The sequence below is a fragment of the Rhipicephalus sanguineus genome, chromosome 1, assembly GCF_013339695.2.
Source record: "Rhipicephalus sanguineus isolate Rsan-2018 chromosome 1, BIME_Rsan_1.4, whole genome shotgun sequence".
Lineage (NCBI taxonomy): Eukaryota > Metazoa > Arthropoda > Arachnida > Ixodida > Ixodidae > Rhipicephalus > Rhipicephalus sanguineus.
In genome coordinates this window covers 239,661,403-239,733,491 of record NC_051176.1, presented here as the reverse complement: position 1 = coordinate 239,733,491, position 72,089 = coordinate 239,661,403, and the positions used below count along the sequence as shown (strand labels likewise).

Sequence of the window (72,089 nt, the reverse complement as noted above, 5' to 3'; positions counted from 1 at the left end):
GTTGACTATGGAAACGCTCTTTCTGCGATGAACACCGAAATACCAGCTCGCAAGGAACGAGAACGCCCGCTCGCCCGCGAGAGACAATGCCGACGCAGGCAGCGTCTGTTAGCGACTTTCTTGATTGAAAAAAATGCGTGTCATGGTTTTCATGTTAACTCCTATTATTTATGTTCGTCACACAGTCACGTCGCGCAATACCAATTTCGGGGTAGATCAAGCTAGCGAAACGGCCGCCAGCGCCCCATGAGCGTGAAACGTAAGTCATGCTGTACATGACATGCGTGTCATGATTTTCGTGTAAACTCGTGTTATTTATGTTCGTCACACAGTGACGTCGCGCAATACCAATTTCGGGGTAGATCAAGCTAGCGAAACGGCCGCCAGCGCACCATGAGCGTGGCATGTAAATCATGCTGTACATGACATGCGTGTCATGATTTTCATGTTATGACTTGTCATTTATGTTCGTCATACAGTCATGTTACGCCATACCAACTTTGGTGTACATTCGATTAACCAAGCGACCAGGAGAGCACAAAGTCGTAGGCGGCTAGATAGATAGATAGATAGATAGATAGATAGATAGATAGATAGATAGATAGATACGCTCAAAGTCGCAGAAGTTCGCTAAGAAATGCTTCGCATTTAAAAACTGACTGCTCGCGCTGCACAACCGTTCACCGGCCAACCAGTATATATAGGCACTGGATCTCGACCTACAATGTAGTGCCGGTGGGAGATTTCTCTTGTGCGTAGTTGAACAATAAAGATTCGCAGCGTGCACGTAAACTAAAAGCGGACTGTGGGTCTCTGTGTCTAATCTTCCTTCTTTCTCTCATTGCCCATTAGCAGTGATTTTGCTGTGGGAAACACGGGCACACGCTGCATGATTCTCCCCTCCACAGGTTTCACTTTAGTGGAGCTGAAACGCCCTTACTACATGCTTTACTGACCTTGGCTCAAGTTGGTTACTATTTCAAGTCTTCGTGTACTATGTGGCCCGTATGTTCTAAAGTGACGCTTGCCTTTGTTGTATACTTGCGTGCTAGGGCTTCGTCCACAATGAATTTTTATTTTATTTCTCCTTTTGTTCATTTTTCTCTTTTTTTATTTTTACTTACCTATTTTGTTTTCATTCATTTTTTTTTCTCCACGTTACGGGTTGACGAAGACGTTACATCGTCCAAGTGCGATGCTGCGCTACGCAGTCCAGATTTGAAAACACAACTATGGGCAGTCCAACGGGCCCACGACGTGGTGGAGAGTCTAGGCCTATCTGCCCCGACGTGGGAGCGGCCCGCTACGTGCTAGTTCACGCCCCGACGGACCTGAATAAATTTTTTGCCATTCCATCCCATACTGTTTCGGCGGCGCGAACTGCAGGGCACGTGCTGCAGGCCAAAAGAAGAGCGTCGCGTGGCTCGAGGCACGCGAGCCACACTCTAAGAACTATTACTCTCCTTTTATACATATGAGTCACATGTATAGCACTTTCTTTAGAGAGGCACGTTGACTCCCTTTAGTGAGACGCACAACTTTCCAAAAGAGAGTCAGTGCACGACTCTCCTAAACAGTCAACGTGCCTCTCTAAAGAAAGTACTACACATGTGACTCTCACATGTATAAAAGAAGAGTCAAAGAGCACCTTTTTTAAAGACGATCGTCTTTCTTGGGATACTAAAGACGATAGTCTTTCTTGGTCTTTATGTGTGTCTGTTTGTCACACGATTCAGCCAATCCAGCCACCCGCACAAAGTGTAAGCACTTCCTGAACACCCAGCCATCTTGAACTGGTGTAGCTGCGTTCATACTTCTGAACATTGTCGATCAAAAAGCAAATATTACGCATATCTGAGGCTCAACATCAATACGTAAGTATTAGGTGGTGTGTTCCTTTACAAGAAAATACATAGATACGTAATTCTAAAGACCCTAGTGTTTCTTAGGCTGCGCTGAAAATGCGACGCTATGCACGAAAAAGCCCTCTGCTGACGATATGGTGCTGCCACTGGCAGTGGCCCTGGGTTCTGCACAAGCTCATGTTCCCCGACGCCACTGCCAGATGGCGTCCATATCTAACGCAGCGCCTCCTCTATTTTATCAATGGCAGCCAGATGCGGCCGATTCAACGTAGAGGGGACGCTGTCTGAAGCGAGGCAAAACAGAAATGGCAGGAGACTATCGTCTTTCAACGACATTTGCAGCGAAGCACGCAGACACGCGGATAATTTTTCCTCAAGGTAGAGACACTGTATATGCTACCTTTACCTAAAAAATAGCATATACAGTAACTCTACCTCAGAGTGCAGATCAGCGTCTCCTAGAGGAGGCGCTGGCCAGAGCTTTCGCAGCGCTCGTACGCTCGATTACGGCGAGTGCCAACGACGCTCAACCCCGGAACGGGCGCCTAGGAGCTGCGCTCTAACAGTGGCATCCACCCCCCTGTAGCGCAAAACCAGGAAAGCCACGTGGATTTCCTTGTACGCATTTCCTACAAGGAAATCATCATGGATTTGGATTTCCTCATAACTGTGTGCTAAAAACGGGTGAATGCCAATTTTCCCCTTTCATCGGACGGTGTGCCATTGTTGTGCCCTATCCGCCGCGGTGGCTCAGTGGTTACGATGCTTGGCTGCTCACCCAAAAGATGCGGGTTCGGCCGCGCCAGTCCCATTTCGATAAAGGCGAAATGCTAGAGGCCCGTGTACTGTGCGACGTCAGTGCATGTCAAAGAATCCCAGGTTGTGGAAATTATCTCCACTACGGTGCTCTCGTAACCTGACTCATTTTGAGACGTCAAACCACATAAACCAACCCAAAGAATCATTCTAGTGCCCTGGCGTGCCTTCTCCTGCTCTATACCAAATGCCGATGGATGTCACTGACTAAATAGTTTGTGCGCGGGCGCACCAATCTTCACAGCCGTTGTAGTCTTGCGAAGCTGTAAAAACCGTAACTGAGCATATTATTGTGCGTGTGAAGCCCGAGTCCAAAGCTTCTGCTTAGTTCGCTTCAGGTTCGCTTCAGAAATTGCTTACCCAACCCGAACAAAACACGCAGGTTGCGTAGAGCCAGGGACTCTGAGTAAAGAACCCGCTAGTATAATGCTGGTTCCAAGAAGCTTCGTACGCGCCTTTCTGCTGCAACGTCAAATTTTGTGGCACGAAGGTTTCTTTTTTTTTTTCTACGCATGCAGGGCCACACATGATTGCTCACTCATTTGCTTTCTGAGAAAGTGCCGATGAAATTTTTGGTTAAGTAAATTTGTAGCAGAGGCTCTTTTTCAAAATAACATAATTTCTCACCATATGTTAAAGGCTTGCCGACACTCCTTAGTATAGGCGATGTCATGCAGTTTTACTTGAGCTTTTAGAGAGATTTGAACAGAATCAATCACGGACAATTCCAGAAAGTTCTAAATCATCGCTCGACACGGACGTCGAGCCCTTGTGGCACTTCATTCTGACTTCATTCATTCTGCCACCAATCAAACCACTGGCTCATCAGCAACGGCAAGCGGTCGGAGAAGCCTCTCTCTGGCGCTTGAAAAGTATGAGAGAGGTATGTTAAAGCATGAATAAGTACCCGAGTAACGAAGAGGAAAGGTTAAAGAAGTCCTGAACCACTATTTCAAGTAATCATGGAATTACCTCAGTGTAGGAGTTTATTGATTCACGAATAGGTTGCCCCAACAATTTTTCGAATACGTCAAATACAAGAGGAATTACAGGGATGTGTCGCAGGCGCTTTTTGTTTTCTCTCGTCCCGACGAGGCTACACAGGGAGGGATGACACTGGGGAGAGAAGCTACGTCAGCACGCGTCATGAAACGTCATCGCTCTTTGTGATTCCGATGCGCGCTAGTGTTTCTACTGTGTAATTTTAGCACAGTTTAGAGCGCGGCGGCCTCCCGTGGCAGGAAGCGCATCTGATCCAAACGCTGCTCAAGATTTATGTCAGCTATCGACTAATAGCAGCAATCTGCTCTACGATGAAATAGAGCTGGCGCTGGGCCTTCGAAAAAGAGTGAGGACGGGCCTCTGTATGAAGAGAGGGCGCTTGAGAAAGCGGCAACTTCGCGTACCGTTCGTAAACTCTCCTGGCCGCGCGACTACAAGATTTGGCTGAACTGTTCACAGTAGCGTCTGCTTTCCGCAGTACATGTTTTTTTTTTTTTTTTTTTTTTTCACCAAGCATCAGGGGTGGTTCGGGACCGCTTTAAGGTGCAGCAGTTACTTTCTATGGAACAGAAACACAGAGCAAAAGGTAAGACAAGAAAGATGTATAAAAAGTTAAAACGTATACCTTGCTTGCGTGACTATATTCGAGTCACTGAAAATTAAGGAAATGTAGCGAATTCAATAGCCGGATAGAGCAACATTTCCTTCTTGCATATTGGGCGTTGTGGATGAGTATTATATCTCTTTTAAGGCATACGTACACGATGTTTTATTTCAACTTAAGCACGTTTTTTTTTTATTTATTCACCTGCGACCAGGTACAGCACCAATTTACTCATTGAGCCGAATTATCCAAAGAGGCGTACATTACTTACACGGAAAATAAAAATAATTATACCTGAATCATTATCAAATGTTCACTAATTGACATTTTAACTCATTACCTTAGCGCATACATTACAATGCACAGTCACTTGACAAGGCACATCCATTTGCAACGAAGACTATACCAGTTTTCATATATGCATTGTCTAACTTACGATAAAAATGCGCTCGAGTCCCCCTGATCTTTTTAACAGCTCTCTAAGGTATTGAAGCTAGCAAAATTATTTGGAACATAACGTATTTTGTCGCAAACTTCGGAAACTTTATCACGAAACTGATAGATAGTTTTGCTTATAGACATCTCTATCTAACGACACACGCACACACACACACACACACACACACACACACACACACACACACACACACACACACACACACACACACACACGCGCGCGCGCGCGCGCGCGCGCGCGCATGGGCGTCCGCAGGGGGGTGCAAGGGGGGGCGGCTGCCCCCCCTTGGAATTGCGGATAATATTTTTCTATGCATTTGCGATAAGCTACACAGCTTGATTAGCACACTCAGGTCCTGGCCTTCAGGTTTGCCATTCGATTTCTCGCGTTACAAACTATGTATACTGACTAATCTTGCCTGTCATGTCACGGCAGTGAAAGAAAGGTTGCCAGTGCTGAATGCCCCCCCCCCCCCCCTTGCCGATGCACCCCCCTGCAAAAAGTTCTGCGGACGCCCTTGCGTGTGTGTGTGTGTGTGTGTGTGTGTGTGTGTGTGTGTGTGTGTGTGTGTGTGTGTGTGTGTGTGTGGTGTGTGTGTGTGTGTGTGTGTGTGTGTGTGTGTGGTGTGTGTGTGTGTGTGTGTGTGTGTGTCATTAAATAAAGACGTCTACAAGCAAAATTATACGCTTTTGTCGCAGCCACTAAATCTCCTCCATGACGTTTTCCGACAAGCTGCGCGTCAATCCAAGCGTTTTCAAGAGAAATTGTGGGACTCTGGCGCCATCTGTGTGAAAATGACGCAGACGTGCGCACACACAATGAAACTCGATGTGTTCGAGTGTGTGGAGGGAAAGCCTGGCACTGAACACCCGGTGCGTTTTATAGGCGAAGCATTTTCTTAGCGAACCAAAGGCACTTTGACCGTTTCTGTCTATCTATTTCTAGCCGCCTACGTTTGGGAACTCTCTGGGAGCCCTTAACTTGGTATTAACCGAAATTGACACAAGGGTGCATGAGTGTACGACGAAATTGACCGACAGGTCATGACATGAATAACGTGATAAGGCTGTCACGTACGTCGCGAAACCCTTTCTCCCACTCACGTGTGACGCATAACCGCATAGCACGGGCCTTGGTATGCGGGTATGCGCCACAGGTGACTGACAGTCAATATCATCCGAGGAACGGCTAGAGTAGACATTGGAAATTTTAACGAGAAAGCGTTAACGAGTCCGTGTCGCAGAAACTATACGGTGTCGGCGTCGCCCGCGTTGTCGATGAGCGAAAAATCCCGACGCATGCAATGAACGAAAATCAAGATTCGAGCTGGAATAGAACACCGGCTATTCTGCGCGGCAGTCAGGTATTCTACCACAGAGCCACGCCAGGTCTTGAAACTGCTAAAGTGCATGCTTGGGCGTGTTGGTACGACATAGCGGAAAGAAAACAGCGCAAAAAGATGGAGATGTCTGTCTTTTTGCGCTGTTTTCTTTCCGGTATCTTGAAACTGCGTTAATAAAAGATTCTATGCCGGCGTCATGTCGGGGCAACGTTAACTGTGGTTGCAATATTGGTTATCTGCTTTGATGACAATCTAATAAATATTACTTACGCACGACTACGACTCAGCAAGCTATATCCAAGCGTTGCTGACCACAAGGAGCACTAAGCTAACGAATACAGGTTTATGTATGATATGCACAACATCGCACCATAGTACGCACTTTGTTTCGATAAAACAGTGACATCTGTGTTTTAACGCGAGTGCTGACGTTATTACGGACTTAACGTCCCAACACCACGATATGATTGTGAGGGACGCCATAGTGGAGGGCTCCGGAAATTTCGGCCATCTGGGGATCTTTCACGTGCACCTAAATCTAAGTACACGCGGGCCTCAAACATTTTCGCCTCCATCGAAAATGCAGCAGCCGCGGCCGGGAATCGATCCTGTGACCTTCGGGTCAGCAGTCGAGCGTCATAACCACTAGAACACCGTGGCGAGGCATTTTGTTGCTCAAAATAGTACTAAAGTTTCATTCAGAAACAACTTATTGATTTAGCTGCTCATGACAGCTCTTTATACACTCTGAGCTGTCAGCGGTTTTTGCTCGACTTTAGTAATTGATGGTAGTCGCTCTCTGCTTGCTGACCCGCTAGCAGGTCAAGAACACAAGCACTACAACAGCTTCAATAAGAAACCTCCACACCATGGTGCAAATACAAGCGTGAAGTTTTACTTGTCCGTAAACGTATTACCGTTTACGCAATACCGGATCACCGGACAAGTGTACAGCTGCAGCAACGCTGGTAGCGACATTTTTTGTGACGTATAGGACACAAAACTGAAATGACTTTTCATATTCTACTTATGTGCTGGTGTAAAGCGTTCGTTAGCGACAATCACTAACGTGCATTTTTTCAACAATTTTGCTTCTGCGATAGAACATGGGCAGCCCAGAAACGCCTCATACGTATAGTTGCACAAAGCGTCGCCGGAGATCCGCGCTACTCGCACTATTGCCACTTATAGCTACTATTACCTGGTGTTGATTAGTAACAGTAAATAATTTAGGGAGGCCTAAGAAAGGAAAACAAATATAACTAAGGAAAATAGAAAGTGTTCAAACAATCACATTGAGTAATTATAGAAACACGATACTCTCATCTTTTTTTTACTTACTCGGTGGAGCGGGAAGCGGACAATAGGTGGCATCTTTAATAGCTATCACAGGAAGTCTGTCACGATGCAACAACATATGGTAGATGAAGGAGGAAATAAATTGGAAGGATATGAAGCGCTAGGTTACATCCGAAAGATAACAGCCGATTCGTTTAAAAAGGTCCCCCAGGGGATTCCCCCGGTGAGTAAAAGTACGCAAAGGAGTGCAACCGACGAAGATGTAGTACTAGAGAATTTCAATTGGAAGAAGGCCGAAGGAAAAATTCCTAAGCGCACTACTCCGGGCTTAGATGGGGTTCCCGTCAGCCTCATTAACGAACTCGGACATAACACTAAAGAAGCACTGCTGAAAGCCGTAGAAAAGTGCTTACAGGAGAGGGAAATACCAGACAGTTGGAGAAAAAGTAGAATGAACTTAATCTATAAAGGCAAGGGAGAAAAGGATAACATTCGCTCGTATAGACCGCTAACAATTACATCGGTGCTATACAGGTTGGCGATGCAGGCAGTAAAATTAAAAATAGAAGCGTGGGTAGAACAAAATGATATTTTGGGAGAACTTCAGAATGGATTTCGAATCGACAGGCGGTTAGACGATAATCTGTTTGTTCTTACCCAGTGTATAGAAATATCTAAAATAGAAAACAGGCCCTTATACGTAGCTTATCTAGATATCACCGGGGCGTATGACAACGTTAATCAGGAAATTTTGTGGGATATATTGAAGGAAGTGGGCATAGGTGACGACTGTGTACAGCTTTTGAGGGAAATATACCGAGGAAATACAGTTTGTATAGAATGGGAAGGAATAAGTAGCAAGGACAGCGTTGAAATTAGCAAGGGGCTGAGACAGGGATGCCCTTTGTCCCCGCTGTTATTCATGCTGTACATGGCGAGGATGGAAAAAGCGCTAGAAGGTAGCAACATTGGATTTAATTTGTCACACAAACAGGTCGGAGCGATGGTTGAGCAGAGGCTTCCAGGTCTATTTTATGCTGATGATATTGTCTTATTTGCGGACAGTCAAGATGATATACAGCGACTGGCAGATATATGCGGAAGGGAGTGTGAGGCTCTAGGACTAGGATTTAGTGCAACAAAATGTGGATTGATGGTATTCAATGATCACGGAGACCATACGGTGTTAATACAGGGCCAAAAAATACCGAGGGTAAGCGAGTACAAGTACCTCGGAGTATGGGTAAATGAGGGGGATAGATATATGGAGGTACAAGAGAAAGCATCGGTAGCAAAGGGAAAGAGGAATGCTGCAATTATGAAGCACAGAGCTTTATGGGGATACAATAGGTACGAGGTGCTTCGAGGGCTGTGGAAAGGTGTGATGGTTCCGGGGCTTACATTTGGGAACTCAGTGGTGTGCATGAAGTCAGAGGTGCAATCAGGAATGGATGTAAATCAAAGGACGGTGGGCCGCCTCGCGTTGGGCGCTCACGGGAAGACGACAAATGAGGCGGTAAAGGGTGATATGGGATGGACAGGCTTTGAAGTGAGGGAAGCGCAGAGCAAAATGAGATTCGAAGAGAGGCTGAGGAAAATGAAGGAGAGTAGATGGGCAGAGAAGGTTTTCAGGTATTTGTATAGAAAAGCGTTGACACGCAGTGGAGGAAAAAGAACTAGGAGGCTCACCAGTAAATATACGGCTGGCAGTGCGGGCGATATGGCAACAAGGAGCATTAAGCGGAAGGTCAGAGAGGCGGAGAGGACTTATTGGATGACAGCGATGGAAAAGAAGCCGGCTCTGAGTAACTACCGAAAAGGAAAAAACGAAATAAGGAGGGAAAGGTTTTATGATAATTCAAGGGGAAGTGCTTTACTGTTTGAAGCAAGGTCGGGCTGCCTTAGAACGCGTAGTTATAAAGCGAGATTTAGTAACGAAGAAGAACAATGTACATGCTGCGGGGGAACTAAGGAAACGATGGAACATGTACTGATTGAATGTGGCGATATTCACCCAGGTATACGTGTGGGCACGAGTCTACATGAAGCCTTGGGTTTTAGGGACAACAATGGAAAGCTGAACACGTCCGCGATAGAAATAAGTAAGAGACGGTTAGAGTATTGGTGGCAGAAAAGTAGAGATAAAGAACAAAAATAAATAATGGGGGAGAAATAAGGTCATTCTGCCTTAAGAGGCAGAGAGATGGACCGTGAATTTATATTTTTTGGTATAATAACATAGATTTAATCAATGTAGATAAGGTATTAGGCCAACATGAAACAAGGAAGTTTTTTTTTTTTTTTTTTTTTTCTTCGAGCCTGGTGGCAGACATGTCACCGCCCCGTTTTAAAGGGGACGCTCATAGCATCCATCCATCCATCCACAATGAAACATGAAGCATACTATGGTAAGACAATAGAAAAGAAAAATAGCCTAAAACGGCTAGTTGGGACCGTCGTGGAAAAAACGTAGCATTTGGTGTTACAGTGTTTCTAGAATCCTTTTCCTACAATATTTAAGATGCCTCTTAATAAATTTCATTGTAATAGACCCTTTTCGAAAAAGGGCGCCCCTAGCGCCGCGCACGCAAACTACAGTCTGCCGCCATTGTGAGGGCACCGCAGCAGACGACGCAGGCTTCGGCAACGTGCCAGCGTGTGACATTTCAGCACCGCCGAATCATGAACTGTCATCAACGTTTTTCGTAGAGACGGCGTGCTGCAATGGTGCAGTCGTGCTGCGTTCCCATGTGCCACCATCGAGGATATCGCGACGAGAACAGCGATAAGGTACGCGATAAAACTTGAACAACAAACGCACGTGGTCTCTTACCGTACGTGATGTCAAACGGACGTGCGGAAGGGCGCCGTTTTGTAAACACGCTACAGAAACGGACGTGCTTATTTCACAGCGCCATGTGTAGCCTTGCTTTTACGATTGAAAAGTCTTCTCCCGAGTGCCTGCATGCGGTGAATTGCGATAGATTGTTTGTGCAGAAATACTGCGAGGGTTCGTAAGGCCAGCCAGAAAAATAAAAATAAAGTTGCGTACCGCTCATTTAGTAGCGACAGTACTCGCATATCGTAAGCCACGTGTGCGTAGGCAGAAACTTTTCGGGAGTGGGGGGGGGGGGGGGGCAACTTGATCTGAAGTGGGGGCCGGGCAGGCAGATGTGGTCGAGTGTCATTTTGTGCTCTGTGTGCCATGGCAAAAAAAAATTTCGGGGGGGGGGGGGGGCACGGGCCCGGCGTGCCCCCCCCCCCCCCCACCACCCTGGCTACGCCACTGCATTCAAATATACACAACGCGTGGCGTCCGGAAAATAGTTGCGTGGTGTGGCTTGCGGAAGACAGGATTTTCACCGGTTGCGGTCGCATAGTTCCGCGACAGTCACGTCCTTCCTTTCCTTCGGTGAGAAGTTTGTAGCTTCGGCGAGCCTTTTTTCCCGGTCCGGGCGCGCACGCGAGTTGGCTGTGATCACGGTCCCGCAACCGCGGCAGTCGAGCCAAACTGCTCGTCCAACCCGTTGAAGGGTACAAAATGTTGCTCATTGTGCAGCGGAAGCACCTCAGAAAGACCAACGGAGAGTACTAAGAGCTCGTTCAAGCACGCAAACGGTGAGATTTTAGCGGATGACACGGAGAACTAGCCGCCAACACAAACATCACAGCACTCACGCATTTGACGGCTCGCTTTCCATGCCCTCACGATGGCGCTGGCTATCCCACGCTCCTTTGCGAAGCGAAACTGACGAAAAGCCCACCGTCAGGTGGCGTATTTATGAAAAGGGTCTATAATGGAAACTCAGTATCGCTCTGTATATCTAAGTTGTAAGCACATTTTTTTGCCTGTATTCCCCAGGGACGCCCAGAATATTATATATTTGTCCTCAACATCGCCTCGACATAACAGTAAACTCAAGTGGAATGTAAATATGTGAATAGTAGTAGTTATGACGCAGACACCTAAAAGTAAGAATAAAGCGGAGAGCTCGTTTTGGCAACACGTTACAAAAGACATATTGCAGATAACTGACCGGGAAAAACAATACAGGGACCTAGGAAATGCATGGGATGCAAAAGAAGGACTGCTAACGAAAGCACTTGTGCTAACAATCAAATTATGGTTTTAAAGCCTCTTTCAAAAAGGATAGCATGACGAAAAAGACACGGTACGCCAAGATAATTTCTGTTAGGTAAGTGCTTTTAAGTGCGAATGCACTTTATAAGCGACCCTGAATCCGCCGTCCCATAGCAACGGCGCCAGGAAAGGAGAGGAGCGTCTGTAGCAACGGCGCAGCGACGTCACACCCCACGTGACTGCGCGCGCTCCGCCTCCTCACCGCGGTTTGCGCGGGCGCGCGCCGGCTCCGCACCGCTCTTCTAGGTGGCATTGGGTACAGTGCTTCGCCGCTCCTTCTCTCGCCGTTCGCTCTCTCTCCTCCCTGCGCCCCACTCTCCCGTCCGCTGGCTGGGCGCCTCTCGAAATGTGTGCTCGAGACGCCGCTGTGAAACGCCAACGGCGACCACAAGGCTGAGATTATGGCCGTCAGGTACAATGACAACACAAACAGGTGCTGATGAATGTGTAAATAAATGGTTACGGTAGAAATCCTCGTCTCGTCATTAATTTACGCCATTAAAATTACTGCGCCGTGTACTCTCGGCGCAAGAAATGCATTCGCATTTCGTCACGATTCCCTTCGGGGAGGTGGGGGCATTTTTTTTTCTATTAGATCTAGCATCCGCACCGGTGTTAGAATTTTAATTATATATAGGTCAATCTCATCGCGTGTAAATCAAGCTAAATCACTTGTGTGTGAAAGCCACGCACAAGACACGAACCAGCCCTATTCTAGCATCCTTCAGGCTTCTTAACGAAACACCAGGGAAGAAAAACTTTGATAACCACACTATTAGGAGAGCAGTGTGCCTGTTGGTCAGCAGCAATATTGTGAGGGTTCGCAGCATGGCCTTGAATCCAGTGTACCCTGACGCAAGTGGCTGCATTCCCGGCAGGATACACGCGCTCTTACCCACCGTGTGTCTGCTTTCTCCCCCTCTACCTTACTACGGCGGAGGAAGTCGTGCTTAGGAGGGCAGGGGTCGCCCTTACCCCCGGCTGTTATCTCGACATGGAACTGGTCGCATTTACCGGTGGGTGCTACATGCCCGTACTGTTCTGTTCCGGTGATGCAAGCAGATGCATACCACTTTATATAAACATGCCAAGGGTTACAGTCGGAACGCTCCCGTCATCTTCTGCAAGCTGGCCTTCGCTACAGTGACACAAACAGTTATGACTAGAGACCGGATTTTAGGCAAATGCATATTTTCTTCCTTGCACTCCTATCGCGCCATTTTGATATATCAGCATGAATTAGAGGTTAAGAAGGGCTTTTATAGCGTTTTTATAGTGCCTATAAATGCCTATTTTTGGCGTTCCTGCCTAAATGCTTACAAATGACTACAAATGCCTATTTTCAAAATTGGCGCTTGTATGAACGCTATTTAGCCTCAAGATTCGCTCCCGGGTGCTGTTTGAGACCGTTATTCGTGTTGCCGCGTAAGATTGACTGTTGGGAACTACGGGGTTCCCTCTAGTACAACCAACCAATGACCGCTAGCAGCAGTGAAGCGGGACACGCCGGCGAGTATTCGCCGCCGCGCTGACATGGCCCGAGCGGTTGGCGAATGAGAAACCGCGGAGAGCCGTCAGCGGAAAGGAGAGTGAAGAGCAAAAAAATAAAATAATAAATGTGATGTGCACGCAGCTATTGTTTTGTTTGTAATGTACCTTTTAAGGTGTTCACTGCAGTAGTGCAGCTAGAAATTTTTTCAGGGAGGGGACGGGGGGACAACCACACTATATATGTTCGCGCATGCGTTTGTATGTGTGCGTGTATATGCACACACGCAAAACTGAAAAGTTTAGGGGAAGGGGACAGGTTGAACCCCCCCCCCCCCCCCCCCCCCCCGCCTGGCTACGCCAGTGGTTCACTGCCAGGGGATAAATTGGCTCTACGCAGTTCGACCCGGCCAATAGGAGCAATCCCTCGAGATCCCTTCTGGTGTTTTAGCAATCTGGCTGTCTGCTCCTGCTCTGCACTTCTCAGTCATTCCGGAAAGACACTCAGGAGTGTGTTGATTCGACAGTGGACACTTGACTCACTCTGCAGAACACGGGAGTGCGAGCCGTGCGGGACAAAGCAGGCTATTTTCAAATGTTGGCGCCTTTGTGCCAACATTTGAATATATATATATATATATATATATATATATATATATATATATATATATATATATATATATATATATATATATATATATATATATATCGTTCTTGTGCCACATGAAGTATTGTCGCAAAACATTTTTTTTGCTCAAAAAAAATTTTGACGATCATGGCGCCCCCTCGAAGTTCGCTTGTATTGTTAAACTGTGCCTAATAGAAAAATGTGTATAAAATCTATTTTTGTGTGTTGAGCTTCTAAACCGCGCTTGCGCTATCGCAGAGGTTCTGTTTAGTTGTCCAATTCATTAATTCCGAAATGTTTATGTTTTACTACCAGTTACGTATCTTCAAAAACTACAAAATTGTTCAATGTTTGTGATTTTTTCTGAGCTATCTGGAATTCTCCGTAACCAATCTTAATAATAGTATGATTTTCAGGAAAGTGTATTTCAATACAAAAATGTTTAGGGGTAATATAGACTTCAAATATTCCAGAAAAAAATTGTGAAATTAGAGAAAATATGCGATTTGTCGCATGTTTGACCGTATTTTTCATACTGATGCGGTCCAAGTAAAAATCCTCGTCATGCGGCGTTTGATAGAAAATTTCATCGTTAAGTAATGCAGAAAGTCTAATCAAATCATTTTTTTGTTTTAAGGAAGAAAATAATTTTTGAATTTGGCCCTCCAAACGCGCCCTGCATTTCATTTTGTTTCCACTTCGCCGCAAAGCATGTGGTCACCCTTACTGCTGACGCTCATCACAGGTAGCGGCAAGATGCGAGATGTATGTCAGTAGCTTGTGAGTGGTGGAAAGTCTTGCCGCGTTGACGTCAGGGTGATGAGTAATGAATTCGCGATACAATGTGAGCTTGCTTGACGGGCCCAATGGGAAGTATGGGCCGTCACCTCCTGCAAGCCGGCCTTCTCTGCAGTGACACAACCAGATATGACCGCTGGATACATGACAACAGATTCCACAAGACGCTGCTTCACTTCATACACAACACTGGCCTAACGGCGCACATTTAATACACATATACACATAAAATAGTATGCCTTAAGGGCAAGTCTATGTCGCAATAAAAAAAAAAAAACATCTGCTTAGACTATAGTCCAAGCGCTCGTAATAACCAGAATAGTTTACGTAGCATCGTACCTATACGATGGTACTCGTAAGAAAGATACAAATTAGACCGTTTAATCAGGAAAATGTACAAGCAATCAATCGTACACTCCATCAGGGTTGCCGTTGGTGGCTACTTTGCACCAAATTGGCCACTTTACGACCCCGTCTACCCCGTCTGGCGAAGAAAATTCAGGTTGGCGCCATGGTTACTTTCTGGCTACGTTGAACTTCTATACTGGCGCATTTAGTAGCTATTTTCTTATTATTCGTAGATATAATACTGAGCAAGCCTAAAGACAACCCTTTGTTTCCAAGCTTATCTGATGTGTCAGCCGCTGCGTGTGCATGTCTCCCCCCGCCAGCAGTCTTGTGCCCAACGAGGCACCTCAACGCAAAGCGCGCGGCGCGCCTGTCAAGACGGAGTGAGGAATTTCTTGTTCTTCTAGTCAATGTGACTCACACCCGTGCACTGTGCGGACTGGTCAGGAATTCGGTGTTTTTATTAATTTTAATAAAAATAAAAAATGGGGAAGTTATACAATATGACTTGCAAATTAAAGATGAAATTAAAGTGCGCCGTTTGGCTATCAAACTGACGCATTTTGGCGAACGCCTATCTAGCACGCTGCCCGCCATCAATGCTCAAGCTACAATTCAGTTTCTAATGCTGACGCACAGCGCGTGCTCTCGCGTGAGCTTGACAAAAACAGAGCCTCCGCAACAAAATGAAGCTGGACTGGTCATCTTCAACCAGATATCACTGCTTGAAGCTGGACTGGCATTGTGGTAACTACTAATCGTTTTCGGTCCGCGACATCAAGCACGACCTGCTTCTACGATTAATGTTCCTACTGACTGGTTGGCTGGAATGTTGCAATCGTACTCTGTCTCTGGCAATTATATACCCTATCTATTCTACACAGATTATATGCAGGCGAATGACTTATAATTTGTTATGGCTTGAAGACCAAGCAAGAGGAGAAAAAAAAACTCGGCTGTTATTTCAATTTTTTTTTACTGATTTAAAATGCTATTATTCATCGTTCGATAATCAAAACTCTTTTCATAATACCACTTTTCTACCATTTGGTTGCAAATTTGGCGAAAAGTTTAAATGAATTGGCTACTTTGGCTACTTTTAGCTTGAGTTCTGGCTCCTTTTCGAATCTACCCAACGGTAACCCTGCTCTCCATCACCACTAGCAACGATAGTCTATAGTGAAGCTGGGTCTTCGCAATACAGATGAGCTAATCGAGGCACAGCGCATCGCACAATACGAACGCCTGTCCAAAACTACAACAGGCAGGCAAACATTGGATATCCCAACATGGCGTCAGAATAGATATGCCCAGACACATTAGAGGCATGATAACCGTCCATTCAGTACCCATATATGCATCCCACCCAACATCAGGGCAGATGGGAAAGCCCAGCCCGCGATATAGAGAAAAAAAAGGGGGGTAACAGCACGGACACCATAATCGTAGACGCAGCTAGATACAGACGTGGTGATAAATTACGGGGGAAAATATATGACGAGCGTTCAATAAAGTTGCTTCTCTCTCTCTCTCTCTTTGACGAGCGCTACCGTCACTACACCACACGTAGAAACCTCAGAGGAAATAGCTATCGCATTAGCCATAGCACAAACACAAGCGGACATAATCATCAGTGATTCGCAGGCGGTCGAATCTCCCCAGAGGCACTGCGAATCCTAAAATTAGGTAACAACCTAGAAAAAAAGTGTCCACCTCATCTGAACACCCGCTCACACACTATCAGACGGCAGCAATGAGGCGGCGCACCACATGGCTCGAGGGATTACGGACCGAGCCTCGGTTAGCCCCGTCTCAGGGACTACCGACGAGTGGGAGTGGGAAGATAGAATGACCGCATTTTACGAAATCACAGTACACCATATACTGCAGAGGCGTGCATTCCCGCCGCCAGCAAGAAACAGTCTGTCGAATGGCGGCAGTTACAAACCCGATCCTACACGAGTCCAGCTCTCATGCACATAATACACCCAGGTTTATACACGACAGACAAGTGTAGACACTGCGACTCTAGAGCACATCCTATGAGTATGTCCGGGCATACTAAAGAATAACCGTGATGAAGCCTCAAACAGCGACAGCGCCCGCGCGCGCTGGGAGTGTGCGTTGCTCATCTCGGACCTGGAGCACCAACTCTGGGCCGTCCAGAGAGCCGACGAAGCCACCAAGGGCCAGCAACTCTTGGCCGAAGCCTAGGCGGGGTCCAGACTCATCTCATCAATTTGCGGGGCACTTAATAAAGTTCTTTGATCTGATCTGATTTAACCTAGGCGCCAAGGTTTCAAACAACTTTTTCTCTCTCTGCTTCTCTCTTGCTTTTGATGTCGCTGTCTGGAGGAATGGCTAGGGCGTGCTGGGGGACGGGAGTGAGATGCGACATAATGCACTTTAACATCGTTGACGACTAGTCCTAATGAAATGCTTATGCAACTTGTAAATATATTATTAAGATAACTAAAGTATAGTTATGACAACCAAATGCCTTACACAATGTATTTATTTATTCATTTTCAAAATTGGCGCGCGTGCGATGGTTCGGTTGTGCTAAAACCGCTTCTGTGCGCAGAATGGACGCGGAGTTGTTTGTGCTGATGTTTGTCGATTAAATCCGTAATAATCGAAGCCACAGATTAAAGTGTGAGTAATTTCGAGGTAACCGATGTGTTGTCTGTTCATAGCTGTAATTTAAGCACTCTTAGGATGTGCTTAGTTTTCTTGAATTTTTTGTATTTTTAGGTGCCGGTATTGTTTACTCTAGGGAATCCTGGGGAGGGCGAAGAATCGAATGCTTACTTGCTGTTCTTCATTGTTTATTTGCCACATCATTTTCTGTAGTAGTAGTTAACGGTGTTCGATTGTCCACGAATGACTCTCTTTTCAGAGAGCAAGAAAGAAAGACTGTGCCAACGATGCATTGAACCGAAGTGTTCACTTTCCGTGACGGATACCTAGCCACTGCAGGGAACTTCGTCGTTTTGTGAACGTCGGTCTGCAAAATGTATCTGTACAACTTCACACTGCAACGTGCCACCGGCATCACGCATGCCGTTCATGGAAACTTCTCAGGCACTAAGCTACAAGAGGTTGCCGTGTCCAGAGGCAAGATTTTGGAACTTCTCCGACCTGACCCAAACACCGGCAAAGTTTACACACTCTACGCATGTGAAGTGTTTGGGATTATACGCTCAATGATGAGCTTTCGCCTCACCGGTGGATCGAAAGGTACGCAACTATTGTTTCTGACATTCTCACCTTCTGTCGCGTTTTTTTCCGCGTCTTGCATCTTTTAAACACCAATCTCGACATACCGGGTAGTGTATGTTAACGTTTGCCTTTGGTGTCCTTTTTGTTCGCCCCGTGCGTCGGAACAGATTATCTGGTGGTTGGATCTGATTCTGGGAGGATTGTTATTTTGGAGTACAATCCTCAAAAGAGTTGCTTCGAAAAGGTGAGCTCACTTGATCACGTAAAATAAGTTGATATGCGTTGTACCGGTGTTACACGGCGACTTTCGATCGCGATCTGGCCCTATCCGGTTGGAATTTCCTTCACGCTAGCTGCGGAAAAAAGTCAGTCGAAGTCGAGAAATTCAATCCCGATCAAGCTCGATCGCGATCGCCAGTGCCCCGTGTGACACCAGTATCAAATTTCTAATGTGCATGGCGTCTGGACTGAACAGCAATGCAGTGATTTGCGTGCCGTCCTGACAAAGCCCACTTGAACGGTCATTGGTGTTTCTACGGGCTACTGTACTTAACGAAAATGATGGTCAGTGAGAGGGTCCAAAAAGGAACAGTTTTTACTCGTTCTCCTTAAAAACTTCCTTTTTTGATTTGGTCATTGGCCATAGTTTTCATTAATTGCAACTTGCTACCTGACCAGACGAGCTTTCGTCAAGCTCATGTCTCTGTGCGGGGCTGCTGTATGTGGACTCTACACAGCAGGCTGTAACGTTTAGTTTGTCAGTGGTTGAAACTACGGGTGGCAGGGCCACCTCCAAGCACTCTTAACATGCTTCACCTCAGTACAGAACTCGATGCTGCCTGCTATACTGGTGTTTGAGTTATGTCCAGACTAAAGGCCACCCACGCCATTACCGGTACATCTGAAGGGAACTTTGGCGGTTGTTTAAATATATAACCAAGATAACAGTTAATTTGACTATGGATGTTCACACCTCATTTATGTGTTCTTAAGTAAGTGCGTTTAGAAGCTGGGCTTAAATAAAGAATGTTTATCTCTGTTATCTGTGAGGAACACGTAAGGCACTTATCGTGTATGAAGTCCATGTTTTCTGAGCCCTTGGTACAGTGACTGTCACGGCTAGTGAACAGCATATGTATGCACTGCATCTATTTCTAAATCATTGCACATCATGCCATGCATCTTGGTGCTTGTACAATGTAGAAAGTGCTGGTACACTGGAAAATCTTGGTTGTTTGAAGGCATTGACCCTTATGACTATTATGGCCCTGACCTGGTATGCAGTGCTGTTGCCAGGTCTGGGCATCATGGATCAACTTACACATGCTGAGACTTCTTGGACATGACAATAAAGAAATGTATACAAACAAATGGAGCTGCACATTTTGTGCCCTTAGATTTTTTATTACTGGCACATTGGGGCAAATCTTCAGAGTTTATAGACAAAAAAATGTTATTTAACCAGTGCATTGAACCTAACCAGTGGCTGTTGGGTTTATCACGCTTACAAAATTTCTATGCAGAAATAGTGAAAGTAAGGACTTCACCTTGGAAACACTGTTTGCTAGTTCCTATATCCCTTTTGGAATATTCTATCCATGCAGCGACAGCTAACTGGTTTCTTATATAGTTGATTGGCAGTCCTGTTTTGTATAATGTGAGAAGCAGAGTTACTTGCATAGAAGTCAGCAGAAAACGTTGCTAAGCTTTGCCGAAAACCATTCCATCAGAACTATTCTGCTCTCTTTAGCATGATGACCCCTTTGATCTTACAAAAATGATGTGCAAGTCTTCAGAATTAGGAACCAGAATTTTTGTTACCTGCATTCTCCTTGGTGTGGTTCTTACATCCTGACAACATGCAGTTCTATTGCGCTTGTTGCTTACAATACAGTGCAAGATGCCCATAATGGCCTCATGACTTATTGGGGGTATGCACTTGACGTCATCCGCGAGGAGCTCTAGCGGCGGGATTGCCATTTTGACGGTCCGTGCACTCGCCGCACACGCAAAAAACTCACTGCACATGCTGTGTCCGAGATCCGTATGGCACAAATGACTAGAGACCTCCTGCACGCTGACGCATGGACAGTACATACAGCATGTACGAACGGGCCTCCAAGATGGCGGGCGCGGCGATGGTGTTGCTGCCTTGCGGATCAAGGCTCAGTGCATACCCCCTATAACATGGTGCCAAAGTTACGATGATACTTAGGCAACCTTACAGGTTCCCTCACAGTAACTGTTTTGTACCACACAACATTGCAACTGTAAAAATTGAACTCACTTTATAGGATATAAAATTTCAAAGCTTCACAGCGGGACCTGAGGGATGCTGTGATCGAGGTCTGTGGTTTAACGTTTATCATCTGGTGGGTTTCTTTAATAATCATCTAAAGCTAATTATTTTTCCATTTCACCCCCGTTGAAATGCACTTGCAACAGCCAGGAATTCAATCTGTGTACCTGTGCTATGCAGCAGAATACCATAGAAACTGAGCTGCTGTACTGGGTATAGTCAAATTTTTATATGTACATGTTTTAACTGGGTTCCATTATTTGTCTGCAAAATAAATATGAGAACCTTGTTCACAGAACAAATATTTTCACTTGTGCTTGGCAAAGCCTGCAGCTAATTGAAACAAACTTTGTAAATGCTAGATTATGTGTTCAGGCTTGTAAAATTATTCCTTATTGCTCCAAACATTTCAATACCTTTAAGACATCTTAATATTGCATTCACTAGGTACACCAAGAGACATTTGGGAAGAGTGGCTGCCGACGTATTGTGCCTGGCCAACATCTTGCCATGGATCCCAAGGGCAGAGCACTTATGGTGGCAGCTGTTGAAAAGCAGAAGCTGGTGTACATCTTGAACAGGGACGCAGCTGCACGGTTGACCATTTCCTCACCGCTGGAAGCACACAAATCGAGCACTCTCGTGTATCACTGTGTTGGTGTGGATGTTGGATTTGAGAACCCAGTATTCGCCTGCCTTGAAATGGACTATGAGGTTAGTGTTGTTGCTGTTACATCATCCACGTGCCTTAGTGGACGAAACAAGTAGCTTGTTGGGCCACTTGGTCATGTGGTGTGGTTAAAACATTCAAGAGGACACATGTCATCTTGTGTCTTCTCGCACTGTTTACCCACGTCTCGTCAATGTGAACTGAAGCACTGATACCTCATGTTTAATGCTTCTGTTTCTTTCCTAATGCAACTTAAAGCTTGCTGTCCAGCCCAATACCATAGCAGTTGCATAGAAATTACTGTGAATTTAAAAAAAATTTCTTTGTATCTTTGTGGTATTCTTATGTGTATATAAACCGACGTTGAAAGTGCTGCTATCTGGTAAGTGTGCAAGTCATTGTTAAATTACTACATTTACCAGGACAGTTGTCACTACCGCTTACGCCACCTGAACTGTTGCTGTCATGTGCATGTTTCAGTTTACCTACCTGTTGTGCCATGGTCATTTTAGAATCGTAGCCAAGTCTTTGCAAACAAGATAAACTTTCACACCTTACTGTTTCTCATACTAAATTTGTGTAACTGTTAGCCTCTTTCATAGACATCTCTCTCTACAGGCCCACGGGCTTCTAGAATGACTTGTTTATTTTAAATGTGCAGCAGGTGCTAATTGAAAATGTTGGTCATGCTTATAAAAATCAAAGCATGCTCACAGCTTTCACCATGCCTGTATTGTGGAATTTTCTATGCTGCCATGCTTTCCATTTCTTGATTTTGCTATAGTGTTGTAATTCACAGATTCGAGGGCCTTTTTCACTGTTTGCTCCAATGCTATATCTTTGCTGAGGTATGTGTATGTGTCTTTCTCTGCCTGGTCTTTCGTCTTTCGCGCTGTTTCCTTCCAATATGTCGTACCAAGACACCCAAGCAACCACTTTAGCTATATCTTTCTCTCCAGTTGAAGGGTGTGTTGTCACTTTGCTGTGCTTATGTGCAGGAGGCAGATTCTGACCCTACTGGTGAAGCAGCTAATAACACTCATCAGACATTAACCTTCTATGAGTTGGACTTGGGCTTGAACCATGTCGTTCGTAAATACAGTGAGCCTCTGGAAGAACATGGGAACTTCCTTATAGCAGGTAATGTTTGCTTCACTTGTGCATGTACGGTGAACAGTTTCTGTTATACACTATTGTCTCAGCGGGTATACGTGCACCTATGCCTCTTTGCCTATGTGAAATCTGTCACTTTACAGTTGAAGATCAGTGTAATTTTGTATATACTTACAACATACGGTTATGCCAGTAGGAGAGAATGATGTCATATTGATTACACTGACCGTAAAGAACTAGAATTGCTCGTTCTGGTGCTACAAAATTTTTTTAACATTATTTGAGAGAATGAAAATTTGTCTGAACTTAGAGGTTAGCTGTTTTATATACACTTTTTCCTCCTCAAGGATGTTCTGTAGACATGTCCTGTTCATTTATAGCTCTGCCAATCCTAATGGGCTTTTTTGTTTGTTGTTTCAAAGAAGGAATTAGTGAATAGTTCATTACTTATTTTCTATTTTACTAACTTCAAATAACCGTTCAGGCTGCCAGCTAGTTTATCACTTGTGGAGCACTGAAAATTTCATACCGTCTCCTTATTTTCTGGGATGATTTAGTTCCTTTGTTATTTGCAAGCATCTCTAATGAGCACACTATATCTGTTACAAGGTTTTTTCAATTTAAACCAGGCAGCTTATTGTTTAAGTGGTCTTGTCACTTTTGAATCTCTTTATAACAGTGTGTGGTTCCCTGGTCATTACACTTAGTTCCTTCAACACAGCTCGCTATGTGCATCAGGTGATAGGCTGTTTTCCTGTTTTTGTACTGTCATTGCAGTAGTATGTATTAAGTCTTCATATTCTAACTTACAGTCTACTTATAAACGAAAGTTTAATTTTGAACAGCATTATTGATCATTATGACAAAAATAAACAGCCCCCCCCCCCCCCCCCGCCCTCCTTTTTTTTCTTCTTTGATTTGAAGTGAAAAGAGGTATTCTGTCTTTGATCTGATACATGATGCTAGCCTTGTTTTTTTCTAACACATTATTAATATGCAGTTAGAGAAATGCCCTATTTGTACACCCATATAAGGTGCTCTGTTAATTTATTGAAATACAAAGTACGCCTCTCAATTATACCTGAGTAAAAAAGAAATTTTTCTTAGAGGACACTTTTTCATCTTTTTATATCTAAGCACTTAGGACATACTACTAAATTCTGCAGAAGCCTGTCCCTTATCCTAAACAAATTTTGCCTTAATAATGTGAGCTTCCCCTTTTCCTCCCTGTCTTTCTTGAGTGCAGTTCCTGGAGGCAGCGATGGGCCCAGTGGTGTACTTATTTGCTCCGAAAACTACATCACCTACAAGAACTTTGGAGATCAACCTGACATTCGTTGCCCGATCCCCAGGAGGAGGGTATGACATCACACGTTTGACGCTGCTCTTCAGTGAGACTGTTTTGCAGTCAAATACATCAGGCTACTTTTTTTTTTTCAGTAGCAATATTGGTTGTTGACCCGACAAGCTGTGATGAGCATTTCAGATATAAGCACTTGAATTTGGCAGTAAATACCGTAGAAGGATCTGATACACAAGTTAGTTATATGTTACAAGACTAGTCTTCTTTGCATTGCGTACATTGAATTTTTCATTACCACTTCTGTTGTCACAACAAAAATAAAGGAAAAGGAGTGATGAAAATTTTGAAAGCAACTGTTACTGAAGGTTAATAACTTGTGAAAGGCCGCAAAGACAACTTAAGAGGCAGGCCAGCTTGTTCGATTTGCTGTTTGTGCAACAAGTTGTAGAGAAAGTAATGTAATGCAAGAGTGAAGGCGTGAATACGAATAGGATAAAATGCAATCCTCTTGTAACAGTATTGACAAAACTGGAAAATTCTATTGTTATATCTTAACCGGCTAAGAAAAAAAGAGAAAGAGAAAGCAAAAGAACATACCCAAATATTTTTTCACGCATGTAGGCTTAGTTACCAGCAGTGAGTGCGTCGGGTTGAACAATGTGAGTCTTAGTAAAGAACACTGAACACATTATTACAGTGTACATAAGTAGCCATAAAATTATTTAAGCATGCTTTACAAAGTCTGAACTTTGGGCTTGCTTGCGCGGCAATTTAAGCTTGACGAACACTGTGTGCATCTCTTCGAGTTGTTGCGTGTAGACTCGCGGCAGTCATTTTGCGTGCACAAAACCAATCGGCAACTGGATGGGCACTTTGTGAAGACATTGGAGTCAGGGGCCAATCGTTATTTTCATAGTCGCTCAATGTAGCCCTTTGTCGTGATAGCTGCTCCTCAGCAATGGCTTCATCAGTGGACTCCTCACGCGAAGCATCAGCGTTGTGTGCATTCAAAAAGTCTTCTAAGAGCAGTCTGCCAACGTTCTCCTTGGAAGCTGCCACATTGTCCCCGTGTTCCACCACATCAGCAGCTTCGGGGAGCATGTCATTTGTCTCTTCCAAGACCGTGCAATCGTGATGCACGCAGCCTACTTTTCTAAAGGAGTAGTACTTATTTGTGGCCTATTTCACCTCGTATCATGCATCGCCTTTGAAGATGTACTTTTCTTGGCAGTGCTTTCCACTTGTGTTTCAGTCAAGTAGGCAAATTTCAATGAGGGCAGTGATTTTACTCCTGCGCCAACTGTGCCAAAGTGTGCCAAATTAAATTTACTGTGCCATCCTGATAATATCGACGGAAATTGCGCCAGTCTCGGGTTTGGCGCGTCTATCACTGGAAATAGCCACGCCCGCACATCAAAACATGTGCAGCTTGATCTTGGGGCCGCCAAAGTGGCAACCACGGACCAAAAATTAGCTGAATAAACAGCGCTTGTGCGTGCGCCTTGAGTTAACCACAATGCCATGCTCGGTGCCGACGCAGCTTCTGTTGTGCAAGTTGGCTCAACGGCAAAACGCACTTTCCGCAGAGGCTTGTGACGTCTAGGCCAATCGGTAGCGTGAAAGTGTGACGGCAATTCATCGGCGGACGTCGTCTCTTCCAGAAACACTGCTGATAGCTCGTTTCAAGCGTTGCACAGCATGTAATTAAAACAATTTTCACTAATAACTCTACACGCGCCGCCAGAATGTCTGTCATTTCTATTTCTGGACATCACGGAATTACATTTGGGAACGCCATAGCAACAGGTGTATAGAACAATGTCGAATTCTCCGTGCTTCGTGCCCATGTAAGAGCACGTAAACGGTGTGGATGCGTTGACACTTTTCCTCAAATATACTTTGTCTGTGGATCTTCATCCAGAAGAGGTTTTTCGTAATTCCTTCCACCAGCGCAACCGGGTTTTTTATCGCTCTTGCAGTAAATACCCCATAAAAGGACCTGCCCTTTCGAGCACGTGAGTGCTAGGGTCCCAATTCGAATTTATGGCTTGCTTTTTTAAAAATGTCATCTCATTAATAAAAGCATGCCTCCTGGTAGGAGCAGCCGCAACTCGGCTTTAATATGCCTAGCTGTCAGTAGCGGGCCCGTCACTGACGACCCTGGTGTTGGAAGGACCACTGTGGAGCGGCTATGCCATGTTACATGTCCACCCCTCGCTTTACAAGGTCAGTAGCTGACGGTTAAAAAAAAATCACAGTTTCGCTTAAAGGCGAAGCAGTGAATGCAATACCAGCAAATTGTACTGCTATTCGAAGTAAGGCTAGCCACTATCCCTTTTGGATTCGATCTCGCGTAACTCATCGAAACGCTGGTTTAAAGGAATATGGCCGCTGCAGGGACTGAAGCGGTTTTCTTGCTGTCAGTTCTCTAGACACAAAGTAAGCGTTGAGAGCGCAGCAAGTTTACGAGCTATCTCCTGATGCCTCGATTTTTACTGCTCCAAAGTGCTCCAAATTGAAAATTTTGCTGCTCCAAAAATTGCTCCAAATCAGAAGTACCCGGTAGCATCACTGAATGAGGGCTGAATTCAGGAAAACCTGTGCACTGAGATGTAAATGCATGGTAAGAAAACCCCCAGAAGATTACAATCAATCCGAAGTCTTTTTATTATACAGTTAAACCTGGATATAACGAAACTGACAAATGCCTGAAAAAATTTGTTATAAACAGGTTTTCGTTATAGTCAGTTTCAGCATGAAAATTCGGAAAAGAAACGCACAAATTAAACACAAAGGGAATTGAAGGCAGTGCTCACACAAAACATTTATTTAGCGGCAAAAAACTGCATATTTTGCTCTATTGCTTGTTTGTGAGCGATGACAATACTGAACGTTCATAGGACATCAATACAACGCTGCACTGTCGTCTAGCCGTGACCTCCGAGATTGGCTCCGGCAACATGCTGTCGTGTTGCCGGAGCCAGCCTTGGAGGCCACGGTCTCGCGAACCCACGGCGCGGTGCAAGACGGCAAATTGCGTGATGACAGTGATGAGCCGACCTCAGAAGCTCCATCATTGTCACCGTGGTCGCGGACAGTTTCCACCAGCGTCTAATCTGATACCTCTTGAGTAGTGACGACACAGTTGTCTGCATTGGGGGGGGGGCATGGCTTGTGGAGATATTTGCTGTATTTTATGTCCAAACCTGATGAAACTAAATATGCTTGTTTAGTTTTCCATGCTTATTTCAAATATGCAATAATATTTCTTGTGAGTAAACTGGTTTACGAGATGCACAAAGCTGCCTCTCTATTGTTTCCGGAGACGATGGGAAAAAAACGTTCAGCAGAAAGTGAATATTATCAGATAGCTAAATCCTGCAATATACAATAAGTACAATGCCGCAAACAGTTTTCAGATCGAATCATAACTAGTCTTTCTGCAGATGATGAAAATTCAATGTTTGTACCACGACTACCAGAGAGAAAAAACAAAATCAAATTGCAAAAATCTATGAGCAGAAAATGAGAATTCTGCTCTAAGCACTTCGTGATACACAGCTTGGGCTTTATGTTAAAAAAGTAATTACAGTTCTAGCTGTTCTAGACCGTGAGATATAACTCCGACAAGCTAAAGTGACCCAGAAACATTTAAGGTTCGGCTTGTGTTCATTGCACTGATCTAAATAGCGGATGAAATACTGATCTTATAAGACCTAAGTTAGGTTTCACATATGAAAGAATAGCTGTATATGTCAATGATGTAATGAAAAAAGCGCTTTTTTATTTGATGATTTTTTTTTTGGTCTCCACAAGCCATGTCCCCCCTTAGAAAAATCCCAAAGCTGCACGTCATCAGGGGCTGCTCCATGCGTACGCAGTGAAACTACGCACGCGTATACGGCGTCGAAAACGAAGAGCGAACTACATATGCGGCGCAAACTCAAAACGCAACGACACGGAGCAAGGATTTTTTTAGTGGCGTCACCTGGTGTCACGTTGATGAAGTGCAGTTCAGAGACTACTGCAACAGCTGAAGAGTGGCGCTGCCATCGGAAAACCCGATTTTTTTTTTTTTTAAGAAAGCCGGCGCGGTTAATGTACCTTTGACAGATCTATGGCACTGCGGTGGCGGTGACTCGGGGAAGAAGGGTGAGACAAAGAACCTTGTTGTTTTGAGCACGAAAACGTAGTGTATTGGGTGCAGTTGCCTGCCGAGGAGTCAACACGACAGCTTTAATTTATGTAACGCTGCCCAGCCTGGTATAATCCTCCCAGAAGCAGCTAGAGCATGTTTTTTTTTTCATTGCATTGTGCAATAGATGAAGTTTGCAGGAGACTTGCTATTTTTCCTCAACAGCCCTAGCTCGTATGCACTTGATGTAGACTCAACCTAAAAATGTCTGCCATGCCTTTTTTCTCCACTTTATGCAGGTATTATATCTTGTAGTTGTTCTTTGAAATGCAAAAATGAGAGGCGTGGTTAGCACTGCGTGCGTACATGAAAGAGCCAGCTATGACTCCAATTATATTTTATATTGCCCTGCAATCATTTCGCAAGAGTGTTACGCGCGGAATTCACCGAAAGTATACACAGTACCAGTGAAATTCGTGACACTGAAAGAAGTTCTAAAACAATCTCTAGAAAATATATTTTGTGCGGCAGGTATCTTCACAATAACCGAAGGTTGGACAGTGCCTCCTTTATGCTCAAGGCATAACTAGCTGAAACGGGCCGGGCCGGGCCGGGCCCAAACCTTTCGGGCCCGGGCCGGGTACGGGCCACATTTAAGAACACCGGGCCGGGCTCGGGCGGGCCGGAGCATGGCATTTTCGGGCCGGGCCGGGCCCGGGCCGGAAAAATCGGCCCGTGCAGTGCTCTAGTGGGAAGTACTAAATCTCAAATATAATGGATGTGGAAAAGTAGCATAAATAATGCTACAAAATTTTGCTCCTGTTATTGTTGAGACTTTGGTAATGTGTGCTCTGTGTACAGATGGATTTTAGCCATGCTGAAAAACTGATGTTTCCTTTGATTTGCTCTGCAGAACGACTTAGATGATCCAGAACGGGGCATGATATTTGTTTGCAGTGCAAATCACAAAACAAAGGTATGTATATAAATGGTTTGTTAACGTACACTGGAAAGCACCTTAATGTTAGAAAGGGATGCTGAAATTAAGCATAATGCCTGGTAAATGGACGGATTGCACATTTTGCATTCACTTGGTGTTTGTTCTCTGTATAATTGCTTTAGCATTGGAGAAAGAGTTGCAGCAAAAAGCAATTTTTTATGTATATAAGTATGCCCTGAATGTGTCAAGTAGTTTATCATTGGAGAAAGAGTTACAACGAAAAACAATTCTTCATGCATATAAGTACACCCTGAATGTGTGTCAAGTAGTACTATATTGTACCTTAAGTGCTGCTATTTCACATGCTCTTAAGGGGAGACGTGGCACTTTAAAACATTCTTTAAAATTCTTGATAGATTTTGATGGAACTTGCAGAGTTTCAGAATGTTTGTGTGCTGAGTTCAAATATGCAATTGCTTTTTTCCTATGATAAGTAGTTTCCAGGATATCACAAACACCTACTTCTTTGTTTAAGGCCTAATTAGCTAATCAACCACAACCTGCACACCAATTTACAATCCACAGAATACATTGAGAATGTTTGTAGTGTGTCGTAAAATATAAATCATTGCTTTAGGACATATCCAAGCAGAGTTGTGGGCTGTTGCACCCAATCTAAAAAATGCTCCAATTGATACTCAAAACAAAACCTTGATTTAGAACATTTTCTTAAAAAAGTACTATAACAAAAGTTGCCTTACGACACATCGCATCTATTTATCTTAGAAGCGAAAAAGAAATCGTGATGATAACCCAGACAGAACAAAAGATATTGCTCCTCCATTACAGGAAGAGCATGAAAAATTGTTTGCCGTTTGCCCTCAATTTAAAGGGCAGGATGCACGGTTTTGGTTTTTTAAAGTAAGATGTGGATAGAAGACGACGGTACGAAGCAATGAAAATTTGTAACTAGGTGCACAATGATGTCAGGAACGGGAGGAGATGGCCAGCGAAAACTGGATTTTTTGGTTGATTTTCACTCCCTAAGTGCCACGTCCCCTTTAAGAAATGTGATCTTTCGCTGCATTTTGTCCTCTAATTGTTACAGTCTTCTCTTTAATGTGCCTGTAGTACTTGTGGCAGACATTGTTTTGTGTCATTGCCCTTCTCTTTTAAGGGTCTGCTGCTAGTCTAATCTACAATCACAGTAATAGCAGCCTTGATTACTGTACTCACTTGATGTTTCATGGCAGTATTGTGCTTTCTTGTTCTCAATTCTGATAAAGCGAATTGCAGCTTTTTTTTTAATCTCTTCACCATGCTTCTGTGGTGGTTGGCGGTGGTCGGACTTTCGCTGCCAGTGCGAAGGGCTCGCTCTCTTGCACAGCCCAAGTTGTGCAACAGTGAGCGCTTCAGAGCATATGAAGGTTTAGATGCTACATTGGACTGATGGGGAAGGACAGCCTTCCTTTTCTCCCACAGGCCTCTCCCCATGTGGCGTCTGTGTGAGGGTTTTGGCAGTGGTAGAGGAGGATGGCAGTTGCCTTCCATGCCAGTGCTTGAGCCGCTATAGACAACATACGCATGACACATCCGCTTATGTATAGCCACTTACACTGCTCCTACGTATGTGCTGTTTAACTGCTCTGTTATTATGCAATTATGCAGTGAAACAGTAAACACTACCTAATATCCTAACTGCACCAAATTTATGACTTCAAGTACATCATTTATTTAGTGAATTTGAATATATTTCCAGAAGTGTTCAGCTATTTGCTTTTACATTGGCAGTCATTGTTGATGCTTTTTGCGCAGTTTTTTTTTCCTCGTAGTGTTCTAGCAGCTAGTGCATACATTAAAGGGGGACATGGCTTGTGGAGTTATTTGCTGTATTTTATGTCCAAACCTGATGAGATCAAATGGACTGGTTTAGTTTTTCGCATTGATTTCAAATATGTAATAATTTTTCTTGTAGGTAAACTGGTTTCTGAGATATACATAGCTGCCTCTCTATTGTTTCCCGAGACAATAGAAGAAAAAAAAACGTTCAGCAGAAAGTGCATATTATCAGATAGCTAGATACTACAATATGCAGTCGTGAGCACTACGAGTGGGAACCTACGAGCATTTCACAAATAGCCTCAAACCCCATTGCGACTGATACTTGGATGGCACTGTAAAAAAAGAAATGTAATGGAAAGGGTGTCGCTTTTCTTCAAACTGTAGTGACTCCCATCAAACCGACGTTTCTACAAAACGGCAGCGTATGGCATTTTTCTGGCCGCCGACAGCTGATAAGATTGTTCACTGTTGCAGTGACTTGCAATGATTCATTTCATTTTCTTTCATTATTTCTATTTTCTTTTGTTCTTCGCACAGTTGTTTGATGTAGCTGTTTGATGTTGCCTTGTATTGCTAACTGATTCTTATATCTCAAGAAGTGCAACGTGTTATCACTAGCACTTCGAACAATGGTGCAGCAGCGCTCACACCAATGACGGCTGACGGATTAAATAAAAAAATGAAAAGAATGATTGGTAGACTGTCTCTCATGTGAATTTGTTTTGTCCAGAAACATATGCATGGTGGGAGCATCAACAATTATTAGGAGAGCATCCCTCTTTGCATTTTGTTTCCAACTGCAGACACCCAGCATCACCCATAGCTGGGTTTGAGGCTGACGCATGCTCCTGTGTTCTCGCTCATATCGCTCACGACTGTACACTAAAGCCTCATTGGCTTGAACTCTGACATCTTGTAGTATTAGCTTGCCATTCTTTACATTTACCTTCCCAGCTGTTTAAGTCCCTAACTGTGATGGCACCTACCTCCGTTGCTACATGTCATTACTGAAAATCCCTGTGGCACTATCCTTACAAGGAACAGTAAAATTGGAATCTGGAAGTCAGGTCCTTCTCGGTAGCGACGACACGTGCCTTGCCCCGCTGTAATGACGTCAAAAATGTAAAAGTATCTTCCAACGCCCTCGCCGAACATGCTCAAGCCTCAAATCATGAAATAGACTGGGGCAAGGCGCGTGTCATCGCTACCGGGAAGGACCAGACTTCCAGATTGTATCTGGAATCCCTGACAATACAAACAAAAAAAGCACGCTCAACTGCACAGACGGTAATCTGCCCTTCTCATACGCAAGATGTTTAGCTCACATGCTTTAGACTACTTGAACGCCTAGCTTCCTTCCTTTGCTTTTATTGTGGACAAGGCTCCTGTTCTGGGTGCCGAAACATCAATACATTTTGATTCTCTTGTGGTCGGCATCCTCGTCTTTATTCAGTGAAGTAATATTTGTGACTATTCATCTTCAGCTTTATGGTCTGCAACCTCAAAACCATAGAAGAGTACTACTGAATCTTGGAGAGCATTAAATAATTTAATGTAATAGCTTTTCTACATCCAGTTTAGTTTGGATTCCAAAGGTTATACTCTGGCATGACGTCATAGACAGAAGGTGGTTTTGTGGGAACAGCACGATGTAACATTCTGATGCTTGTTCAGGCTCGCTTAGTTAGCTACATCCTTGCGAGTAGCAGCATAAGTGGCAATTGAGTCGAGTCAGAGCAAGTGTCAAAATGTCATGACTTCCTGATTCCATGTGACCAGCTTCTACATCATTGTAAAATAAATAAATCATGTCATTGCAACACGGTACAAGCTTCAGAAAATGAAACCAAGATTGGCTGTAGGAAAGCTATTGTATTTAATTATTTAGGGTGCCTTGGGGATTGGTGGCACTTTTAGTGGTTTTCATGTCCCGTACCTTCTTTTAACACAGAAAAGCTTTGTGAGAACTATTTTCAGTACTCATGTAAGGAATATAAAAACAGAATTCGACTGTGCACTAATCATGACTCTGTCCTAATTTTCAAAAAAGCAGAAAATTGACACATTCTATCTTTGTTTTTCCAGTCCATGTTTTTCTTTCTGGCACAAACAGAGCAAGGGGATATCTTCAAGATTACATTGGAAACAGATGAAGACATGGTGCGTAGTTATTATTAGATAAGCACCTTTATGTCAGCTAGCTCTGTTTAACAATCATACTGTTTGTCTCCTGTTCAGGTCACTGAAATCAAGCTGAAATACTTCGATACCATTCCTGTGGCAGCCAGCATGTGTGTGTTGAAAACTGGATTCTTATTTGTTGCTGCTGAATTTGGAAACCAGTAAGCACTGCTTCTTTTATTTCTGCTTGGTTAATTAGTCTTGATGCTGCTTATAATGCTTGTCTTTGTAGTTCTAATCACAACATTTCATGCACATTTGCTTGTTATGTAATTTGATACCAACTGTTATTCGCAGCTGCCTCTACCAAATTGCGAGACTTGGGGAGGAGGATGAAGAACCTGAGTTCAGTAGTGCTATTCCTCTTGAGGAAGGAGACACATTCTTTTTTGCTCCCCGTGCCTTGCGCAACTTGCTACCCGTTGAAGAATTGGACTCCCTGTCCCCAGCCATGGGCTGCACTATTGCTGACCTAGCCAATGAAGACACGCCTCAGTTGTATGTGGCCTGTGGTCGAGGGCCCCGTTCATGTATACGTGTGCTCCGCCACGGTCTTGAGGTGAGCTTCTGCATAATGTAATTTTCTAACAATAGTACTTGCTAGCATTTATTACAGCTTTTCAAATGTAAAAACTGTTGCATACAGTCGCCATCTGATCATTCGGACCCTGCAGGGGCTGCCTAAAGATAAAGAATTTGGAGTCTGAAATATCGTATCCACCAGAAAATAAGGGGCCTCATTTCACAAGTGGTCAAAGAAAAATTCCATATCCTCAGAAAACCACTTTCAGGTATACTTTCTCAGTTGCACAATATTGCCCGACTGGCATTGGATGCATCAGCTTCTAGAAGCGACAACATTCTTGGCAAAGTGCCAAGAATGCTGCTGTTTGTCGACTCGTCCAAGGATAGTCATGCGAACTGCAACTGAAAGTGCCTTTAATAGTGATCATCAAAGATCGGCACAACTGTCAATTTGGCACTACACACACATGCAGCATGTCCCAGCTCTCATGCATCGTGCTCTAAAAAAATTTGATGTGCCTGACATCAATTGCATTCTGGTAGCAGTTGCCTGAAACATTATCTCATATTTTTGTGTTCTTCCTGAATAATTAATTTGTAGGGAGTAGTTACTATTTATAATTGCATACATGCAAATGTTAGGCGTTAAAGAAACTTCGAAAAACATCAGTTTGAATTGTCTGCAACATGGTACCTTGTGCAGCTTTTTCTTTTTTTGTTCACATAGTTAAAAAAGCCAGCAACATAGAAAAATCTAATGACTACACTCCTGTTTGCAGCTACAACAGGACTAAAATATTTTTACCAATCTCACTGAAACAAAAAAATCTTATCTGCACAGTGTGTTGCATTTGCGTGGCCTCAAATGCACAGCATGTGCTGGTGATGGGCACGGCAGAGGGATAACAAATGCAACAATGATAACTAAATACTAAAGCAGCTTTTTGTATCATTGCATTTAGAATTTGGTAGAGGGCATATTGTCCAAAGGTCGACCAGCAGTTTTCTAGCCAGCCCAGCCATGTTCGGGCATGTGTCCGGGCAATTTTTCTGAAAAAAAAAAAAGCATTGTTAGATTTAGTAACGCATTCATGTAACGAAACTGAAATGGTAGGAAATACGAGGATGTATCTTGCATGGAGGAAGGAATACTAAGGAGAGGCCCTATCGTATTTCAATGCATTGCGAAAAGTGTGGCGGAAGTGACGTCAGATTTATGGGGCAAACAAACCGGTATGGGGCAAACAAAACAGCAGACGCCCCGCGGCGTGCTCTCCGTGGTGGCTTGCTTCTGCGCAGATTTGTAGTCCCGGCGTAAACTTAGCGCGTATTGTGCGGTTCGCACGCAGTAAAATGTTGCAAGTAGACGTTTACCAGGCTGTTCGTGCGTGGCAGGCCCGAGCGCTGCGTGGTGAAATTCTTCGTGGAGCGTTTTTGCGCAACAGTACAGAATACCGGTACGTGCTGTGATCAAAAACGTTCAGCCCCTGCATCATCGTATTCGAACTCGCCTAGCAGTGACTTACGCGTTCTGCTGGGCGTTAGGCCTTCCTTTCTCGTAGCCCGATTTCCCGATCTGCTGCCGGATTAGCGGTTCTTGGTTGGTGTATATGGAGTGAGCGTAGTAGCTATTCGGCGCAACGCCAACCTATAGTCGACGTAACTTCACGTCGAAAAGAGGACACCGCTGTATTGTATACGCGATCGTGCACGTAAAGTTTGTAATTCCGGTACGCACACAACAACAAGCACGCATGCAGCGAGCGCACACCGCACAATACATACATCACGTAGTCCGATAACAACAACATAAGTTTATTGCCCTTTCGTTGAACGACACAAGCCTCTAAAAACGTACGAATGCCTTCGGCGCATATTAAGTGCGGCGCGTCAGACGCCAAAAACAAAAGTTCACGTGTGTTCTGAGTTGACACAATGAGTAAGAAGCAACAGAGCGCACATCCGAGAGCTTCGCATGCAAATATCATGCATTAGTGATCACCAATGAAGCGAACGTGTACGTACACATGAAAAGTGACACCCGGTACTTTGCGCAGTGCACGCGATTTGCACCGTGTATACGCAACCATACGCAACAGCTGCGCATTGCGCAGCTTTTCTAAAGAACACACACAAGGAGCAGCATGCGTGAATCGACTGCACCGCGGCGCCGCTTGCACGGCGAAAAAAAAAAAAAAAAGGCTCGAATCGCGCATGCGCTTGCAAACGACACGGCGGAAATCGCGAAATGTTTCGAGGCTCCTTCGCTAGGAGGCGATGCGGGTGTTTGCGATGTGGAGGCTTCACGAATGTGACGTCAGGGCCTCTCCTTATTTTTCCTTCCTCCATGGTATCTTGTGCTTGTGCTGAATGCTGAATGGTTCTGTTGTTTTACAGCTTGCTGATCATTGGCCCCTTTGAGCTGATTTTGATCTGAGCATTTCATTTGGAAAAGAAAATTGCTTGTGTTTCTTGCTGTGCCCTATATTTGTATGTGAATAAGTGTAGACATTGTCTGTTCAGAGCTTCACCTAACCGTAACATGGTGACGCATCTTTGTGTGTTTCAGGTCTCTGAAATGGCTGTGTCTGAACTTCCTGGTAATCCCAACGCAGTATGGACTGTTAAAAGGAAAGCAGATGGTAATATTTCACAAAGTTTTGTGCTTATATTTAGCTGTGACGCTGCTCTTAGGCAGTTAGCTATTTAGTAATTGCTATAAATTTTGTAGTGGTACTGTACACTTAAACTTCGATATAACAAAGTTGGTAAAATTGACAATTTACTTCGTTATATTGAAACTTCTTTCAATTGAAATTCAACCGTTAATGCAAAATATAGCCGCTGACAAGCTCATTTTTACACTGAAGGTGCTACAAGAATGTTCAAATAATAATGGCAGTACGATAAGAAAAACTAATCTCAATAACGTAAAGAAAATATTTTGTTGGCCCTGAGATCTGGCAACCACGATTTGATGCCGCCATGGCGAAATCCTCTTCACAGTGCCCAGGTGTCACACGTAAAGCTGTAAGAAATGCAGGTTCAATGCACTAAGCTATCGCACCTATTCTGGATCCGTGGCTTGTCATGAAAACCTCAGGTGTTGCCCTGAGTAGTGCGATGCTGATGCAGTCATGTTAATTGAACCACACCACTTGCGCTCTACTCTGTTTGATGAATGCACAACATCAAAAACTGATGCTAGCCAGGAAAAGGGGAGCTGTAGTCTAAAATCACATGAAAGATAGGCGACAACCGGAATCACGGGACCTCTGTTTGTGGTGGCCACGTTTTCTGTTTTTGCAACATCGCGCGCCAAATTAAGAATCTAGCAAGGCCCGTTATGGTGTTGCAAATGTTGTTCGCCGCTATGCATTGGCTCAAAATGTCTTTTAAGCCGGCTTTATCACAGGACATCCACATAATTTTATAGAGCTGGAAGTTGTGCGGCTGGTAACTGCAAGCAGCTCCAAAAATATTAATCGGATGCTCAAAACTTGGTTTTCCAGCCACTAGATGGTACGTTATTGAGAGCAGTTGTGCCCCTAAGTAGCAGCTTCCCCACAGTATTTGTCTGCCCATGTAGCCCATGGCACGAGAAAATGTCGGCGTGCTCTCTTCTGGTACCCACAGGTTGTTGCACGGGGCTGTCACACATTGAATTTACCGCTGTCACCGCTAATCCTATGGCGATAAGCATAAATGTCTTATCTCTTTGATAGCACGTGTGGCGTAGTGGAGTTTGAAGCATACTGCACACATTTATAATAGGCGATGACCGAAACGTGTCATCATACCCTGCCACCTCTTTGAGTGGGACCGACGTAGGTGTGCATTGCTTGGAGAAATGAAAGCAGCCCACAGTCATCACATTAGCTGAACAAGCTATAAGTCGTCGTCATGCACCGCTTGCACAGACAGTAGTAGTGATGGCACAAAGGTGGCTTGGCACACTCACTCATTGCCCTTGCAATGCTTGCATTGGTCTCCTTGGCTGCTGTGGCAATGGTGTAAGGAAACTGAAGTGTCAAGGAAAGGCTGAAAGTACTCACAGTCAAGCACAGTGAAGTTTCCACTGATCTTGGACTGCTGCCAGTGGCAGTCAAAATGCACTCGTGCTATTGGGTGAGCTGGTGACTAATCATCGTAACATGTCTGAAGCAGATAGGGAACGGGACGACAGGGAGAACAGGGTCTTGTTTACTTGTGTCATCATTGGTTTGTTTTGGTCTGTGCTATGCTTCACACACACATGTTATGACGCACACATATCTGTTACCAGCTCAGCCAGCGACCTTGGCTAGGCCCGAGCACCATGTATGTAGTCATGTGCTCTGTGGGTTCGAAGCCAGCAGCCTCAATGTGCATCTTTCATCATGGTAAATGTTGGAAGTTACATCAATGAGTGCACATTGCTAAGCATAATGCAGCCCGTGTACCACGTATTAGAGACTGCATGCACGAAGTTTCTAATACATAAGACTGCGAGCCAAGGAAATTGGCCACTTTGACACGCATTCGTTGTTGGATGTCATTGATCTGCCTGCAACACAGCGTAGTGAACAGGTTGAACCGAGGGGCAGCATGAAATGTTCACACCAGCACATGAGCTTATAACTGCTGGCACTTCTCATCACGTCAGTATTGCGATGGCTAGGGCTTGCAGTCGAGTGAACTTTGTTTTGATGTTTTTGAGCACATTACATCACAGTTTAGTAAGCTGGTGTTTATTTACTGCAGTTTACACTGCTTATAAAACCACAAGCCTTGCTTGTGCAATAATAAAATACGTCTATGTGTAATCTATGTAGCAACTGGCTACATAGATAGCCTCAGGCAACTTGTCTGTGCCAAGGGCCTCGGCGAAGAGCATGCTGCCGCTTTAAATAAATTGGGGACCGCCCTTATCGCATCTGCTCTATCGAAACAGACGTGTGTTACGGACTTTTATTGCAATAGCAATTACATGGACACTCGGCGGTTTTTTGCCATCGTTTGTCCCTGATATGTATATGTATGTAATATATATAAAAAAGGCACAAAGAAAAATAAAGCAGAATAAAAGTTCCGAAGCACCCGACCGAGGATTTGAACCAGCGACTCCTCGCTCCCCAGCGCGCTGCATTAGGCAACTCAATGACACGCCATGCATGCGCCGGCGAAATAATGGCGAGCTGTTTATATGCACCATTTACTGCTTGTGGCACCGGTGAAATAACGGTGAGCTGTTTATATGCACCATTTACTGCTTGTGGTACGCAGATCTTGGCGGAGCTTGAGCGTGTTTTCTATCTCATAACACTCCTACATTTTCTTTCAATTTGAAAACTGTTCTTGATGCACGCACGACAAAGTGGCCCCTTTCTGTACCCACTCGTGATGTGGAATGAAAAAAGAAAGAAAAGAACACCGGTCACAACTTGTGTCAAGACACCCCCGTGTGGCAGGAGACGCAGAGGGTCACTCCACGCGCCGCAGTTTAAAAGAAAAAGAAATATCTACGAGCGTCTGATTCTCCATTGTCGACACTTGCAGTGCGATGCTTAAGCACAAAGATGGAACAACTGTGACAGTTGTTAGTTCATGCTTGTCCTGTGTATACCTGTGCGTTCTTTTCAGGCGTCCTTCTTTGTGCTTCAGCGGCGCACTGCGAGTATCGAACTGCTTGTCGTCCTCGTGTGGCATTCCACTCTCTTGATATCGCATTCATTGCTTTGCTCTTGGGGCGAAACTGTGAGTTTTTTGTGGAAAAATAAATTCTGTGTTTTCACTTGCTACTTTTTTAAAGCTATGTTTCATTAACTACGAACTTTGGGGTACAACAAACGGATGCTGCGTCACGCTCAGGTTTGTTATCAGTGGGCTCGACTGTACTTTGATATCTCTGTCACTGCTTCACCTTTCAGGCTAATCGGTGGAATTTTTCAGAGACTTTTGATTGTACGTTTTCCCAAGTATAGTATTGTGTGCAGGCACGTAGGCAGGATTTTTTTTGGGGGGGGGGGGGCCCAAGGCCTAATTGTTCCAAAGAGTCTTTCCATGGCAACAACAAAAAAAAAAGTTGCATGGGAATATAGAAGGCTGAAAGAATTTGGGGGGGGGGGGGGGGGCCTTGCCTACGTGCCTGTTTGTGTGTGTTTCCCCCCAAAATTTTTGAACAACATACCTGCCAAGTCTCCCGGATTTTGAGCGTTTCTCCCGGTTGTACGGGTCATAGGAAAATCTCCCGGAAATCCAGTTTTGCCCCGCGCGTCCAGTGCTTTGTCTGGCCACATGAGCAAAGTTGTCTGGCCACGTAGTAGAAAGGACGAAAGGATTCTTCTTCTTCTTTTTTTAACGATGGTAGAAAGGTTCAACTCAGTTTCATTGTGCATGAAGTAGCGAGCAACGACAGGCCTCGCACCCGGAGCGATGTTATCGCATGTGCCGTTCGTGCGACAGTGACGGCCGGGTCGTTTCATCTCTGCTTCAACCGCGTTCGACCGTAGCGCTAGCGCGCTTTTACTCACACGTGAAACAGACGATGCGTAAGCGATGTTATCGGTTTGGACTCTGTACAGATCAGCGGCGACCGCAAAATCCCGCTGACAGTGTCCATATAATTGCTATCGCAGAACCCCCCCCCCTTTGTTGAGTAGATCTCCCGGATTTCGTTTCTCCAAACTTGGCAGGTATGGCGCAAGGTTCTACTGTAGCAGTGGAAGGTCTTGCACATTCTGATAGATGACAGTAGGAGTTGTACAGCTGCAACAAAACCTTAAAACTGCCAATAGCATTGTGATTCTGCTGTTCCAAAGCATTGAGCATTGCATCCACCAAGTGTTCATATTCAGGTCAGTTTTAGAAGAAAATGGCAACTAGGTAAACAGCCAGTGTTTTGTTAACATTTTTATCATGCTATTGGGAGTTGCCTGAGTCACCAAGTATTGCATCAGTTCAGCCTGCATTCTGCTGCATTCACATGCAGTTATGACCTTATTATTATTAGCAGGTTCACAAACTCGTGTTCTTGTTTTGTCTGGATTTATAAATTTTTAAACTTTGAAATCAGATTTTCTGTTTTAATCCTTGAAACAACCTTTATTGCAGAGGACTATGATGCCTACATAATTGTGTCCTTCGTCAATGCTACCCTTGTGCTCTCCATTGGTGAGACTGTGGAAGAAGTCACTGATTCTGGTTTCCTGGGAACAACGCCTACACTTTCATGCGCCCAAATTGGAGATGACGCATTGGTTCAGGTGAGTCCACATGTATGCCTTTCTGATATTCATTTTTCTTGCGGTGTTACTAGTAGTAAACATGATTTCCTATTTTCCCTTAGTTTTCAACAGTTTTGGAAAAAACATACTAAGTTTTGGCAGGCGTGACTGGTGATATTCTTTTGGCATATTCATGCTGAGACATTTGGCATTCAGAGCAGCTTTGAATCCAGTTTGGTGGTGGTGAGATCCACCAAAAAGCTTTCCCCACATCAATTGGTTCTGGTCCTTCTGGACCTATTTTTGCTACAGCCAGTCAGAGCAGAGCATGAGGCTATGTTTGCACCATCCACCATGGCGCTCTGCATATGGCAGCTTCTGTTCATGATGCAGAGCCGTGGATGTGTTTGCTAGAAGGCCCAGAAGTATCGTTTCTTCATCCTCAGCGGTTCTCACTCTGACTACGGCACAGTGATGATCCTGCAGGAAAAAGTATGCTGACTGGGCATAATTGGAGAATGGCATAGTACATTGCTGCAGAAGTTGGCAGTGAATCCATGGCTTAGTGGCTGAACAATGCAAGCAACATGGCAGTGGGGGGGCAAGAAAGTTTTGGTTGCTGTTGATGTCAAATACCCCAGTTTGAATGCACCATGATACCGAAGAGCACTAAGTGTCCTTAGTGGGTCCAAAGCACTTTACTTACTGAATTTGTTAAATATGCTGTAAAAGGTGTATTGCAGACCATTGATATTCAAGAGAAGTTATTTTGGTTATCATCATGGCGATTATCAAGTGCAACTTTGTGAACTGCGTTGTGTTGCAGATCCAAATGTAGTTTTGCAAAATATGCATCCGTTTGGATATTTAAATTTTACAGCAGAATCTTGTCTATACAGTAGACTCTCGTTAAACGAAACCCAAAGGGACCGGGAAAATATGTTCTGTTAACAGGAGTTCCTTTTACTGAGAGACAAACAGGGTTGTAGAATTCAAGAATGAAACCAGTCATGTTAGAGGCCGTTGTTCCATTTAAGCAGATTTTCCGTTTAAGAAATTTCCGTTTGCTGAGAATCTACTGTAAAAGGCACTTTTAGGTGTTTTACTAAGCCGGGGTGAGACAGCTGTGCATATTACACATTTTTAATACGATTCAGTTTTCCTGTGCCAAGCGGCTCCAAAAGCATAAAAATTACAACAATTGCGCTGAACTGCTCCAGAACAGCCTCAAAAGCAAAAATTTTGATGCCCAAGTCAGCTTCAGTGGGGAAAAAAAGCTTAGTTGGCAACATAATTTTCCATGCAGTGCCAGAGATTACAAGGAAATTGGGACGTTAGCAGAACACATAGACGTGCCCAAGCGTGTTTCTATGCACCTTTCTATTGAAGGCTCCTATGGTGCCGCCATAATCTCCTTTGGGTTGTTGTAAATATGAGCGACCTCCCCCAATAATGTGCTGCGGCACGCTGAGTTTCCTTCTTCTACTTCCTAGGCTGTGTGTTCTGGTGCTACTGTTACGTAGCGAGTGGCATGCGTAGCGGGGTAGACTCTCAGGTTCTTTGTTGTGCATAGCATGTTCCTCCGGTCGCTGCAGTTTTCAATGCGAATGCATTTCTTAGTTGGGCTATGTAAGGCATCCGACATTGCCCGCGCGCCTCTCCGCTCTCACTCCCTCTCCCATAGCAACAGCTGCGGGAGCGCGCGCATATCCTCGCCCCTAGCAACCTGAGCAGGTGGTGCGGGCGGACTAGCGGAGAGTGAGTGGAGGGGAGGAGCGCGCTCTGGCGTGTGAGGGCGCTCGCATCGTGGGAGCTCGGCGGAGCTCCCGCGTGTGTGGAGAGAGTGTAGGAGAGGGTAGGTGCAGTGCTTCGCCGCTCCTTCTCTCGCCGTTCGCTCTCTCTCCTCTCTGCGCCACCGCCTCAATGCAGTGCTTTTGAAACGTGTTTGTAGTGTTTGTGCTGCCTTGGCACAGCCTGAAAACAGCGCGTTCTAAATGCGTTTGTGCTGCATTGAAGGCAGTGGCAACATCCCTGAGGTGATTATGAACGCACGTAGGAAGCGTTCGTTGAAAGAGGCGCCCAAAAGGGAGACACTTGAGCGCGTCGATGTGTCCAGCTTTACGCCATTAAAATTACTACGCCGTGTACTCTCGGCGCAAGAAATGCATTCGCATTTCCTCACGATTCCTTTCGGGGAGGTGGGGGAATTTTTTTCCTCCGGTCGCTGCCAAATTTTTTGTTTTTGTGCACACTGAGCTAAGGAGACGACACTAGTCAGATCGTGATTGTCTTGATCCGAATCGAGCAAGATCGCAATTGTAAATGACCTTGTAGAAGCACTCAATCCTGATCGGGCCCAATTGTAACAGAAAGTTACATGACTAGTCGGGTGGCGTGGGGTCTCCCCTGCGTCTTCTCTGGACCCCGATAAAGTTTAAATCATCATCATCATCATGCCAACTTTTCCTTTTGAAACCAACAGATTTATTGCAAACCGGTTCAGCAGTTGCCTAGGGGCATTTCTACACTTCACATGCAACTATCAACTACCTTACAGAGATTTTTGCAGGCTGTGAACTCATTTATTGTAACTGCTCGTATCTTTGCAACTCTCCTCAATGCGCACAATTTAGTCCAATCCTGTACAAATCCCCAATTGTATGAGCTAACGATCACATGACAATCACAGCATCATTCTAAAGAAATTCTTGGTGAAAGGAGGCTGTGTTTTTCACACTCTTACAGAGTGCTATAATAGCCACTTCTGAGCAAAGTACTGATGCATTTCTAGTATGGTAGGCTTTACTGTAGCCGCGTGATGCATCAACCTTCCCAAGCCTGCCTTACAAACACACGCCGACACTGCTGCAGGACATGACAAGTGCCGCAAAATATGAGAGTAAAATGTGTATGTTTAAAGACAAGACTGATCCTAAATATTAAGGGTGTGCAAACTATGCGAATAAGGTAGGCCGTGCTATTTTGTATGGTGGTTTTATTGCATTGCTTTTTTGCCTTAGTATTCCTTTTGGCTTTCAGGTGTACCCTGAAGGAATTCGGCACATTCGGGCTGACAAGCGTGTCAATGAGTGGCGTACACCAGGAAAGAAAGCAATCGTGAAATGTGCTGTCAATCAACGTCAAGTTGTAATTGCTCTCACTGGAGGGGAGCTTGTCTACTTCGAGATGGATCCGGTAAGTCCCATCCCAGATCATTGTCATTTAGTTTTCTCTGCCACACCATTGCACTTTGGTTATTTCAATCACTTCAGGGCTTGTGTTGTTTTTCATTGATGTCCGTAGGAGGATTTTGGACTAAAACCACTTGAAGATGGTAGAACTAAGTCTATTGGCATGAAGACATCGTCCAAATGTTGACAGTTTCAAATGAGGATGTTTACCTGGTATATAAAAGACATTAGAAAAAAAAAGATGATATAGAAGGTTGGGGTGTAGGGTGAGACGTTTTTGGGAAAGCTACTAAGCCACCACCCATAGCAACTTATTTTGCTGAATGCACAATTTCGCATGACTTAAAACCGGGTTGTCAACCTGGGGAAAAAAATAGCAAAAAAAAAAAAACTGGTTCACTTTGTTGTCAGGTTCAATGTGCTCCATTTTTCTCTGGTTCAGTTCCAGTATTGAGAAATAAAGATCTATAGTAATGTTTGCAAACCGGTTTGCAACACTGAGCTGGTTTACAAACTGGTTTGGTGCAGTAAACTTTGTCTTCGACTTTTTGGACAGTGCTGTATTAATGTATTAATCTTATTAGCTGTATTAATGTAACAATCCAGGCAGCAACGCCGAGTGAGTGCGGTTATAAGTTCAGCCGGATTTGTGTTTTGTATTTTTCTGCTTAATTTCGTCTCCCTTTCCAATCGTGTTGTGCCGAGCACATAGCACATCAGCAAATGTCAGGAGGTGAAAGAAATTGTCCCATTGGAAGGTTGGAAGCAGTGATCAATGTGTTTACATACATGTACTATTTTATTTAAATTGTGTAGCAGGATGTGATCTTTAATAGTGGTCTATAGTTTGTTTGCTTTTCTCTCTCTTTCCTTTACCTTTTATATCAACCAGACTGGACAACTCAATGAGTACACTGACCGTAGGGAAATGTCGGCTGACATCATTTGCATGTCATTGGCCAGTGTGCCAACCGGGGAGCAACGTTCACGGTTTTTGGCTGTGGGTCTTGCAGACAACACCGTTCGGATCATTTCTCTGGATCCATCTGTAAGAATAACACTGCAATTGCTGCAGCTTCAGTATGTTAGGAAGGGTGCTGATAACTGGCAAAATTTTACAGGACTGCCTATCTCCACTGAGTATGCAAGCTCTGCCTGCAACACCTGAGTCTCTGTCCATTGTTGAAATGGGTATGACAGAGGTTGAAACAACTGGCCAAGGAATCCTTTACCTCAACATTGGTTTGCAGGTAATTCCACCCGTTTTCTTCGCTTGGTGTGGTGTTGGCAAATGCCACCATTGAAAGTAAAGAAAGGACTGAAGTCATAATTAAAAAGTAATAAGTAATTTCCTTATGAGTTCTTTAGGAGAATTGCTCCTAAATTCTTTGCTGAACATTTTTTTTTCCTTTTTCGATTTCATTGGCCTGTGGTGCGGCTTAATTGTAATAATGACAATGCCATTTCTGGGCAGACATTTTGAACAGCATTGTCTAAGTCAGAAATGCATAATTTTGTCTGTGTTTAGTGCTCTAAACTGATACTACAGTAGACTCTCAGTAAACGGAAATCTGTTAAATGGAATTGCTTTAAACGGAACTGCCTCTAATAAGATTGGTTTCATACTTGAATTCTGCACCCCTGTTCATCTCTCATTAAGGGGAGACGCGGGTCTTGGAACGGTCAAAAATGGTCAAAAAATCGATTTTTCGCAAAGCTTATTTTCGAGGCGTTTGTACTTCTGAGCACCTACTCTCAAATTGCTAACGCTAAATTCGGTCGGGAAACGCGATAAAATCGGCTTTCAAAGCACCCCGGCAGCACTAAAATGTCCCCAAAAGGACGAAATTTGTTCGAACTTCCCGCGCGCGCCATGAGCGTTGCAGCGGGCCGAGCGCCGCCATCTTGGGCTAGATTTGAAGCTGTTTTCTTTGTGCACATTTTGCGCCATCTCAAAATGGCGTCGCTCAAGCAGAACGGCCGCCGTCGCGGGTTTTCTGAAGGTCGTTTCCAGGCCACTGATTGGCTCTCACGCGGCGCGCTTTTCAAGCGCGCCTTTCCGAGTCTCCCATTGGCTGGCGCGACCGACACGTCATTTTTTTTTTCTTTGTGTTTGGTTCTCCGCCGTGGCTGTCCGTTTGTGTGCGCCTGCTTTTGCGATCGTGCGTGTTTCTCGACGGACCGTGTCTCTACTTTGTGCCGGTAGTTTTTCCACGCGATCGAGATGCCTGGAGACTCTCGTCTGAAACCATCGACGCAACGAGCTTTTGGAAGCCGTAAAAAACGGGCTTGGAACAAGAAGGCGCCGGCTACAAGTGCACCGTCGGCAGCGGAGTTGGAGTCGCGGCCGGACCCTTTGGACCTGCCGGGAACTTCAACTGACGACACCGTGGGACCAAGTTCGACTAGCGAAACACTTCGGGTTGATGCCGCGTACTACTCAACGGCGGAGCAGGCGCAGCGAGTTGAGAGATCGGCGCAAACGAAGACCGTTCTGTCTGGAAAGTCGGCTACCCAGCGCAAGTTCGACCTTCTTGGAGTAAGCGCGGAGTGCCAGACCGGTGACGCCGGGACCGATTTTTTGCTCGTCGATATGAAAGTTTTGAATAACTTTTTTGCACAAGCGAAGTGCGACAAATGCGACGCAAAAAGTCTCAGCGTGAGGAAGGCAACGGACAAGAAGTACGGCCTTGCGGTAAAGCTTATTTTTTCTTGCAGCAGTTGTGATTTCGAGAAGAAGCAATTTTCTTCTCCGAGAGTGAGCGGAACTGCCACCATCACTCCCTTCGAAGTCAACATGAGGGCCATGAAGGGGATACAGATGATAGGCAAAGGTGTTACTGCCCTTTCGGACTTTTGTGCGTGTATGAACCTTTCGCACCGAGGCTTGCACCACAAGACGTTTCAGGGACACCTAAAAAGTTTAGTGAAAGCCTGCGAAAACACAGCGACTGAAAGTGAAGCTGCTAGTGTGGCAGTAATAAAAGAGCTGTATACAGACTTCCTGAACCCCATAGGGAACATCGATGTTGTGTTCGACGGCTCATGGATGACGCGAGGTCGGAGCTCACACATAGGTGTGGGCTGCATCATTGAGCTCTACACTGGCCTTGTAATTGACCATGTTGTTTACTCAAACTTTTGTCTCGGCTGTGCCCTGGGACCACAGCCTAGAAAAAGACTCTCTGCATTTACGCAAGGCAAATGCAACTCATCTGAAGAGCACCAACACAAAAAAGACTCTTGCAAGGAGACACAAAACGGGTGCAACTGAAGATTACAGTCCTGGACTACTTTGAAGGTATTCTCTCAAGCATAGCAACCTATTACCCAGGGTAACATGCTGCCTAACATCTAGAAGGTTCTTCCTAAAGACTGAAAAGACATGAGCAGCCAGTCGCTTGAGCCTCATACCCCATGGCTTTTCCAGAACCCCCCAGCCGCTTGTCATGGTGGGGTTTTGATCATGCTTTGCACATTGGAAAATTTTTTAGATATGATTCCTTGGGTGGAACAAGACACTTTCTGTTTTGTTTTGAAGGGAAACAGATGGGGAACATGTGAATAAAATTTATGGTTAAAGGTTCCTTTTAGAAATTTATACAGTGCGTGTCAATCTTCAAACGCGATTTTCTCAGCTTCACATTTTTTGCCAACTTGACCAGCCTTACGGATCTTTTCATTATGTTTTTGTAAGGTAATTTTGATAAATTTTATACCGTTGAATTCGTAAGAAATAGGACTGTGGAGCTATGCTATTTTTTTGTGGCTAAGATGAACATATGAAATTTTGTGAACAATAATGTGAGCTAATTGCATTTCAAGATTACACAATGTCAATACAATTGAAAGTTCTTATATGATGATATATCTCAGTGACAATATAAATAGCATAGCTCCACATGGCAGGTCTTTGGCTACAGCTGCATCTTAAACAGAACCTAAAAATACTGAGGGAAAGTGTCTTAATGACCCGTAAGAAATTACCTAATTAGATTTCACTTATGCTCTCACAATTTGATAACTAATTGAAGTACATGAAAACTAATTATATTTTTGAAAACAGGAGGAAGAAATACATATACACACCCAATTTCATTACAATATCTCCAATAATAAAACTTTTCGTTTCGAGACCAGTGTCTCCCCTTAAACTGAACTCCTGTTAAACGGAACACATTTTCTTGGTCCCTTTAGGTTCCATTTAATGAGAGTCTACTGTATAACATTGATAGAGAACATGTGGCTCGACTCCTTTTATGTGCTAATAAGTTGCTGATGTTCACAATATGATTGGCATTTATGTAATACAGTCGAACCCATTCATAACTAGTGCAAAAGTGCAGCTAAAAGTGCTTGTTATATCAGTAGTTCAAACTAGTGACAGTCATTTGCTTCTCTCTCTTTTGTTTTCTTTTTTCTTCCTCTGCAGTTTTATTACAAAGTGGTAACAACTCCTCCGATGACAGGTGAAGGCTTTTTGCTTCGTGAAGCAACAGCCACTGCGTGCTTACAAATTAATTAAACTGCCTTTGCAGTGAACTTATATGATTTCATTGGAACGCGTTACTACTGCCACTTGGAGCCAATCATCCCTGGCTAGTCCCTGGCTAGTTGCATACAGTGCGTTGCCTACTTGGCTCACACTGTCACTGCTGGGCCGCTTGCTGTACCATAAGTGTCTGATATCCATACTGCTCCACTCCAGACCGCGTATGGTTGTTGAGTAGCCTGTTGGGTCAACGTGGCAACGACGAGCTTCCTGCAAGTGACGCGGTGCCCTGATGGTTTTGCACGATGAGGCATAGTGCATTTGGATTGTCACTACACTAGGGGTGTGCGAATATTGAAATTTTCGACTACGAATCGAATATGTCATCATTATCATCATCTTATCTTATGTCCACTGCAGGACGAAAGCCTCTTCCAGTGATCTCTAACCCGTTCTCGTCTTTGGCTTCGTGTACATCATTAAAAAGCTGCAAAACGAGAAGTAACAATAGCTTTCACTACTCTTTTAAAACAAATAAATGACATTGCATGCCATTAGGCTGCAGCACATTGAAGATACTTATGGTAATGAACTCATTACTAATTATCATACTAAAAAACTTAACTCCTTCACATGTTCACGAAGTGAGCACTCTGTGTTGTAACAGCGAAGACGGAAGACCTGAAAGTCAAAAATACCCTCTAGCTTATGCAATGTTATGCTCACACATTTCCATTCCTTTTTCCAAGCACCTGGACATTGTTTAGGTAACATTTTTGACAGTTGTTTTATTGTATGTGTTTATAGAATGCAAAAGTATAACGTGCTGTATAAGAGACCTGTGGAACAAGACTCAGTGAAAAAGAAACTGCCCCTGTCATGTGGGTGTGCCGGACAGGCTGAAACAGAGCACGAAGGTCATGTGCACGTCATGCGTATTTCTCAGTGATTACAGTGAAACGTGGGCAATGGCTGGGAATGCAGCATAAATATACACTGAATGGTAGTATGCAGTGACTGTGAAGTACAACATAACCTAATGGGTGCATATTAGCGATGTTTTACTTCAGAAATAAGAATGGGTAGCAGTCATATTCGAATATGTATTTTTCAAATGGAATATGCTTGTATGCTTCTTGTCAGTGCAATGAGGTTTCTCGGTGCCCGTGCCCCTCGGCAACAGTGAGCTGCTTTCATTTCTAGAGTGACGCACACTTGAAAGTGGTCTTGCATAACGTGGTGGAGGCGAAGTTGAGAATGACAGCATGTTGCGCTTAGGTTGTTGCCTATTAAAAGCGTGCAGCACACTTAGAATAGTGCTACACCGAATGCGCAGCTGAGCAGGTAGCTGAAGATGCTTATTGTGATGGAGTTGTTGGCGATAAGTCGTAATGGGGCATTCGGCAGTGGCTGCCATCTCACCTTTGCTCTTTTCTGATGCTTATCTGTGAAGTCATCGCTGCAATCGCACTGAAATCGGGATCATTGATCAACCAGTCTCTGCACTTATCGAGAAGACTGAAGACCTTTTGCGGCACATTGGGGTGTCTGTGAGTTGAGGGCCACAGTTAACGTTTATGCGATGAAAAAAATATTGCTGTTATCGCTTCTTGCATTTATGGCTTTTTGCGTTCCAAGGCATTGTTTGATTCATCGTGAGCAGTTGTAGCTGTAGAGAATGATGTCAGAAAAAGTTGCCGTGCGAAAGCTGACCCCCAGGCTTCATGCTCCCAATTTTTGTTTTCCCTCACTGCCATTCTGCCCCTGCAGAAATGCCTGGAAAGTGAAAGACCTTGCTCATGGCGTCCGAAATCTGTGTGCAATGCTTGCCAGTCTAGAATATCTTTGTCGCGATTAAACTGGAGTGGGACATACATGTGCGTGCACCTTTCTCATGCTTTAAAAGCCTGTTCTGATTTTCTTTTTCTTTGTTTTCCACTGTGTATGTGCCATATTTTTACCATGACCATCTCCAAAATGTTCATTTTAAAACTAGGGTGCTTTGAAAAATGTTATATCTGGACGCAGTTTCAATGGATAGCATAGGAAAATAGTAAGTGCACGGAAATATGGTTGTTGTAATCGGTAGATTGTTACATCTGGAATCATTATATGCGGGTTCGTCTGTATAGCGGTATTCACACGGGGGACAAATCCTCAGGGGATAAAGGTGGAGCCTAGTGACGTCAGCTCGCGAGGAGAATTCGCCACAAATGTCCCTCACTCACACGGACGGGGCGAACGGACGGGGAGACCAGTGTTACCATACTACTCTTGTGGCTTGTACTGCCCATTTCACCAGCTGCTGACGACGAGCTGCAGATGACCTCAGCTGCATACTGGACACCCACTGCCGCTCTCTGCAGGAGCAAGAGCAACAATGTGGCCAAACAAGAGCCCGAAATTCCGCTATATCCCCCACCGCCAGGGTATCGCTTGCCCTGCCAGGGAAAAGGTCCCCGTGTCCTCTGAAGAGGCGCGCGGGGATCGTGCCCACTCACTAATTCGTGACGTTGCAGTCACGTGATCCGCAATCCCCCCGTGTCCCCCGCGGATTTCTCCCTCATGTGAATACCCCTTATGAAGCACTGCATGAATCAGTGCAGCTCGAGATGCCAGCCCAACACACTTTGCCAAAGCATGCATCTGTGGTGAAATCAAAGCTCCATAAACATCACAGTTTGCTGACATGCATGCTCGAAAGTTCTCAAAGGTGTTTTATTCTGTCTGTCGACAACATGCATGAAATATCTGGTGCACATCTGATTTCTACTTTGTTAGGAGCTCTAATGTAGTTCCTGCGAAGCTCCGCTGAGTCCATAAGAAATTATTACGCATTCAAGTTGGGGACATGTGAGAATCTTTGGCAAATATTGTACTGTGCGTAATGGTGTGTTGCAACATTTTTCTGATTTTTGTTTTGTTTGACTAGACCATTGTCGGTGGTCCCATCATGATGAAGGAATTTGACCATATCACAAACTTGGCCAAGTAACCATTCATATTGCATTAAATTTTTACTGCAATAGTAATGATTGGGACACTCAAGGTAAATTTTTATTATCATCATCCTATCTTATGTCCACTGCAGTATGAAGGCCTCTCCCAATGATCTCCAACGAAATCTTTAATGTTGCTGTGATGCTTTGTATGAAGTCAAGTGCAGAACAATCTAGGAAGCACAAGAATTCTGCTTTCTCACTATTCAAATGCATTGTGAATTGTAGTTGAGGGCATGTCAGGCACAAGTATATATGACATATCATGGGATACTGTTTGTTGATTATAAAAATGCTCATTGGTGCGTCCTCTTTTTCAAACTCTTTACCAGAACGGTGTCTTGCTACGTACTGTTTTGGATCAAGTCACAGGAGACCTTTCAGATACACGGACTCGTTATTTGGGCTCCAGGCCTGTAAAACTCTTCAAAGTCCGCATGCAAGGAAGTGATGCTGTGAGTCCACTTGATTTTCTGGCTTCAAAGAAGAGGGTACCTAGTAAATTCAAAAGAGAATAGTTTTTGTGCGTCTTCCCTCCTCCCCCCCCCCCTTTTTTTTTGCTGTACTTACTGCTTTTAAGGATGTACTTGACAGTGGCATTAACCATTTGAGGGTCCATTATTTTTTCCCTTTTGTAAAATGCATCTCCCAGGGTTTACTTTCCTTCATTACACTATTGTAAAATACAAAAGTTTTCTTGTGGTGTTTAAATGTTGAATGCGCTGTAATAACTACTTTCTTTGCAACTACGATGAAAACATCAGTTATATTAAGTCACTAACACGGGGAAGAAGACTAGCCACGTAGGACCTTTTCAAGACGACACCAATCCCAGAACTTCATCATAGAAGCTCAATGTACCAGGAGCAGTACTTTTGGCCATTTCATGAGACTTGTCACTGGATACATTGCCAGTCACTGGATACATTGCCATCTATGGGCAACAGCGTTCCTCATACTGTAGCGAGACAGTGTGCTTGGAACTGAAAGGTTCTAGTGATTAGTCTGAACGCAAGATTTCAAAGGAAGCTCATTGCCTAAAGAGTTCATAACCAGTATCTGACATTAAATAAAAAAACGGATGCTTCAAGTTTCTGAAACGTAGGAGTTCTGGAGAATATTACTTCAAAACTGAAAGTCAATTTCTAAAGAGAAAAACTGCCAAAACTTTCGCAGATACCCTTTATGGATGTGACTCTTTATCCCTCACTGTCGTGCTATGAAGCGAGTGTCCTTACCAAGCCATAATCTGTTCTGTAGACTCACATGCTCAACTAGTTTCAGCATAATGTGCGATGTGATTGCATCTGTGCAATATTGTTAGTGGTTTTGTTCAAGGTCACGATTAATAAGTTGTAACCACATTGATGTGCTGCTGAGAGCACGAGAGTAGAAAAAAAAAAGGTAAAGGCTCACCACCCCCAGCTCACTAGCTCGCCACTTTTGCAGGAAGCCACAGAAAAGTTGCAGCAAGCATTTATAGACTTGTGGGAGGAGGAAAGAATAAGTGGGAAGCACAGCAGTTAGCTCAGCCAGTGAGGTCAGCATAACGCGATTGTTCAGTGTCATTGCTGTGAGGTGAAACGTGATTGGAAGTGCAGCAATGCAGCCCTGTTGCTTAGGCATCTCATGGGCTGAAGGCACTGAAAAAAAAAAAAGAAAAAAAAACATTGAGGAAGGAGTGGAAAAAAATGATCTGCTTATGAAAAAGATGTCTCAACAATCCTTAATGAATTACAAAGGGTTTAATAGTAGCCGCATAACATTTTCTCGCTTGTGGAGACAAAAAGCGGGTGTTTCTAAGGGCGCTCGTTGCTCTCTTACAAGACCGTGGTTGGTGCATTGTGAAGTGCAGAGGCACAATGAGAAAGAGAAGGTAGAGAGCAGGGAACAGTGCTAGCCTGAGGAGGCTTTGCTGAAAATAGCATCAGGGCCTCTTCTTCCTGTAACATTGTTCAGCTTGACGCATGCCTTTATTTGTTGATGCTGTTTATGGCAAGTCTCCTGTGAATGCAGAATTCAGTGTTCGCATTTGGTGATATTGTAGCTACAAGCAAAATATTAAAACATTTAGCTTGAGACTTTCGCTCGTATTTTGTAATTGAGATTTCAAGCTGTCTGGAGTCTAGCCTAAAGTATTTTCAAGGTAAGGGATGAAGTACACTTGTAGTGGATGCTGCGGTGGGAAAAGAATTTCAGTTTAGACGTTATTTTCAGATATCGGAGTTCGAGTAATGAGGGTCTGCTGGACAGTTTATCACAGTAAATAGGATTGTAAACAAGGCAATGCATGAACATTCCTATGCCAACATTACGGTAGCCGCACAATAATAAAAATACAAGTTTGTTATGCGTCTGTCAGCACAGTTCTTTTTTTTTTAATTTGCTCAATACCCATCACGAAGAGTATGCATGTTAAATAATTGTTTGAATATTTAATGTTCTCTTTCCAGGCTCTAGCAATGTCAAGCCGCTCATGGTTAAGTTACTACTACCAGAATCGATTTCACTTGACGCCACTGTCATACGAGACCCTAGAGTTTGCATCTGGATTTTCATCCGAGCAGTGCCCTGAAGGCATTGTCGCAATTTCTACAAATACACTCAGGTATGTATTGATAGTTTCCTCGATGTACTCTTAAACATTTCCTTTGGATTTACTACAAGACATTCTTCTCTGTTGTTAGAATTCTAGCCCTGGAAAAGCTTGGGGCTGTTTTCAACCAGGTGTCAACCACATTGGAATACACACCCCGCAAATTTGTTGTGAACAGTGACAGTGGCCATTTGATCATTGTTGAAACAGACCATAATGCTTACACAGAGAAGATGAAGCAGCAGCGTAAGCAGCAGATGGCAGAGGTAAGATTGGAGTTGTATAGTTAAGATGCAATGCTGCAGGCATATTCTTCATTCCTTCAGGAAATGGTGGAAGCAGCTGGCGAAGGAGAGCAGGAGCTGGCTGCAGAGATGGCCGCTGCCTTTTTGAGTGAAGTACTACCCGAGACGGTGTTCGGTTCACCAAAGGCTGGCTCTGGCATGTGGGCATCAGTAATAAGAGTCCTGAACCCTGCTGACAGCCAGACACTTTGCAAGGTAGTGACATTTGCTTACAGAAACTAAACATGTAAGCTTGAGATTGTGCAAATTGCAGAGCTGTATTTGTGGCTTTGAAGCAGCTACGTGGTAGCAGCGGGTTAAAGATTACATTGCATTGTTCTGTCATTTTACTGGCAATGAATACTTATATCTTCAAGTTCAATATGTAGGCCTTTGCAAAAGTTCGCTAGCGTCCTATTAGTAGTAGTTTCTGACAACTTACTTGGACAAGTTTGGTTATTTTTCTACTTTTTTGCATTGCCACGTTTCATAAAATTCCACATTTTGTTTAATGTCATGGACACTATCCACGTTTGCAAGTGTCCATAAGATTAACCAAAATTCAGTCTCTGTGGAATCTAACCAAGACCAGAAAGGTTTATTTTCATAATTCTGGGTATCCCTGAACTTCGCATATCTCTTCAAAATTTTTTCTGTTTGTCACATTTTCAAGTTAAGGGGGTTTCACTGTACATAGCCCTTTTCATGTAATGGCATATAGTTGATACAGAATGCATCATGTGGGGCAGTTCAGCAATTCATTACTAACCCATGAGGCCCTCCAGAAATGGGTGATGTAAAGGTACAATGCTTAAATTTTTTATGTGCTGCATTGTGCATGCAGGCTTCCCTAACATACTCACTTACCTACCCTCAGGTAGCCTTGGAGCAGAATGAGGCAGCACTCAGTGTGGCACTGGTCAAGTTTGCATCTCAACCAGATGAGCAATATGTAGTAGTGGGTGCTGCCAGGGAGCTGTCCCTACAGCCTTGGCACGCACGTAGTGGTGGCCTTTTGCTGACTTACCGACTGAGCCATGCTGGTGAGACACGCCTGGAGCTCGTGCATGCCACATCTGTTGAGGAAGCACCGACAGCCCTGTGCCCTTTCCAGGGCCGCCTGCTGGCTGGGGTGGGCAAGTGCTTACGCTTGTATGACTTGGGACGCAAGAAACTGCTCCGAAAGTGTGAAAACAAGGTAAGTACCTTGCTTGTGTATATGCTGTAAGCATTGGTCACAGTAGTAAATAAAGCCGAGCTAGTTGGTATGAATGCGTTGTGGAATAGTGCAAAAAACACGTGGACACAGGCAAGAGAGACGAGATTTTGAAAGTTAGCACCTGAATCATCTGTGTCAACATGTTTTGTGCGCTATTCCACAATGCAATTGGACACAGGTTCCGCATCTGTATTATGTACTGTTGAGTATAATCACTAACAGACTTACTTGTGTAAGGACCGTTTTTACAGTTTTAACAATAGGACTGTATTTACTATATTTGCCATTGCAAGTACTCTTCCTAAGTCTTTTCGTACAACTTTAGGTTGGCTTTACTTTGTGTTGTCTGCAGGGCCAAATAGGGAAACCTGTTTTGGTGAGCTTAACAGTGCTGTTCAATCTAAGGCATTGGTGGAACAGGTGCAGAAATTGTGCGATAGCACCAAGAGCAGTTTTCCATGCCATCCTGCTCTGAAACTGCTTCTCAGCAGAAAATTGCACCAAGCAAGTGCCAAAGAAGCGTCTAAAAAAAGAGAAGAAAAATAAGAAAAAAAAAGAGAGAAAAATTGGCGAAGCTTGCACTAAGCTGCACAAGGCTTGAAACAGCGAAACTGGACGATTCTGAAGACTAATCTGGTTGCTTCTAGGTTGTTTCTAGGCCTTAGCAAGGTGATGTAGGGTTCTAGGTTGCTTCTAGGTTGTTGCTAGGCTTTAGCTAGGTGATGCTAGGTGGTTTCTACGTTGATTCTCAGTACAGTGAGGTTCGACTTAAACCACAGACAGTCACAGACACTACACAGATGTCCAAACTCGTGCTGAAACCAAGCGTCCGCACTTCTCATAGATCTGCGGGCACGTTGTCGTTGGCGTAGGCCTTCCATCGCTTCAGGGTCTTCATGCAGCCATCGTTGCCTTTCCCTCGTATGTACGCGGGGTCCTTCGGCTTGCCGCCGTCACTTCATTTGTTGGGCTAACTGTTGTCTTTTTTTTAGTGGACTAGTGGTGAGTAGCGAGATTTACCCAATTTTTGTGACACATACCCATTTATGATGATGATAGTTTTCTGGATCAACTCGCAAGGAACGGTTTGCTGAACAGCTTCGCCCTTAAAAAAAAATTAGGATGTTTCTACTAGGAGCCTTGCTCAGACTGTGTACAAGGCTTGTGGAAGTCAAAACGTAGTAAATTTATTTTGTTGCGATAGCATTTACTATAAATAAAATTGCTATCGCTGTCATGTCGCGTATATGTATATGTATATATTAGGGGTGTGCGAATATTCGAAATTTCGAATATTTTTCTAATAGTGTTTGCTATTCGATTCGATTCGCACTGAAATTTTACTATTCGAACTATTCGAACTTCCCAAAGACAAATGCAGTCAACGTCCGGTTGAAAGTGACCCCTTCAAATTTTTTAATATGCTTCACCTCATTACACTCTCGTATTGCGGCAAAGCTGCCTTTCAAGCTCCGTTACAATCAAACCTAGCCAAGAGACAGTCAACGTCCGTTTGGAAGTGGTCCCTAGATTTTCAGTATGCTTGACCTCCTCACACCCCCGTATTGCGGCAAAGCTGCCTTTCAAGGCCCGCTACGGTCGAACTTAGCCAAGAGACAGTCAACGTCGGTTTGGAAGGGGTCCCTAGATTTTCAATATGCTTCACCTCATCACACTCCCGTATTGCGGCAAAGCTGCCTTTCAAGCTCCGTTACGGTCGCAAGTGTACTAACTCAAGAAAATGCTGGTTCCAATATGGAGATGAAAGATGTGGCAGAGTTGGGGACTCAATTAATGCTGTTTTGGACCTGAAATTTGGGCAGGAAGTCCGAAAAATCTGACGCCGAAGCTTTTTAGCATCCAAAATTTCAGATGTTCTTATATATCGACGTCTACGAGGCAGATTTGGAACTCCGGACTTGAAGGGAGCACACCCTTGTCCGCCGCATCAGTTGGGCCACCACAGAATTTGAAAGAGGAGGAGAGGCTGAGGAAATGGCATCTCTGCCTGTCACGTGTAAAGTGTTGTCGGCTACACTTTGGTTGCACCAAATCATGTACATAAATACAATTTGGCCTCTACATTGCCTCATTCTTGATAAGAAAGACAACTATGAAATATGACCCCACCATCAACCTAGCGAAAAGAAACAGTTTCATGTTGCGATCTCACAAGAACATACTTAGGGATTCTCTGCAACTTTTTCTCTAATTTCACTTCGAATTATTCAAAAAATGTTTGAGAAATATTCGAAAATTATTCGAAATTATTCGATTCGATTCGCACTCAATTTTTATTATTCAAATTCGCTTCGCACCCAAAATTTTGCTATTCGCACAGCTCTAGTATATATATATATATGTATATATATATATATATATATATATATATATATATATATATAAGTAAGTCTTTCAGCATGCTAACGGCATGGTCCCTCAATACATTTTACTGGTCATGAAACTCCCGCGAAAGTTTCATATAGGGACAGAAGTGACCACCAGAGGCGCCACCGTAAGCAGAAGGGTAATAATCTTCCGCGCTTGGTAGGGCAGTTGCGCGTTCGCGGAAGCGTTTGCTGTCAAATACACTTCTTCAGATACTCTCCTTCTTCATGTTCTCGCTAACAAATCATAGCAGTGATTAGTATTGTCAATATGGTACATGATGCGCGTTGTCAAATTGCCTAAGTCATTGACTGCTCGCAATGTTTTGACTGAGGGTGTCTGTCAAATGACGCGTGTGTTCGTGACGTTCCTACATTTCTCGATTCCTGCATAGTCGCTTTCGGGCTTAAACCGAACACTGACTGGTTCTAGATGACTGACAGGTTGACATATTTTGCACTAGAGGTTGCGGAGTATAGAGCACTGCACAGGCCCAGGCCGACCCAAAAGCCCGAGCCCGGCCCGTGGGCCGTCCGAAGCGTTTTCTGGCGGGCCTGGGCTGGGCTGGGGCTTGAATTTGCGGGCCCGGGTCGGGCCCGGGCTTTAAGCCGCAGGCCTGGGCCGGGCCCGGCCTTGAGGCTGCGGGCCAGGCCGGACTCAGGCCCGCTCATTAAAAGGCCTAAGTCGGGCCTTCGAGCACACGCGAACGTTGTGCATTGCATGGTCTAAGGCATTCTGTGCCAAGCTGAAGTGACGCGTGCAAAGAGCTGGCTCTTAGTAAAGTTAGCCAAGAAAATAGAAAAACAGTTGAAGTTCTATTTTGTTCTTTCACCAGTATAGATATATTATATCTATATGTTATATCTATATATTATATCTATATATCTAGATATATTATATCTATATATCTAGATATATTATATCTATACTGGATTGTGTATTTTATGCTATACGCTCATGAATTCAGCTATACAGGGTGTTTCAAGAAATGTGTCCAGCCTTCTCAAAAAATCAGGAGAATGCGATATTTGATTGCTGCCTTCAGAATTGGTTTTTCTGTAGTGGCAGGGATTTTAAGGTGGTTAACGAAATTATTAGGGACTGTAATTAAAAAAGTTAAATTAATTAAATTTTTAATTAGTGGAGTTAGGTGGTTGTGTCAAATGGGAGGATTGAAGTTCTTCATGCCAGAAACCCAACCCAACTTTGAGATTTCGAAAATGTGGCATCTAGTAATAATTACAAAGTAATGAAATTCAACCAAATTCAATGGCAAAACCTAAACAGAAACATCGAAGAATGCAACTGCCATATTCTTCTGAGACGTCCAAAATGAGTGAATGACTTTTTCTGTAGCGCTAGGCATCTTAAGATGGTTAGAGACATGACTTGAGACAGTAATTAAGAATGTTAGGTTAATTAACTTTTTAATTACTGGAGTTAGGTGACTGTGTCAAATAGGGGAATTGAAGTTCTTCGTGCCAGAAACACATCCCAACATTGAGATTTCGAAAAAGCGGCCTCTAAAAATAATTACGAAGTAATGAAATTCAACCGAATTCGATGGCTTTCGCTGTTGAAAGCCGTTGCATTTCATTGAATTTCATTACGCCACAACAATTACTAGAGGACGCTTTTTCGAAATCTCAAAGCTCAGATGGGTTCCTCGCATGAAGAACTTCAAAGCTCCCATTTGACACAATCGTCTAGCTCCACTAATTAAAAAGTTAATTAATGTAACTTTCTTAATTACTATCCTAAATGATGTCCTTAACTACCTTAAGATTCCTGCCGCTACAGAAAAAGCAATTCTGAAGGCCCCGAGCAAATATCGCATTTTCCTGATTTTTTGATAAGGTTGGACACATTTCTTAAAACACCCTGTATATATATACCGGGTGTCCCAGCTATCTTTAGCCAAGGGTTAAAAAATACAATATTAGAGGCAGGTGAGTGAAATCAGTTGCAAATTGCTGACAGCCACCTTGCGCGCTACAGACAATTTTTTGTTTTATAATTAACTAATTTGTTAATTAGGACGATTTAACTAAATTGCTAAATATTGACTTTAGGCGAGAAATGCTGCTTGCAAAGTTCGAGAGCGTCCTCAGAAACCCCAACTGCATTACTTGCGATAAAGAAAGTCTCACGTATACCATTTTTTCCAAGCTGCAAAGAAAGCCCGCGAAATACAAAAAGAACCACGTGACTAGCGCGATCGCGCGTCGCGAGAATGCTGCCCTCAGACGAGGTTTTAACGAACGAACGTCACCTGCGGCCGGGACTCGCCGGCTCCGTTGCAGCGGCAGGCCTATAAGTGAGCGGTGGTTTCTTGGCCCGTCGCCAGCCAGCTGCGCGCGTGACGGTGCAAGTTGTAGCGAGCGCGAGCCAAGAATCCACCTTTAACTTATCGGCCTACCGCTGCAACGGAGACGCCGAGTCGCGGCCGCAGCTGATTTTGTTCGCTCAAACCACGGCTGAGGGCAGCATTCTTGCGGCGCGCGAGCGCGCTAGTCACGTGGTTATTTTTGTATTTCGCGGGCTTTCTTTGAAGCTTGGAAAAAATGGTATACATGAGACTTTCTTTATTGCAAATGATGCGATTGGGGTTTCTGAGGACGCTCTCGAACTTTGCAAGCAGCATTTCTTGCCTAAAGTCAATATTTAGCAATTTAGTTAAATCGAGCTAATTAACAAATTAGTTAATTACAAAACAAAAATTGTCTGTAGTGCGCAAGATGGCGGTCAGCAATTTGCAAGTCATTTCACTCGCCTGCCTCTAATATTGTATTTTTTAACCCTTGGCTAAAGATAGCTGGGACACCCTGTATATATCAATTTGTATGCTAGATGACCTGATAGGACAAAAGCGTACCCGCGTCCTAGGACTCAACAGCGAAACAGCTTAACTACTTAGCTACCATCGGGGGCAAAGCAAAATTTCGATGCATGTACACACCGGATTTTCCGTCCGATTGCCCACTCCAAAGCGCAAGGCATCATTAATAATCATCATCAACAACTAATATCCTCTAGCGGCCCCGGGCCGGGCATGACCATGAACACGCGCGCCATGGATAAGTTTAATAATGAACGGCCGGGCCCGGGCTTGGAACCACGGGCCCGGGCCGGGCTCGGGCTGTGTTTGGTCATGTGCACCTGGGCCCGGGCTTGGTACCACGAGCCCGGGCTCGGGCTTCATAAAACGGTCCCAGGCTGAAAAATCAGGCCTGTGCAGTGCTCTAGCAGAGTAGTCGTGCTCTGGCTGCACGTAACGATCATTTTCGGACTTATTGTCACTTTATTCTACAGGGCATCACAAAGCTGCAAAGCTGCAAGTTTGTGTGCCAGTAAGCAAGCCTGTATATCAGGCTGACTTGGCATCAATAGCTTTGAAGTACCTCTTGAGGGACATCGTTAGTTAAACATAGCTTTAAAATCAAAAGCGCAGATTGAGATACCATAAAATGGAGAGGGATGCTCGTGTTGTTTTCCTTTTTTTTCTTTGGTGACATAATTTGCACTCTTGATTTTGAAGATTTAAAAAATAATGAAGTGAAACTGCTGTGAGCTGCTTTTGCTAGATATAGGCATTATGTGCTATTTTCAAGCGAAATGTTTTGATTTTACGCATGCAGGTTTCATAACACTGCCGAGTTCTAATATACGCGGCTCCTTTTTTTTTTCTTTTTTTTAATCCATTCCCATATACTGTCGCAATGACCACAAGTTCTAAGTTGGCATTCCAGTTAGCCACCTTGTTCCTTCTATGTAAACACCAGCGCAAATCGAAATCAACCCGGAGCTTCCATCAACCCAGTTATTCAGTTTAAACTGATCAGTTATACATAAAACTGCATTACTCTTTGTGAACCTTTCTAGAAATTTTCTCGATTCAGCGACAGCACCAGCAAACAGCACTATCAAAATAAAACAAAATACAGTATTGCATTTTGGCCCGTGGCATCACTTTTTAGTTTCTATCATTATGCAGAAATCAAACGCACACACTCCGAACACCGCACTTCACAAAAAACTCCAAACACACTCGCATACACTACACACACAATTCTAGGCATGGCGTCTTCCACCAGTCTTCGTCGATCTCGAGGCAGTGAAACGATGTTTGCATTCACTGTGCACACATCCGCACGTACAATGTCACTTGCATTGAAATGTTTTTCGCAAACACGAACGTACTTGGAGTCGAACGAAAATCCGACAGTCTCCTGTCGCGTTGTTCTGCGTCGGCTGGTAAACAGAGCGGGGAGACATTTTTGACAGTGCCCTTGTACCCCGAGCGACAGCCCGGCACACAGCAGGTGTTGGGCATCACTGTGACTACGAGGTGACCGCGAAAAGAAAAAAAGGGATGCAACCATCATAAACAACTCCACTCTGCGCCCACACTCCGTTAATGGCGGCCAGCAGCAGCCGGCTTCCCCGTCCCCTTCTAGCTATGCCAGCGCTAGGGTGGCTAGAATGGGGAGGTGTGAAAAGCGGCCGCGAAAACCGGTCCCCAAATCGCGCCGATGCCGCAAGGGGCGCTGTACGCAGAGGCGCGGGGAGTCGAGCAGACGACGTGCCGCGTAGCGCCGCTCATGTGCAGCAAACCTGTCTCGCGCTATTAGCTTGCAACAGTTTGCTGCGTTAATCGTCTTTTTCCTTTTCTCCTTCAGCGGGTGCAGCAAAAAAGGGCACACTGTAACATCTTCCTCTCCTAGTAAAAAACAGCGCGAAAACTACGAAGACGAGACAGATAAAACAGGACTAGCGCTGTCTCGTCCTTGTAGTTTTCGCGCTGTTTTTTACTATGAATGTGTGCCAACAAGCTCAAGTTCGTACGCTTCTCATCTTTCTCTCCTTCTTTACTGATTTTCGTGAAGGTATGCACGCGAGAAAGAATATATCGGAGTGACATGCGGTGCGCACCAACCAGCAAATGTCGATTGGTGTTACTTCCTTGAAAGAAAAAAAATTCGTTACACACAATATGGATAATTTTAAAAAACACATGAAGCCAAGGGTAACTAGAAAGTTGGATTAAAAAGTAAACATCGAGTAAATGAAAATGATAAATTAGCAAGCGGTCATACTGTCAGATGGAATTTATGAAAAAGATAACCCTCGCGGTAGTAAATATCTACATCTGAAGTATGCAAAAGATCGATCTAGACAAAATGGACTTGGAACAAAGAAAAGGGAAAGAAAAATAAACCATCGCGGTAATCTTTTCGTCAAATTTATATAACCGAATACAGCATAACAGACATCCCTCTAAATATAAGAACAGTAACTTATTGTTAATCATATCTTCTGAAGTGGAGCTACGAGGTACCTTTTTGCTAATTGTATATCGGCGACAGAATAAAAGGAAGTGGTTCGTTGTTTCAATTGATTGCAAAATTTGCACAACGGCCGGGGACGCCATGAGACCTGCATTAAATAAATAAAAATTCACTCGTGGAATTTGACCGCGTAATCTGCTGTAAGAAACTTCTATTGTCACGATGCACACCGCTGTTTATTCCAGCAATACCTTACATGTACGAAGTTCTTAAATTTATCCAGGGATAATTTGCCAGTGTCGCTTTGCAAACAAGCATTTCTATACCTTAAAGCTGTCGCATAAGCCGTATCTGGTAAATTAGGAATCAGACCTCTACATAGAGATACTGAGGCTCATGAATCCACCATTTCATTTAGATACAATCCGCGGTGGCCCAGTACCCTCAGCAACCAAATTTTTTGTAAGTTTGCAGGTATTAGATAACGAAACATGCTCAGGAGTGTTGAATTCGCTGCCGTATATAGGAAGTGCTGAACATACCGAAAGATAATCTGTAACTATAACTGCTGTTGATTCATTTGACGGGAGATTGCTAAAACAACAGCCAGTGTTTCTGGAATTAATATAGGTGTATATATACGATGATAAGAGGAAGGTAGAAAAAAAAGTGCTAATTTCTGCAACCCAACAGGGAGCACGGCTAAGCGCCTTAGGTGTATGATTGGGAAGTCGAATTGAAAAAGACCGCTGAAAAGAGCGGGAGATGATGCCTAACCCAACGTTACTAAACTAGGTTAGCAACCTAGTCTAGTGACGTTGTCCTAACCTTACCCTCTACCGATGCATAAGTCGCGATTTTTTTATTGACATAATGAGTTGTATTGCTAATTCTCATGTGAGCAAGGTAATTGTGTACTGGTAATTTAAATACAGGAATGGCATTTGTTTAGCATTAGGAGAGAGAGAGAGAGAATTAAACTTTATTATCTCACCAGGCGCGTTCTCTTCGCCCAGAGGTGGGTGACTTCCTTATTCCAGGTAGCCATGGCTTGCAGCTGATGCCAGAGCCCTGTCCACTAGTTGGAACTGGTCCTCAGGGTTTAGTGACGTCAGCAACAAAAAAAAAAATATCACGACATTGTGTGCGAAGGATCGAATTGAGCTTACTTGAAGAGCCAATATGTTATATTTTTACATTGAGTAGTTCTAGCAGCGCTAATGCGAATATAATCTGAGGGGTGTTCACTCACGACCAATGTGCTTCAAAGAATAAACTAGGTTTTTAAATGAAAACATATAATGATTGTCTCTGATGCGAAATGTATATCTTTAAAAATGTACGTTTTAACTGTTGGTGTCTCTGATCTAATTACAGACCATGGTAATCGCGCTTCCATATCTAACACGTTGTTTGCAACGAACATTAGAAGTCCAAGGCACAAGCGCAAATCATTCCTTTCTAATAGTATTAGAGGTTTCATTTTTTAAGCTGCGTTGCCAAAGAAAAAGAACAGCAACAAGAAAACGGCGCCCCATACCGGGATAGGGCGTACATTTTGTTCATCATTATCGTATTTCTTCGCAATTCATTTCTTTGGTTTCAGAGTTTTCGTAGCAGCCAGGAACGAAGCACCAGCGTTCAGTTCTCTTCGTTTTATAGGGCATTTTCACCACAGCTCACTAATGCATCACTCGTGTACAATAAAGAACGCGTAAATGGTGAAAAGAACAAAAATCACGCCGCGTTTCCTTGTGGTAGCCTTCCAACGGGCAATCTGCGACAGCGGCGGCTGTACCCGCGCCCCCTGCAGCAGCGCCCCTGGCGGCATCGGCGCGCAGAGGGACCCTCTCTGGCAAGGGAAACGCGCGGCGCTCAGCACACCTCCCCATTCTAGCCACCTTACCAGCGCCACAGCACAGAAAGTGCGGGCAGTATATGAAGCTCTCTCATTGAGTTACGCGGGTGTTTCATGACCAGTAGAAGTATTGAGGGACCATGCTAACGGCGAGCTATTTATATGCACCATTTACTTCAGCGTGCTTTCTTGGTCACCAGCGAAATGCCGCGAAGTGCGCAAGGTGCGCGCTTTAAAGGTCGTTGCCTCGCTCTTTGCGATGCGCGCGTGCGCCTCCGGTGCACTTCCCCCTACAGGGCGTGGTCACCTGCAAGCGCACTTATCTCAGGGAGGGGGGGGGGGGGAATGTCTTGTGCTTGCCCTGGAATGTTCATACCAAAGTTACAGAGCGTACGAAGGTCACTTTGCTTGCTGTAGTGGCCACGTTTTGCGAAAGGAGCTCACTGTTCAAACGGAAATAAGTAACAACTGTGACACTTAGTTCGCGCTCGTCTTGTGTATACCTGTTCGTTTGTTTCATGCGTCCTTTATGTTTGAGCAGCGCGCTTGAAGTGTCGTGCTGTAACACTTGATAGTTCATGCTCGTCCTGTGTGTGTTCTTTTCTTGCGTCTTTTGCGCTTGAGCGACACGCTGGAAATTTCGAGCTGCTTTCCGTTCTTCGCAATACATTCCACTTAGTTACTATCATATTCACTGCTTTGCCATTGCGGCGAAACTGTGACTTTTTTATTTCTTTTTCTTTTTTTTCCAGTCTTCACAGGTGTCCTCTTTTATTGATCATGCCTACTCTTAACTGGACAGGAATCTGTCATACTCTGGATTTCATTCTGGTGGCACATTTGCATGTCGCTTTCAGTGATGTAGATAGATCTGCTTCTTAATCACAAGGTCCAATCACAAAATTCTTGGCAAATACAGCTAAGGACTGCACCTCTGTAGTAAGGTTGAGTCTCTGTTGGAAAAAGAAATTGATCCATAGGTATATGTATTGGCCTTGTTATTTCCTTCGATTGACAGTTGGAGGGAGCCTATGAGGGCCTTGCATATCATAGCAAGCACTGTAAGCACTGAGACATGTATTGTAGATGAAACAACCTGTGGATCCACCTGATCTGTGCTGTTGCTACTTTTGCTGCTGCAAGATCAGACTTTCCACAGAGAAACTGACAGATTTACTTTGGTCAATGTTACATGCTTGCAGCTATTGTATGAAAAGGGGGGAGGGCCGACAGAAAAAAATGGCTGCTGAGGCTCTGCCCACAAACAGTGGCCGTAGTTACTTGTATATGTATTGCCTGATCTTGTACCATGGAACCTGCACATATCCTGTCCCTTGTGAACGTGATCCCTGTGCTATGATATACCATTGTTTTATATACTATACTTGTATTTTACCCTTGTTGCTGTATCATTCATGGTTAGCGTATTAGTTGTGTGTGTGTGTGCATATGTGTGTGTTTTGTTAGAAGCCATTTTTAATATTATGTCTGTGCAAGGACAGTTCACATTTACATCATGGCGTCTCACTGAAGCTAACCATGACAAATAGAGATTGAAACAGTTGATTTCAATGTAAACAGTGTTGTGGAGCATACACAGAGCAGTCATTTTCAGATAAACGTTGCTTCTTTGCACCACACATAAGGAAATTGTGGACATCTCTGCAATGCTAAGTAGAGCACTGCACGGGCCGATTTTTCCGCCCCGGCCCGAAAACGCCATGTTCCAGCCCGCCCGAGCCCGGCCCGGTGTTCCTAAATGTGGCCCGTACCCGGCCCGGGCCCGAAAGTTTTTGGCCCGGCCTGGCCCGTTTCAGCAAGTTATGCCTTGAGCATAAAAGAGGCACTGTCCAACCTTCGGTTATTGTGAAGATACCTGCCGCACACAAGATATCTTCTAGAGATTGATTTAGGAACTTATTTCAGTGTCACGACTTTCACTGATACTGTCTATACTTTCGGTTAATTACGCCCGTAACCCTCTTGCAAAATAATTGCAGGGCAATATAAAATGTAATAGGAGTCATAGCTGGCTGTTTCATGTACGCACGCAGTGCTTAACCACGCAATCTTGTTTTTGCATTTTAAAGAACGACTACAGAATATACCTTCATAAAGTGGAAAAAAAAAACCATGGCAGACATTTTTAATTCAATTGCATCAACTGCATACGAGCTAGGGCTGTTGAGTAAAAGTAGCAAGTCTCCTGCAAACTGCAAGTCTCCTGCATACTCGAAATGTTTCCCATAGATACAAACGCGCTCATCTTATATACACTAATCTAGGCAGTTTACCGTTGCTTTCCTTACACGGTACCCAAGAAAGTCTTTCACTCACTATAATGGTGGAAACTTATATCAGGCGTTTCTTGAAATTACATGTAGCATACCGATGGAGAAAAATTGTAGAAGTCTTGTATTGTGCACGTTCTGTGCACGCCAATGCACTCCAAGTGGTTTAAATTACCCGGAGCCCTCAACGACGGCGTCTCATATAGCCTGGGTCGCTTCGGGAAGTTAAACCCCACAAAAGAACAAAAACAGAACCAAACAACGTACACACGCAATTATACAGATACGTATGAGACCCGGGCCTAATACGGGCCTGGCTCAGGCCCGAGCCCGGCCCAGGCCCGATCCAGCAATCTCTTGCCTGGCCCGCGGGCCGGGCCGGGCTCGGGCTTTCGGGCCGGCCCGGGCCCGTGCAGTGCTCTGATGCTAAGCAATCTGTGGCACTACGGTGGATGTGTGCAGGCATGCTGTGTAGTTTAGTGTAGTAAACGTCATTATACCTTTCATTCCAGTACATCCCCAGTGCCATAGTGTCCATACAGAGCATGGGCAACCGTGTAGTGGTAGGAGATGTCCAAGAGAGCTTCTTCTTCCTTCGCTATAAACGCCAAGAAAATCAGTTGGTCATCTTTGCGGATGATGCGGTACCTCGTTGGATCACCGCATCCTGTATGCTTGACTACGACACAGTTGCTGGTGCTGACAAGTTTGGGAATGTTTCGATTGTAAGTTGCTCCACCTTACTGTTTTTAAGCAAACATTTTGAGAATAGACCTTACAGTGACAGTATTTGCATCCTCTAGATACGTCTGCCAAACAGTGTAAGTGATGAAGTGGATGAAGATCCAACAGGAATCAAATCACTTTGGGACCGTGGCTGGCTGGGAGGCTCATCTCAAAAGGTGTGGTGTACACGAAAATTAATTAGTGCTTTCTTACTCTTTATAAATGGTAGGCAGCATATAGTCTCTGTTGGACTCATGTTCTAAGATTTGGCAGTGAGCCATCGAGAATGCACATTGCGTCTTCTGTTATTGTTGCATTGAGTTGTTTTGCTTGTAAGCCTCACATTTCATTAAAGCTGTTTTATATTCTCAAATAAATTCGTCTATTATGGAATTTCTTGTCCATAAATACCTTGCCATGTCGCTAAAACCAAATGTTTGTTTGGCAATTTAATTTATGCTCACCATGCATAATTTTTTATTTTGTGTGATTAATTTGTAATGTTTGAAAACCACCGCATGGTAAAAATTCAGAGTTAAATGTGACAAATTCTCAGTATAGAATGCATTTCTGGCAAAAAAAAATTGGCTTCAGGGGTATTCATGAAAGGATGCACAAGGTTGTTTATAACAGAAGGAATGTGGAACAAATGAATGTACAGATGAAAGGAATGCATCCACCATTCATAATTCCCATACTGGTGGGACAGCCACTGCTTGTTAAAGTAGTGCAGAAAGGTTGATTAATTTTCTGTCTCTTGGAATTTCTTCATAGCTGATTTTCAGCAGATTCAGAAAAATGGTAAGCAAATTTGCAATGTTGTTTTACAGGTATCCATGTAAAAGAAAATTTAAGCCTTTCTACAGAGTGGTGTGTTGCACATGTGCAGTGTTTGGGTCCGAGAGTAAATGTACCCAGTGAGGCAAGGGAAGATAATTGCTAAAATTTGTTATGGGAGCAGTTACTGTATAGGTACAAATTCTATTCTTCCTATGGTGTTGAAGCTATACACTGCACAACTTTGAGTACAACAAAATTGCCATGTTATATCTTTCCCTCTTTGAATCATGAAGCCATTCTTTGGAATGACAATGTTGTGTTACAGGAAATATTTGTCAACTGAAGTTTAGCAAAGAAATTCTTTTGGAGCCCACATAAATTCAAATTTGTTCTTTCTTGTTTCAGGCTGAGGTCATATCCAACTTTCATATTGGAGAAACTGTATTGTCACTGCAGAAAGCAACATTAATCCCTGGTGGCTCGGAATCACTTGTGTACGTGACATTGTCAGGCACCATTGGAGTTCTTGTGCCATTCACAGCACACGAGGTAAATTGAAATACACTTCTTGCAATTAATTCTAAACATAGGATTCTGGCTGCTTCACTGGTATGTGCTACATTTAGGTTATTTGTTAAAACACAGGTACCATAATCTCGCATAAGGGCATAAAATTATCAATACTTGATGCTGCATGCAGCTCAGGAACAGCTGCAGGTGACTTCACAGTGCTTGTCATCTGCAATACTCTGTGTTTTTTAATCCTGTGTAAATTTTACTGTAGTGGAAATCTGTCCCAGCAAATGGATTCTAATTTTCAACATCTTGATTTGGGGCCAGGCTGCCAGCTGAGGATTTCATGGAGAGATATTGGGCAGACAACAGCTTTTCTATATTACCATGATGAAGTACTAACTTGGCTGAGCAACATAATTCTGCCTAAGCAGAGTCAGTCGTGTGCCATGAAACGTATGTGGCACTTCCCATGCCTCTGCGAGAGTTGCAAAATAGAACAGCACGAAGGATGGGACGAAAGACACATTAACCACAAGACAGGTCTTTCGTCCCGTCTTTCGTGCTGCTCTATTTTGCAAATGTCGCCCCAACTTGCCCAGACAAAGCCTCTGCTCTACGAGAAACTCGCTTTGTGGGAACAGTTGAGATTCCTTGTACTTTTGTACACAAGAAAAAACAAACTCATTGTTATTATCGCAATGTCAGTGTGTATAAAGTGACGATATGTTAGGTGGAGGATATAGTGAAAGAATGCCTCTAATAAAAATGGTGAGGTGCAGTTGCCTGCACATTAAACCATTATCCTCCTCAGACCCAATGACTGCTCGTAGATGGGACTGCTCTACAGGTTGATTTCGATTACAGGATGGAACCTTGCGGACATGGGAAGCCCATTTTTTGTTAGAACGTAATAGCTACATTGTATGTGGAGCAAATTGACGTGTCCTCGTACTTCCTGCCAAAAAAAAAAACATTTTTATTGATCGAAACACAGAGATGAAGGTGCAGCATGACATGGTAGCCTTGTATAATAAAAAAGTTGGGCGAGTTGGTGTTGGTTCATAATGATACGGGGGTGCGAATAGCACGGCACACAAGAAAAGATGGACACAGGACGACGCGCTACTAGCAACTGACCGACGTCAGTTGCTGTTAGGTCAGTTGCTAGCAGCACATCGTCCTGTGTCCATCTTTTCTTGTGTGCCGTGCTATTCGCACCCCCGTATCAACATGGTAGCCTTGCCTCTTGAGGCTAGATTCTAGATTTTTGTATCAGCTCGCGGTATTCAAAATTCACTTTGCAGGCTGTTTTCATCATGTGCAACGACATACCAAATTCATGGCAATCTTTAATAATAATAATATCTGGGGTTTAACGTCCCAAAACCACGATATGATTATGAGATACGCCGTAGTGGAGGGCTCCGGAAATTTCGACCTCCTGGGGGTTCTTTAACGTGCACCTAAATCTAAGTACGTGGGCCTCAAACATTTTTGCCTCCATCGAAAATGCAGCCGCCGCGGCCGGGATTTGATCCGGCGACCTTCGGGTCAGCAGTTCAGCGCCATAACCACTAGACCACCGTGTTGAGGCTCATGCCAATCTTTATTAACTAAAGCTGATGGCAATAATGCTCGTGAGCCTAATTAATTTAGCTCATGATGTATGATCACTACTTTACTTGTTCTCTTCCAAGCTTATCTTCTAAAGCACAGCTGGTTAGTTGCAGCAACATTCATGAGCTGTATTACATATATCAATGTCGGACTGCTGCTGTGAAATGAAGAAAAATATATAAATTAGCTACAGATTATTTTTTTTTTCTTTGCATGAAAGTCTATGTAGGCAGCAGCAGTGCCTTGTAAAGATTAGCTCAACAGGGCCAGATTTTGCTAGCTAGAGGAATTGTTTAGAAGTATTCTTTGATAAAATCAGTCTCGCAGTGGAAATGTGTGTTGCTACTACTGTAGTCGTTTGTTACCTTGGATCTGTCCCATCCTTTTCTGCTTGTTGCGATGTGAATAAATATCAGCCTATTAGTGCAGAAGATGGATGTGAAGCAAGGTGAAGATTGTTGTTGTGCTTTTCTAGGACCACGATTTCTTCCAACATTTGGAGATGCACATGCGGTCTGAAAACCCGCCATTGTGCGGCAGAGACCATCTTTCATTTAGATCATCTTACTTTCCAGTCAAGGTGAGAATGATTTTATTTTTAGTTATTAATATGTGTAAGGAACTTGCTCGTAATCGTTTTATGTGTGGGATTTTACTTTCAGAATGTCATTGATGGTGACCTGTGCGAACAGTTCAACTCTCTTGATCCATCTAAACAAAAGAGCATTGCAGAGGAGCTCGACAGGAATCCAAGCGAAGTATGAATAATGTTTAGCCTGTCAGTACGTTGCATGGTAATAATGTATCTTCCTTCTTGCGCAGGTTTCTAAGAAACTGGAAGACATCAGGACAAGATATGCGTTTTGAGTTGCTTCTGGTTGGGAATTCATTAGCTCATATTGTATATAAAGGCATGCGAAAAACTTCTAAAGTCATAGTCTGTGTGTTCATTATGTATTAAACCTGAGACCAAAAGAGGGATGGAGGACATCCTACACCTGGCGGTTTTCTGCAGAAGTGTTTTTGCATGTTAATTCGTGACATCTAATTTTGATCTCTGTGTACGTTTTGAACCCTTTCAAATGCCACTCAGCATGTGCAGTGAAAAAAAAAAAAATTTCTGCTGTAAGCTAAATAGGTCAGTGGCAGGAAAGAAACTACTATTGCTTGTTTTTTCAGGTACTAAAGTTGAACTCCTTTATAAGGGCACTTATATAACTGACAGTTGTGTATAAGAGACACAGTGTGCCAACATCGAAATAGGAGTTGGTCAGAAAATGAGAATGTGGTACCCTGTTTATGAAAGACGCCTTATATAAGAGACAAGAACTGCTCCCCAGTGCATGTTTCTTACAAAGGGGTTCAACTGTATATGCATGACTGCATGCAAAACGATGTGATGATTTGTCTGAGGCACATTGAACAATGTGTGTGTGTGTGTGTGTGTGTGTGTGTGTGTGTGTGTGTGTGTGTGTGTGTGTGTGTGTGTGTGTGTGTGTGTGTGTGTGTGTGTGTGTGTGTTCACTTGATTATTATGCTGCTCTATATTTACCTCAGCTTGAATTTCAGTATTCGAAAGAAACATATATTTGGTATTTATTTAAGTACCTACATTGCCAGT

General features: G+C 44.0%; 1 protein-coding gene across 2 annotated transcripts; it reads left to right on the top strand.

Moving 5' to 3' along the window:
- Positions 1 to 17,339: 17,339 nt before the first annotated feature.
- On the top strand, positions 17,340 to 71,376 carry LOC119375304 (splicing factor 3B subunit 3). 2 transcript variants are annotated; one of them, XM_037645485.2, is made up of 26 exons: positions 17,340 to 17,443; positions 17,688 to 18,028; positions 18,178 to 18,254; positions 20,757 to 21,023; positions 21,978 to 22,119; positions 23,339 to 23,451; positions 28,444 to 28,506; positions 32,398 to 32,472; positions 32,551 to 32,654; positions 32,791 to 33,052; positions 35,588 to 35,660; positions 40,111 to 40,262; positions 43,263 to 43,418; positions 44,307 to 44,462; positions 44,536 to 44,664; positions 51,238 to 51,360; positions 53,359 to 53,513; positions 53,593 to 53,767; positions 53,828 to 54,001; positions 54,663 to 54,983; positions 67,342 to 67,554; positions 67,633 to 67,731; positions 68,741 to 68,884; positions 70,944 to 71,048; positions 71,131 to 71,226; positions 71,291 to 71,376. In XM_037645485.2, exons 2-26 carry the CDS (start codon positions 17,803 to 17,805, stop codon positions 71,333 to 71,335), a joined length of 3,645 nt encoding a protein of 1,214 aa, XP_037501413.1. In that variant the 5' UTR covers positions 17,340 to 17,443; positions 17,688 to 17,802; the 3' UTR covers positions 71,336 to 71,376. The 2 variants fall into 2 exon arrangements, with proteins under 2 accessions (XP_037501413.1, XP_037501418.1); XM_037645490.2 differs by having other exon boundaries at positions 17,442 to 17,458.
- Positions 71,377 to 72,089: the final 713 nt, after the last annotated feature.

Coding starts and splice junctions, on each gene's coding strand:
- LOC119375304 (XM_037645485.2), top strand. CDS start 17,803: ATGTATCTGTACAACTTCACACTGCAACGTGCCACCGGCATCACGCAT. Junction 18,255..20,756: donor AAAAGAGTTGCTTCGAAAAG/GTGAGCTCACTT, acceptor TGCATTCACTAG/GTACACCAAGAGACATTTGG. Junction 44,665..51,237: donor ACCTCAACATTGGTTTGCAG/GTAATTCCACCC, acceptor ACTCTTTACCAG/AACGGTGTCTTGCTACGTAC.